Source organism: Nicotiana tabacum, chromosome 10 (genome assembly GCF_000715075.1).
Source record: "Nicotiana tabacum cultivar K326 chromosome 10, ASM71507v2, whole genome shotgun sequence".
NCBI lineage: Eukaryota > Viridiplantae > Streptophyta > Magnoliopsida > Solanales > Solanaceae > Nicotiana > Nicotiana tabacum.
In genome coordinates this window covers 152,577,126-152,649,214 of record NC_134089.1, presented here as the reverse complement: position 1 = coordinate 152,649,214, position 72,089 = coordinate 152,577,126, and the positions used below count along the sequence as shown (strand labels likewise).

General features: G+C 37.4%; 1 protein-coding gene, 2 long non-coding RNA genes and 1 pseudogene across 3 annotated transcripts; 2 read left to right on the top strand and 2 right to left on the bottom strand.

The window, feature by feature from the left end:
• Positions 1–13,701: 13,701 nt before the first annotated feature.
• LOC142164936 (uncharacterized) lies at positions 13,702–26,129 on the bottom strand. Its single transcript, XR_012696025.1, has 3 exons — positions 25,606–26,129; positions 20,716–20,886; positions 13,702–13,963 (listed from the first exon to the last, which is right to left on the bottom strand). It is a non-coding gene; the product is annotated as an uncharacterized LOC142164936 (long non-coding RNA).
• A 1,217-nt stretch (positions 26,130–27,346) lies between these two features.
• On the top strand, positions 27,347–30,736 carry LOC107829082 (uncharacterized). The gene is made up of 2 exons (XM_016656515.2): positions 27,347–29,325; positions 30,311–30,736. The coding sequence occupies exon 1, from the start codon at positions 27,588–27,590 to the stop codon at positions 29,295–29,297; it is 1,710 nt and encodes a 569-aa protein (XP_016512001.1). The 5' UTR covers positions 27,347–27,587; the 3' UTR covers positions 29,298–29,325; positions 30,311–30,736.
• A 9,395-nt stretch (positions 30,737–40,131) lies between these two features.
• LOC107829083 (uncharacterized) lies at positions 40,132–41,673 on the bottom strand. The gene is made up of 2 exons (XR_001657831.2): positions 41,161–41,673; positions 40,132–40,880 (listed from the first exon to the last, which is right to left on the bottom strand). It is a non-coding gene; the product is annotated as an uncharacterized LOC107829083 (long non-coding RNA).
• A 257-nt stretch (positions 41,674–41,930) lies between these two features.
• Positions 41,931–44,477, top strand: LOC107829084 (clathrin coat assembly protein AP180-like; annotated as a pseudogene).
• Positions 44,478–72,089: the final 27,612 nt, after the last annotated feature.

The window sequence follows — 72,089 nt, the reverse complement described above, 5'->3', positions numbered from 1 at the left end:
ATTTAAACAAACTGCTATGACAAAATGGAAAGATAAGCGGAAAGATATTGACACAAAACAAAATCTGAATTACAATCCTAATAATCCGAACAAACAGGAATGACAACAAAATAAGCCACCAACTGCTTCTTTCTTGTTAACCAAGGAACGGAGCGTCCTCCCATTTTATCAAACTTGGCATCGTAGCCACTGAGCTTTGCATTAGTATTGCAATGACCATTGCCAACTTCCATATCATTACCCTTAGTCAACAAGTTCCCAATAGGACTCGAATGCTTCCGTCATCAGGCCTGATCCCCGCAGAGTGTGCATCAGGAGGTGCAAGTAAAGGATTCTGGGTGTCATTGTCCGGCTTACCACAAACCAACCACCTTAACTTATTTGCAAAACAAACAGGTTAGAATGGACTCAGTCGGTCCTCATTATTGACAACATCTTTTTTCTTTTTTTTTTCTTTTTTTTTTGATGTTTTTTTTTTCCTTTTTTTTTTCTTTCTCTTTTCTTTTTTTCATTTTGCTCTTTTTCATTTTTTTTCTTTTCTTTTTCTTTTTCATTCTCTTTTTTCATTTTTTTTGTTGTGGTCGAATCTTATGGAGATTGCCTACGTATCATGACCCCGCATGAATCAGATCTTGCGTAGTTCGTGCCAATAAAAGATAAACAATACTAAACACACATTTTTTTTTTAAATTTAAAACAAATTGGGTTTAAAGGATTTAAAGATTACCCACAAACTTGAAAATTAAACAACCCGCATGTTCTAATCAAAAGATTGGTAGACTCAAAAACAAAATTCCAGCTCCCTTTCTCTGTTCGACAAATGCAACCAAATGGTTATTTTTTACAAATGTGGCCCCTTCCAATTTTCACATGAATTTTGAGGCCGGGGAGGATTATTTTGACACTTTAAAACTTGTCCATTCTTTTACGAAAACAACCTTTCGACAACTGAAAGATACTCTATGGCTGTTTCGGCAAGAACGGTTTAAGACGTGGCCGAAGCTGGCTCGGCTTATTATGACAAAATTTTCAAACGGTATTCACCTGACCGTCGAATCTTTTTCAAATTATAATAAAAACTTGGTGCTGCAAAACACGGCCCTTCAGCGTCTCCGGGACGAAAAATTTTTAAGGCTGTGTGGGTCAATTGGACAAAAAATCCTAAATATGACCCAAAAGGTGGCTGTTTATGCAAAGTCAGCCTTCCGGCGTCCCTCTCGGGAACATTCGGCTATTTATGACAAAACAACACCTGACTTATTTATGACTCTTTTTATCATTTTTCAAATTAGAAAAGTCAATATTGCAAACACGGCCTTTCAACGCCTCGGGGACGAAGATTTTTGAGGCTGTGTGGGTCGACTGGACCAAATCTTAAAATGACCCGAAGGTGGCTGTTTATGCAAAGTCAGCCTTCCGGCGTCCCTTTCGGGAACATTCGGCTATGTCTTGATAAAACAGCGTCACCCGACTTCTTTATGACAAAAATTAAAATTTGACATATATATATATTTTATGATTATTATTTGTTTGTTTTTGTATTATTATTTGTTTTTTGGCTTTTTAGCAAAAGGTGGGTTGGACATCACCCGACTTATTTATGACAAGATTAAAATTTTTGATTTTTGGCTATTTTAGCAAAAGGTGGGGTTGGACCCGATGAGGGTTGCCTACGTATCTCACATCCGGTGAGAATCAAACCCGCGTAGTTCGGGCGAATAAACTATTTTTGAGAGGACCCTTTTCCATTTTCTATATTTTTTGTTTTTTTTCCACAGCAATCAAATAGACTATTATTTTTCATTCATAACAAACAAACAAATTAACGAAAAACATAAAACATTCCTTCTTCTTTTTTTTTTTGAGAAGGTGGGGTTGGACCCGATGAGGGTTGCCTACGTATCTCACATCCGGTGAGAATCAAACCCGCATAGTTCGGGCAAATCAAGAATAAGTAGATGAACTAACTTTTTTTGAATTTGTGAAAGAACCACTTTAAAGGAAGTATATTTTTGGATTTTTGATTGATCTTCTTTTTTGAAAGAAATACTTCTAAGATATATTTTTTGAATTTCATTTGCCTTTCTTTTTTTTTTTATTCTAAAGAAGAAGAAGAAAGTATTTTTCGGAATTTTACTTTTAATAAAAGAAATGCTTCTCAAAAATGTTTTTGAATTTTAAATTTTCTTTTCAATTTTGAAAGAAGAGTCAAAATATTTTCGGTTTTTTTTTAATTATATATATATATATATATATATATATATATATATATATATATATATATATATATATATATATATATATATTAAAACAATTAGAAAGACTTTCTAAAGAAGTCAATAATGGGAAAAATATTTTTGGATTATTTTAATTTTGTCATTTTCATAAAAAAAAAATAACACATATTTTAAAAACAAGACTCCTTTTTTTTCATTTTTATGGCAAGACAAACTATTTTCTTTTCTATTAATGTTTTTTTTTAAAAAAAAAAGAAAAAAAATAAGACAAAACAATGATTATTTTTTCTACTTTCCCTTTGCTTTAACAAAAAAAACTAATAAGACATTTCTTTTCATTTTTCTCAAAATTTCGGCAGAGTTTCGATACTACTTGGACATTGGTTTTTTTTTTCTTTCTAAAAATAAGTAGTTATATCTCTACACTGCCATTTCCTCATCTTTTCACGATTTTCTAATTTGTGGATGATGATGAAAACATACACAATCTTTCTTTTGAATTTTCGATGTTTTTTTTTATATACATATATATTTTTTTATATTTATTATATTTTCAAAATGGGGCGTGGGGGACATAGGGAATTTCATGACTTCTCGGATTCCGCAAATGTTCCTCATGTGCCTTTTCCCAAAAATGAAGCGTGGGGGACATGTGGAATACCAAGGCTTCTTGAATTCCACAATGTTCCCCATGTGCTTAATTAATATAATAGCATGCTTATCAACAATCGTGCAACTTTCTTATTTAACGTGATAAGCATGATAAGGAGTGTTATTTGTCCGCAAATATCATTGGTCCGCCAAATGACTCATTCACCCTTGAATAAATACAACATGTAGCACTTAGGATGCCAAAAGATGGTCTATTATTTTCAGGTTGCTTGTCCTAGACGGACCCAACCCCTGTGTTGAGTCCCCTAAGTCAAATGCACATGATGCAAATAAACGCTCCTACTAGGGATCCGGCATGAAGCTGAGTTATTCTAAGTTGATAACCTTGGTATTTGTTCTAGACCTGGCTTACCCGAGCGGACAACTCGAGCCAAGGATGGGAGCTGTGTATCGGTAACAAAGGGCCATCCGGTTTTGCAACTCCTCCGAATCCTCGTTCTATTTTGGTATATGACACTAACAGAAAGAAGCCACGACCAGCGTGCACTCCTCAAGAGAGAGAAGAGAGGGGTTTCGGCACAGTTTATATATACAGTCCAAATAATATCAAAGCAGTAAAAGCAGCATTTAGCACATTAGGCTCAAACACGTAAAAAAAACCAGATAATAAATAAAGCCAAATAATAACAATTATTTCAAGCTCGAATTCTTAACCCTGAACCAGTGGTTCTGGGTTATAGTCCCCAGCGGAGTCGCCAAAGCTGTCACACCTCCTTTTTCCGCACCCGCGAGGGGCGCAAGGGGAGTTTTTTCCAATTAAAGGACAATCGAAACAGGATTTGTTTATTTATTTCAGAGTCGCCACTTGGGAGATTTAGGGTGTCCCAAGTCACCAATTTTAATCCTGAATCGAGGAAAATAATGACTCTATATTACAGTCTGTGTACCAGAAATCTAGATAAGGAATTCTGTTAACCCGGGAGAAGGTTTTAGGCATTCCCGAGTTCCGTGGTTCTAGCACGGTCGCTCAACTGTTATATTCGGCTTATTTATCTGATTTTAAAATACAATTATGAACCAATGTGCCAGTTTTAACTTTTTACCGCTTTATTATTGTTATTTCAAAAGAATGTGAACATCGCTTAAAACACGTCTTTGGATTGCGTCACATGAAATGCACCCACAATCCGGAACGCATTTTATTTGATGTTTTGAGATTTGGATTTGGGTCACATGAAATGCACACCCAAGTTTAAGAAAATAGATTATTAAACACGCGCCTAAAGAGACTATCGTGTTATTATTTTGGGAAAGGCCGTAAAATTTGCTAAACGGCATGTCCCGAATTCTAAGTATTTTTTAATATATATACATTTAGAGGGCCCCGCAGCTTCTACATTTTTTGTTTGTCGAGGCTCGTCTCATTTATTATAAAAAGGAATTTACAACGTCATGGAAATGCATCTCGGGCCACGCCACAATCAATGTGCCCGTGACTAGATACATATTTCGACTCCGTTGAGATTTGGATTTGGGTCACATAAATGTGCACCCGAGTTTAGGGAGATAACATTACTAAAGGCGCGCCTAAAGCAACTAGCGCATTATTATTTTGGGGTAGGGCCGTGAAATTTGCTAAACGGCCCGTCCCGGAATCTAAGTATTTAATACATATACTTTGTGAGGGCTTCGCAATGTGTACATTTTTATTTGGCGAAGCTAGTCTCGTTTTTTATTTACTTATTTATTTATTATTATTTTTTTATTTATTATTTTTTTTAAAAGGATGCCATTTCTACGCCTTTAACAATACTAAACCTTACGGCTTCTTTACAACTAAAATCTCATAACTTGTCAAAAAAATTAATAAATTGAGTTTAGCGAATGAGTGTTTCGGGAGTAGTAACAACAAGTACTAATGTTAATTTTGTCCGAACGAACTAAGCAAAGGACCACGAACAAATTAACGTCAAACTCGTGTCATAGAACAACTAGCCTAACTTAATTAAATGACATCAAATAAACAAGAATAACATAACATGAAAATGAACCAAAGTGCAGACGATGAAACATAGGCAGAAAATTTCCATACCAATTTTTATATTGCATCTCAAACATTCAACGTAAAGTTTATTTATCCAATACATCGAGGTTTACTGACCTTTGCACCTCGACAAACTCAGAACGACAAACACGATTCCGACGGAACTCAAGCCGGACCTCACTCGACGAGGAATAATGATGAAAACCCCGGAACAAACTCGACGAACCGGACCTCGACTCAACTTTTGGACTTTGGACTGGAACTCGACTTCAACTCGACCTCGCTGACGGACTGTTTGGTCGACGACTGTGGGATCAACGGGCAGTGTTTAATGGCCGGAGACGTCGCTGGACATGGGGACGACGAACAGCAGTGGTCGTCGGGGCAGTGGTCGAGGGCTGGATTATGGTGGTTTGGACAGTAGGGTGATGGTGTTTCGACGTGAGGGAGTCGATGGGGGAGCTGGTCGCGACTGGACAGGGACGACGGGGAGCAGCTGTGGGGGGCTGGTTGCGATAGTAATGGTCGAGGGCTATGGAGGTCTGGAGACGAGGAAGGGTGACGCGAGGAGGATGACGAGTGAAGCAGCAAGGGTGGACTGCCGGTGGTGGTGCTCGGTGGTGGCGCTTGGACGTAGGGAATGGAGTTGGGCTCGTCGTTTGGTTATTGATGATGGTGGAGGGTTTTGTTTGGTGCTGGTTTCACGATGGGAGGGTGATGGGGAAGGTGACGGACTGGTTGCGATGGGGTTTGGGAGGAGACGGGGTGGTTGATGGTGGTCGTGAGGGTGTGGGACTGGTTGGTTTGGGTAGGGTTCCGCTAGGGTTTTTGCTTCTTCTTCCTCTTGAAGAAGAAGCGTGAACAGTAGTATCCCCCAAAAATTTCCAAAAAGTCCTCCCTTTCTTTGTGTTTGTCCGTGTATTTAGCATGGGCTTGTCAAGAAAAATGAGCCCCACGCGTGGTGGGGTTAGAGACTTATGTCCCCCACGCGTGGTGGGGTTCCCCATGTGTCCTGGACACGGTTTATTATGGGCTAGGTCCGAAAATTAGGCCTAAAACCGGGTAGTTTGAACCCGAATATTATTCTTTTGCCCGGACCCGAGAAATAGGAACACGTTGCTTAACTAGTCCTATGTAAGCAAAATAACTACCAAAAATATAAATAGTATTTGAACAAAACTATATCTTTTTAAATATTTTTTCAAGATTTAAAATAGCTACAAAACTATATCTTTTTAAATATTTTTTCAAGATTTAAAATAGCTACCAAATATTAATGAAACTATTTTTGTAATTTTCGTTTTAAATATTAAGATAGAATATGAGGTAATATTTTTGTATTTTTCAAAGTTAAAATGACTAAAAAAACCTTAATAGAACTATATTTTATTTATTTTTTGCAATTTTCGAAATTATATAAAGTACAAAAATAAAGTGCAATTTTTGTATTTTTCAAGTTTATGAGAGATACATAAACTAAAATTTATATATATATTTTTTGAAATTTTTCTCTTTTTGCAACGAAATAAAGTAAAAATAGTTAAAATAGCTATACAGTCCTAAATTAAATATTTAAGCTAAGAATGTAAAAATTCCCGGGGAGGGTCAAAAATCACGTGCTTACACTCCTTAGACAATTTTTTTGAATCTGAGCATGTCTTAGACCAGAAACACCTTGGACAAGAGCTCGACGGAAATGGATCCACGATGGGAAAATTGGATCGGCGACTTCTAAGAAACACGACTCAGTAGCAAAAACTAATAACTCCGGAGATCCGAAAAATTCTGCAATTTGGACGACGAACATGGATGGTTCATGTCTATTTTTCGGCTATAAAAGATTAAATTTAGGGTGATTTCATAGAATATAGATGATGGAACTATGGGAGGAGAGGCTCATTGGTTTCACAATCGCCGGATTCCGACAAAAGCTCGCCGAAGCTCTTAAGTGAATCAACAGGGATGGGCGGCTGTTTTTGAGCTCTTCAATGAGAGAGATGGGAGTTATCAAAAAAATGGGAGCTTATGGGGTGTGCGGCCCTTTCTCTTGGGGAGGTGTCTGAAACTTGGCTTAGGAATTAGGTTTTAGTTAGGGTTTATTTGGGGTGAGAGATTAATATTGGCCCTTGGATGAAAGTAGATCAATGGCTATGACTAAGGGAGGGGTTTGATGGGTGAGGAAATGATTTGGGCTAAAAGAGATCGGGAAGAATAAGCCTTTGTCTTGCTGGGACACTAAAATTCGAAATAAGCTCCCAATTGGCCCAAATTCAATTCTCTCTCATTGAATAAAAATAAAATAAAAATACTACCCAAATGTACTAATTAATCTTAGCTAATAAGAATAAACTATTAAAGTGAACTATATATATTAAAATAAAAATATTTTTGGTATTTTTAAATATTATAAATTTTATAAAATATTAATGAGATAATATATATATATATATATATATATATATATATATATATATATATATATATATATATATATATATAGACCCTCTGCTCAAGTCCAAAAGGAAAGGAGATCACATCGACCACCTAAGAGAAACCTTCGATATACTCAGACGGTACAAAATGAAACTGAATCCTAAGAAGTGTGCATTCCAGGTGGCTTCGGGAAAATTTCTAGGTTTCTTGGTGTCGCAGCGAGGGATCGAGGTCAACCCTGATCAGATCAGAGCCATTGAAGTGATACCAGAATACCTAGCACCAAAAAACAGGTTCAGAGGTTAACTGGCCATATCGTCACCCTTTCAAGATTCATTTCGCGGTCATGAGATAGGTGTCACAAATTCTTCGACGTGCTCAAGAAAGATAACGGCCTCCAATGGACTTCTGAGTACGTCCAATCCCTGAAGGAATTAAAAGCATATATATCATCGCCACCATTACTTTCAAAACCAGAGCCGGAGAAACATCTCCTTGCCTACCTCGCCGTATCTGAAGTAGCTGTGAGTGCAGTCCTGGTTCGAGAAAGCAAAGGTATGCAGTCTCCCATCTATTACATTAGCAAAACATTAGTCAACGCCGAGATAAGATACCTTCACCTCGAGAAACTGGCTCTGGCCGTAGTTGTAACTTCGCGAAAGCTTAGACCGTATTTGTCACGCCTCCTTTTTCCCGAGGGATTGAGAGTTTTTCCAATTAAAGTAACTTTAATCGAAATGGGATTATTTATTTAATTCAGAATCTCCACTTGAAATAATTTATGGTGTCCCAAGTCACCGGTTTATTTTAAATCCCAAATCGAGAAAATTGACTCTTATTTATGGTCTGCGAACACAGAAGACCAGGTAAGGAATTCTGTTAATCCGAGAGAAGGCGTGAGGCACTCCCGAGTTCTGTAGTTTTAGCATGGTCACTTAACTATTAATATTTGGCCTAATTATCTGATTAATTACATATTTAGAATCTATTGTGCATTTTTAACTTCTAACCGCTTTCAATTAATCAATTAACCATTTTTAGTATTTATAAAAATTATTTGAACAAGTCACGATGTCGCGCACTCGTTTATTTTTTGTACACATTGCGAATCGCATCACGCGAAATGCACCCGTGATTCACAACATGTTTATATTTTTATTATTTTAAAGTTATGATCAAGTCACGTTTTCACGCACACTCGAACTATACCACGGGAACCGTACCCATAGTCACGATGATTATTATTAATCGCGCCTAAACCAAACTACGATGTTCATGAATTATTTTTCTTAAATTACTTTGAGATTGTTGTGAGATTATGACTATTGGAATTATTTGTGGCAAATCCCAAAATATTCATAAAAATAGCAAATATTCAATCTATGAAACCCGACTCAATAGCAAAAACTAATAACTCCGGAGATCCGAAAAATTCTGCAATTTGGACGACGAACATGGATGGTTCATGTCTGTTCTTCGGCTATAAAAGATTAAATTTAGGGTGATTTCATAGAAGATAGATGATGGAGCTATGGGAGGAGAGTCTCGTTGGTTTCACAATCGCCGGATTCCGGCAGAAGCTCGTCGAAGCTCTTAAGTAAATCAACGGGGATGGGCGGCTGTTTTTGATCTCTTCAATAAGAGAGATGGGAGTTATCAAAAAAATGGGAGCTGATGGGGTGTGAGGCCCTTTATCTTGGGGAGGTGTCTGAAACTTGGCTTAGAAATTTAGTTTTAGTTAGGTTTTATTTGGGTTGAGAAATTAATTTTGGCCCTTGGATGAAAGTAGATCAATGGTTATGACTAAGGGAGGGGTTTGATGGGTGAGGAAATGATTTGGGCTAAAAGAGATTGGGAAGAATGGGCATTTGTCTTGCTAGGCCACTAAAATCCGAAAATAAGCTCCCAATTGACCCAAATTCAATTCTTTCTCATTAAAATAAAAATAAAAATAAAAATGCTACCAAAATATACTAATTAATCTTAGTTAATAAGAATAAACTATTAAAGTGAACTATATATATCAAAATAAATGTTTTTTTTGGTATTTTTTAAATGTTATAAATATTATAAAATATTATAAAATTCTAATAAGCTAAAAACGTTATAAAACTATTTTTGTGTTTTTAAATTTATGTTTTAAAATTAAAACTAAAAGTTGACTGAAATTCTATAAAAATAAAAAATAAGTAAATATTTTTAAAATATTACTTTTAAATGCTGCGCGGGTCAAAAATTACATGCCTACAGTGACAAGGATGAACAGCTAGGGTTTTCGGAGAAAAGAACAATAAGCAACGTAATTAATTTATGACACGACGCTTATTCAAAATGAAACAAAGATGGACAAAAGATTGTGACCGAGCCCTGGTATCTGAACTACCTATATATCCTTGGCTACAAAGGAATCAGGCCACGTATAGTTCAAAAATGAATGAAGTGATGTAGCGTGTGAAGAGGATGGAAGAGTCGAGTGAGGTTCCGTCGAGACTCCGGTATGTGGTCCTGTTATTACATCAAAATCAAAATCTAAAAGAACTAAACAAGCCTATCAGCTATGAGTTACAAGATTCCTATCTATAAGTCTTCTGAAGCTTGATCTTGAGTCTTGAATGGTTCTTCACGCAGACTTTAGATTTGAATCTTGATGCTTATTAACTGCAGGTGATTCATTCTTCCACGGCTTCTTCAGATCAAGACCGGACATGCAGTGCTCGTAACTTCAGCCATGTCTTGAGCAGTTCACATCTTTCATCTACTTCTATATTTTGGATTCAATTATTTTTTTCTTTTTCTTTTTTTTTAGATTGAGACTTCTTCTTTTGGTCATCTCGGACTATCGACTCGCATTCTTGAGGCGAGCTTCTGCTACTTCTAACTTGAATTGAATTCTGAAATGACTTTCCTCGTTCTCCAGGTGGGCACCTACTGCTGACTGGAAACTTGAAATAACTCTGAAAAGAATTCCCCCATTCTCCAGGTGGGTTCCTGCTAATGACTTAAAACTTGAAATGAATTCCCTTGTTCTCCAGGTGGGCTCCTGCAACTGACTTAAAACTTGAATGAATTCTCTTGTTCTCCAGGTGGGCACCTGCAACTGACTTAAAACTTGAATGAATTCCCTTGTTCTCCAAGTGGGGGCCTGCCTCTGACTTGAACTTGAAATAAATTCCCCCATTCTCCAGGTGGGCGCCTGCCAATGACTTGAACTTGAAATAAATTCCTCCATTCTCCAGGTGGGTGCCGCCAATGACTTAAGACTTGAAATTAATTCCCTCGTTCTCCAAGTGGGCACCTGTCTCTGACTTAAAACTTGAAATAAATTCCCTCGTTCTCTAGGTGGGTGCCTGCCAATGATTTGAACTTGAAATAAATTCTCTCGTTCTCTAGGTGTGTGCCTGCCAATGACTTGAACTTGAAATAAATTCCCTCATTCTTCAGGTGGGCGCTGCCAATGATTTGAACTTGAAATTAATTCCCTCGTTCTCCAAGTGGGCGTCTGCTACTGGATTAAAGCTTGAAATGAATTCCCTCATTCTCCAGGTGGGCGCCTGCCAATGGCTTGAACTCGAAATAAATTCCCTCATTCTCCAGGTGGGGCCCTGCCAATGACTTGAACTCGAAATAAATTCCCTCGTTCTCCAGGTGGGCGCCTGCCTCTGACTTAAAACTTGAAATGAATTTTCTCGTTCTCCAGGTGGGCGCCTGCCAATGACTTGAACTTGAAACAAATTTCCTCATTCTCTAGGGGGGCGCCTGCTAATGACTTGAACTTGAAATAAATTCCCTCATTCTCCAGGTGGGCGCCTGCCAATGACTTGAATTTTTGAAATAAATTCCCTCGTTCTCCAGGTGAGTGCGTGCCAATAACTTGAACTTGAAATAAATTCTCTCGTTCTCCAAGTGGGTGCCTGCCAATAGTTTTAACTTGAAATAAATTCCCTCATTCTCTAGGTGGGCGCCTACCAATGACTTGAATCTTTGAAATAAATTCCCTCATTTTCCAGGTGGGCGCTTGCGATCACAATAACATAGACAAAACAAAGAAAATTTTCCGTCCCTGTTTATACCAGGACCATTCATGAGAGTTAGTTGAATCCCATTATCCAGGAGGGTCCTGAAAACTTAAAACTAGATCCCATTATCCAGGATAGTCCTGAAAATGTAAAAGCTAAATTTCATTATCCGGGGAGATGTTGTAAACTTAAAACTAAATCCCATTATCTATGAGGGTACTGAAAACTTGAAACTAAATCTCATTATCCAGGAGGGTCCTGAAAACATAAAACTGAACTTACTTGGAACATGATTTCCTCATAGAGGATTCCAGCAGAGCAAACCAAACGTCTTGCCCCTGTTTCAAACAAAGAAAATCTCGTCAGTTTGACAATGTGGTGGTTGGTTTGTGGCATCCTTGATGAAGGTGTCTGCTTCTGCCACTACCATGCTTCATTCTAATTAACTGCTTCGGGCTAACAAAGAATTATTTGACCTTCTGATCGTACTTCGACCACAAAACCTCTGAATGACCTGAATCCCTTACACTCAACTTGTTGTATTGCATTTTCACTCTAACAACTGTTGAACCTTTGTGTTTGCTCAAAATTTCATGAATCACTTGACCACCTAAACTTCAATTACCACTATATTGCTCATTTTGAATCATGTCATTTGTGATGTGCTTGGCCGAACTTCGCTTGGTGCAGTTAAAAAGCTGGTAATGGGCTTTGAAGTACTTTCTTGCTTGCTTAACAAAGACTGACTTGACAGAGACTTAGAAAAATAGACCCAAAAGAAACGAAGCGAAGTGACTTCGAGAATAGGAATAAAGAGGAAAATTTTGAACAAAGATTAATATTTGAAGAAGAATTTAAATGAGACTTATCTGAGTGAAAAAGCTGGCTCCAATGATCATGACATGTATTTCGGATTGATCAGCCTAAACCATCCAACTAATCACACTTCAATTCATGCCATGTCTTCATATTTCAAAATCCGGGATTTCTATAATCCAATTTCTCTTTAAAGTCACGAACCTCATTCGGCTTGTAGTGTCCCGAAGGGTTTTCACCAGCAAAACTCTCTCATTTGTTCATCTCTCAGCTCACCATCGTCTTACAGTGCCCGCAAGGGTTTTTACCAATAAGACTCTCTTATTTAAATTTTCTCTCGGCTTCCCATCGCCTTACGGTGCCCGTGAGGGTTTTCACCTATAAGACTCTCTCACTTTGTTCATCTTTCCTTGTGACCATGAACAAAGTGTTACCTATGATGTGAATCATACCTCTAACTCGCTTGACTTGGAATACTCAAAGATTGATCGGAAGGTCTTTCTTTGGACCATAGCATAGGCTTTTGGACAGGTTTAGAAAGAAAGGGTGGCAACAGGCTCAAAATAGCTTAAGATGAAATGGTTCAAAATTACAACTTTTGGAATCAGATCTTTTATAAAACCAAAACTTCTGCCTCAATTTCTTTGAGTCCGGGGAATTTTGGATTTTTATTTTGAAGGGACCGAACCATGTAAGGCTGCCTACGTATCCTTAAAAGGAATCAGGTCGAACGTAGTTCAAGCATCTGACCAGAATATTTTTTTCTTTTTCTTTCTCTTTTTTTTTTGAAGTTTCTAAGAATTGCCCCAGTTAGTACTCTGGGAGTATGGACTTTTTTTTTCATTTTTGCATTCATTTTTTTTAACTCTAAACTTGATTCCAAGAGAGAGGGTTAAAGAAAATGACACCAGCTCAAAAGGGGTAGAGAAGGGTATAAATGTTAGATAGCAGAAAAAGGGCCTCCCAGTCTCGAGAACGCCAATCATGTTAGCCTTTCACAATCATGACATTGATGAACATGTCTGTCTTCTTGGGTCTTTTTCTTACACTGTATGAGCAATACTTTCCTCATAGTGAATGACCCCTATCAATTTGGATAACTATTCTTGAATTTTGTCTCGATATAGAAGATGCATTTTGCCACTAGACTAATCCATATCAAGTTGTTTGTCATACACCTTCTTTTGAAAAATACTTTCTATCTTTTAGTGCTAAATAGACTTCAACTCGTCTGATCATCCTTAAGCCCGATCTTCTCAATGATTCAAAAGGTAGAGATCCTTAACTTCCATCAGCATGATTGCTTTGGTTCCATGTAAACTTGGCTCATACTTATTTTCCAAATGTTTCACGTCTTTATTCATCTTCATAAGTGTCCTTTCCACTTAGCCAATTAATGTCACGACCCAAAATCCACTAAGGGTCATGATGACGCCAGAAACCACTGTCAGGCAAGCCAACCAAAATACTCAATTAAATTCTCGTTTTTATTTCCGAAATCACTTTTTTTATATGTTTAAACAATACATAGTAAATTCCACTGAATAAATAATGAAACATTCAACAACCTTTAAAAATTTCTGGATAAACCCATAGACATCCTAGAACTCGGTGTCACAAGTGCATGAGCAATTTCTAAGAAATAATGTAATACAACAACCGTCTGGAATACAATGTTGGATAGAAAATAACACAGTACTCAGAAAGAAACTTGCTGGTTGTGGGTCGCCTCGAAAAATGCAGCTCACCTAAGTCTTCGATCAACCATGCTGCTACGCCCACTAGGCCACTAGAGATGCATGTCCCTGTGCAACAAAAATGCACAGAAGTGTAGTATGAGTACGAAAACAACGTGTACCCAATGAGTATCCCGTCTAATCTCGAAGAAGTAGAGATGAGAGGTCGATTTCGACACTTGCTAGTGGTCCAATAATGTTATATCGATAATATATTAAATCCTGGATTTTTTTATAAACATGATTGTAATTCAATAAGTTGAAGCAAGTAAACAATTCTTTCTTTTATAGAAAATTTCCAAATTTCTCCATCATTTAAACATATATTCATAAGCCGGGAAGAGGCAATAACAACTTCAATAAGTTTCAAGACAAGCAATACAAGCATGTGCAAATCATGCCGAGGTCGTACGACCCGATCCAATAGAAATGTAAAGTGTGCACTGCCGAGGGTCGAACGGCGCGAACTATAGATGCATATATTACCCCGCTCACGAATCAAACATGTGACGTGGTCAACATAAATAAACAAATACCCTGCTCGTGAATCATACATGCCACGCAGGTACACATAGAAATACATGCTCAAATGGCAAATTAAGAATTTATCGGGGAACGTTTATCCAATAAAAGCCAATTCTCTTTTAGCGATTTAAGAAAAAGAAGTTTAATCCTTTTAGAAATTCATTTACCAATTTGATAAGATTTAGGCAAATCTACTGCCACCAAGATTACAGATATTCCAAGTATAGCATGCTTTTGGGTCCTAGACTACTCGAACTTACACATAATAGTAGCTACGCACGTACTCTCGTCACCTCGTGCGTACATAGCCCCCACAAATAGGAGCACACAACCAATTATATCACCTATGGGGACAATTCCCTCTTACAAGGTTAGAAAGGAGAGTCACCTCGCTCCGAAGATCCATAATCTGCATTTCATGCTCTTCCGAAGACTTGAATCGATGCACAATGCTCCAATAATTATGCGAATCCATTAATATGTGTTCAATTACTCATTATAATCCAATTATAACACTCCCTACCCCGATCGAAAAGTTGACAAAATTGCCCTCGGGCCCACTTGCCCGGATTCCTAAATTTTTCGAAGATAAAGTTTACCCATAGCCTCACGAACTTAAATATATAATTTACTCTCAATTTCATACCCAAAATCATGGTCAGATTCCAAGAATATCAATTTTCTAGGTTTTCCCTCAAACCCCAAGTGTTCTACCAATTTACATGCTAAAATCCATACATAATCGATATAGTTAACTCAAGATATGTGGGATTAGCTTACCTTATCGTTGATGATGAAAATCCCTTCTTGAAACTCTCCAAGAATCGCCCAAGCCAAGAAAATATGAGAGAAAATGGCCAAATCCCGATTTTTAAAAGAACCATTCTGCCTCCAGCACTTCCGCACCTACGGTCCCTCAACCGCTTCCGCGGTTCCACAGGTGCGGCACTTCTACCGCTTCTGCGGATATCTCACCAGGCCCTCCCTTCCGCTTATGCGACTCAACCGCCGCAGGTGCGGTCCCTCTTCTGCGGCTGCTCGACTGCATCTGCGGTCCCCTTCACTTTTGGCCCAAACCGCATCTGCGGCTCCTCTAGCGGCTCCGCACTTGCGACCCAATTCTCACAGGTGTGGTTATACCAGCAACCAACAACTTCAGCCTTCCAAAAATTCCTTTTTCGATCCGTTAACCACCCGGAATTCACCCGAGGCCCTTATGACCCCAACCAATCATACCTACCAGTCCCAAAACACATTATGTACTTGGTCGAGGCCTCAAATCATATCAAACAGTGCTAAAACCACGAATCGACCTCCAATCCAAGATTTATGAACTTTAGAATTTTAAACTTCTATATTCGATGCCGAAACCTATCAAATCATATCCGTTTGACCTCAAATTTTGCACACAAGTCATATTTGATATTACGAACCTACTCCAACTTCCGGGATCGAAATCCGACCCCAATATCAAAAAGTCAACTCTCGGTCAAACTTCTCAAAAACCCTTAGAATTTCTATCTTTAGCCAAATGACTCCAAAATGACCTACGGACCTCCGAATTTCACTTCCGATCGCGCTCCCAACTCCAGAATCATCATATGGAGCTACTCCCAAACTTGGAATCCCAAACGGACATCGATAACACTGAAATGCACTTCAACACAAACTTATGAAATTTCTTCCAAAATGCTAACTTCCACAATAGGCACCAAAACGTTCTCGGATCTTCCAAAACCCGATCCGGACATACGCCCAAGTCCGAAATCATCATACGAACCTGCTGGAACCTTCGAATCCCGATTCCGAGGTCGTTTACTCTGAAATCCATTCTTAGTCAATTCTTTCAACTTAGAGCTTCCGAAATGAGAATTCTCTTTCCAAATCAACTCTGAACTACCCGAAATGAAATTCCGACTATGCGCATAAGTCATAATACCTGAAGTGATGCTGCTCACGGCCTCAAACTGTTGAACGATGCGCTAGAGCTCAAAACGACTGGTCGGGTCGTTACAATTAAAAAATAAATCAGTTTTCTAAGATCTGACCAAAATTTTTGCATGCATGTAATGTCACTAGAACTAGCGTGAAGAACTATGCACAAAATGACTGACTTCTTTTTATTGAATAAAGGATAGCATGGTCTGATAACACAAAAAGAAGAAGAAAAGACGACAAAATAAGCTAACACGGCTAAAAGAGGAGTGATTTTCCCGTTACTAAGCGACATCTTAGCCACAAATTTGCACATCAACATTACTGCGGCATTCAACCCATATATTCCTTCTGATTTAGCACTCAAATTTTGGCTTTTTGATCAAAACATTCCCAATATTAGTTGTAAGACTTCAGGACTGATGTCATGGTAAATTTCAAAGCAACTAATTTGCTAAAAAACTTGGAAGAATTCTTATGTCTCCCCATCATCAAATCATCCCGATCAGTCCAGGTCCTATTATTCAAATCTAGTAAAGTTAACCCCACATTTGCCTCCATTTTTTTTTCATTGCAACTTGCCTACTTGCGTTTTCGTGATTTTAGGTCAACAACAGTTGTGCTTGTTTCATTGGTTGAGAAGATGTTTTATTTCTAAGGGTTCTTGGATTGTTTTTGTGACTCGCTATTGCAAACCAAAAAATTCACCACCTTTGACTAGCTTTTATTTCAAAACAACAAGCATGTTAGAATAAACACTCTATTTTTTTCTATTTTCTTAGTATTTTTTGTTTATTTCCTTACTCTTTTTGTTTTGTTTGTTTCTTTTATTCGATCAAACCTGATGTGGGTTGCCTACGTATCATGTGGGAACATGAATCAGATCTTGCGTAGTTCGGGAAGAACAAGAATAAAGTAAATAAACTAACTCTTTTTTTTGGGTTTTGAATTTTTTTTAATTTCCGAAAGAAAGACTTATAAAGGAAATAAAATATTTTTGAATTTCGATTTGTTTTTTTTTTTGAGAATTTTTTGAAAAGACTTCTAAAAAAGAAAGAAAATACTGTTTTTTTTTTTAATTTCTGCCTTTTTTTTTTAATTTCGAAAGAAAAACTTCTAAAGAAGAAAGGAAATGTTTTTGGATTTTTGGACTTTTATTTTAAATTTATGAAAGAAATACTTCTTAAGAAAAAAGAAAATATTTTTTGAATCTTGAACTTTCTTTTTAATTTTCGAAAGAAGAATGAAAATATTTTGGATTTTGAGAGGAAATTAAAAGAAAATATTTTTGTATTTTTTTAAAAATTGGGGTCTATAATAAAGACTTTCTAAAGAAGTAAGTAAAGGAAAATATTTTTGGATTTTTTTAAGATTGTGGGGAGAAACCTATGCGGTTTGCCTACGTATCTCATATCCGGAGAGAATCAAACCCGCGTAGTTCGGCCAATTTTGACGAAACAGGGGAAGCATGACTTATGAAAATATTGGCTTATTTTATTTCTCTTTTTTTTAAAAAAAAAAAATTCGGTAGAGTTTCACAATTTTTCAAATACCTACCTCTCACACTTTTCTTCTTTTGTTTCTATTTTTTTTCTTTTTTTAATTTTCTTTCCCTATTCTAGTCGGGTCAACATGCAAGTCGAAACAAATAAATGCGCAATTAGCATGTAGGATGCATCATGATGGTCTTTTAATATAGGGTACACCTATCTTAGACAAACCCAACCCCTGTGTTGAGTCCCCAACGTCAAATGCACGTGATGCAAACAAACGTACATACTAGGGATCTAGCATGAGGTTATGTCATTCTAAGTTTAAAACCTGGGTGTATTGTTCTAGACCTAGCTTACCCGAGCGGACAACTCGAGCCGGGGGGAGGCTATGTACCGGTAACCAAAAGGTCATTCGACTTTGTAACAGATCCAATCCTCATTCTAAATTAGGGTATGACACTAACAGAAAAGAAGTCAAGCCATCGTGCACTTCCCAGAAGATTTAGAAAACTTAGAGAGAAGAAGGGTTTCGTAACAGTTTATATACAGTTCAAACAATATCAAAGCTATAAAAAGCAGCATTTAACACATTAATAAATAAAAACCAACTATAACAGTTATTCGAAGCTCGAATTCTAAACCCTGAAACAGGAGTTCTGGGTCAATTCCCCAGCAGAGTCTCCAGAGCTGTTACACCTCTTTTTTCCCGAGGGATAGAGAGTTTTTCCAATTAAAGTGACATTAATCGAAATGAGATTATTTATTTAATTCAGAGTCTCCACTTGGAATAATTTATGTTGTCCCAAGTCACCGGTTTATTTTAAATCCCAAATCAAGGAAATTGACTCTTATTTATGGTCTGCAAACATAGAAGACCGGTTAAGGAATTCTTTTAATCCAGAGAAGGTGTGAGGCACTCCCGAGTTTCGTGATTTTAGCACGATCTCTCATTTATTAATAATTGGTCTACTTATCTGATTAATTACATATTTAGAATCTATTGTACATTTTTAACTTCTAACAGCCTTTAATTAATCAATTAACCATTTTTAGTATTTATAGAAATTATTTGAACAAGTCACGATGTCACGCACTCGTTTGTTTTTGTACACATTGCGAATCGCGTCACGTGAAACGCGCCCGTAATTCACAACATATTTATTTATTATTATTTCGAAGTTATGATCGAGTCACGTGAAACGCACACTCGAATTAGGGATTATGTATCATGACTATACTAAGGGAACCGTATCCATAGTGACGATAATTATTATTAATCGCGCCTAAAGCAAGCTACGATGTTCATGAGCTATTTTTCTTAAATTACTTTGAGATTGTTGTGAGGTCATGACTATTGGAGTTATTTGTGGCAAATCCCAAAATATTCGTCAAAATAGCAAATATTCAATCTATGATATTATGATAATAAGCGGAGTCTCTAGTTTTCAAATGATTACTAAAAATGAACTTATTGTTATAAATATATTATATTATGGATGTTCATTTAGTACTCCGTTGTAAATAAGCTTTCTGAAGAAGCTTATCCATATAGGACTCCACCGTAAATATGTTTATCTATTTAGTACTCTATTAGAAATAAGCTTCCTGAAGAAGCTTATCATTTCAGTACCCAGTTATGGATAAACATTACCCCCGGTAGAAGATTATCCATACCGGGTATAATAAGCTTATCCTTTCAGTACCCAGTTATGGATAAACATTATCCCCGATAGAAGATTATCCATATCGGGTATAATAAGCTTATCCTTTCAGTACTCCGTTATGGATAAACATTGCTCTTAATAGAAGATTATCCATATCTGATCTAGTAGCAGCTTACACAGCAGCTTCCTTTCTTCTATAAATAGAAGAGATTTCAGTTCATTATGTACATCAGTCTGAATTCGAATAATATATCAGTTTCTCTCTATACTTGTCTTTACTTTACAGTCTTTATTTTATAACACGTTATCAGCACGAGACTCTGACATCTCGAACAAATACTTTGAAAGTATTAGGGGTAAGAACTTTCTTTTCCTAAATAATGTCAAATCTTTCTAAACCTGAATTTGTAGCCCTGGATATATCGGGCAAAAGCTACATGTCTTGGGTGCTTGATGCTGAAATTCATCTTGATGCGATGGGTCTGACAGACACCATCAAGGATAAAAATCAGGCATCAAACAAGGATCGTGCCAAAGCAATGATATTCCTACGCCATCACCTTGATGAGGGCTTGAAAATGGAATATCTCACTATTAAAGATCCAGTCATACTGTGGAATAATTTGAAAGATAGATATGACCACCTGAAGATGGTCGTTCTTCCACAGGCACGTTATGATTGGACTCATCTAAGGCTACAAGATTTTAAATCTATCAGTGAGTATAATTCTGCTATGTTCAGAATTATTTCCCAATTGAAATTATGTGGTGATAATATTACTGATCATGATATGTTGGAGAAAACTTTCACCACTTTTCATGCCTCGAATATGCTCCTGCAACAGCAATATCGAGAGATGGGATTTAAAAAGTATTCTGAACTTATCTCACATCTTCTTATAGCAGAGCAACATAATGGGCTATTAATGAAAAATCATGAAAGTCGACCTATTGGTTCTTGTCCATTCCCTGAAGTGAATGAGACGAACTTCCACCAAGCTAAACGTGGAAGAGGTCGTGGCCCCAGTCGTGGTCATGGCCGTGGTCGGGGAAGAAACCCCAATCATGGTAATAATAATGCACCAAAGAAGCCTCCTCACCACCAGCAGTGGAAAAAGAAGGAACAAAAGCATGAAGCGGTGCAAGCGCCAAATGCAGAAAATGCATGCTATAGATGTGGAGGAAAAGAGCACTGGTCACGTACCTGTCGTACGCCAAAACACCTGGTTGAGCTTTATCAAGCCTCCCTGAAGAAGACAGAAAAATGCTGAAGCAAATTTTATTTCTGAAGATAATTCAGACTTCATGCATTTGGATGTAGCTGATTACTTTGCACTCCCAGAAGGAGAAACAAGTTATGTAATCGGTAGTGAATCTGTAGAAATGTAAATATTTTAATTTTTGTTATTTGTAATAGATAATATGGTTATGTAATTGTTGTACATAAATAAAAGTTATGCTTTGATAATGATATTTACTATAATATATTTTATTTATGTTATTTTGAAGAATATGGATAACCCTCAAATTATGTTTGGATCAACTACAAATCATGAAGATATTTGTGTTATTGATAGTGGAACAACTCATGCCATATTCAATGATCAGAAATACTTTTCTTATTTGCATAAGGAAAAAGCAAATGTTTCAACAATTTCTGGTAATATAAGTTTGATTGAAGGCTCCGAAAGAGCCATAATATTTCTGTCTAAGGGAACAAAACTTATTATAGACAATGCATTGTTCTCCTCCAAGTCCCGAAGAAACTTGTTGAGTTTTATAGATATCCGCCGAAATGGGTATCATGTAGAGACAATAGATGAAATGAACAGGGAATATATTTGTATTACAAAGAATATTTCTGGCCAGAAATGCATTGTAGAAAAGTTACCAACTTTATCTTCTGGCTTATACTATTCAAAAATTAGTACAATTGAAGCACACTCTATCGTAAACCAGAAGTTTACAGATTCAAATACTTTTGTACTTTGGCATGGCCGTTTGGGCCATCCCGGATCAATAATGATGAGACGAATTACTGAAAATTCGAGTGGGCATCCATTAAAGAACTTGAAGATTCTTACAAATGACAAATTTTCTTGCGATGCTTGTTATCAAGGAAAAATGATCACTAGACCATCATCAATGAAGGTTGGTATTGAATCCCCTGCCTTTTTAGAGCGTATACATGGGGATATATGTGGACCTATTCACCTACCAAGTGGGTTGTTTAGATATTTTATGGTCCTAATAGATGCATCTTCAACATGGTCTCATATGTGCCTACTATCATCTGGCAACCTGGCGTTTGCAAAGCTATTAGCCCAAATAATTCGATTAAGGGCACAATTCCCAGATTATCCTATAAAGGCTATTCGCCTTGATAATGCTGGAAAATTCTCATCTCAAGCTTTTGATGATTATTGTCTATCCGTTGGGATAAAAGTTGAACATCTTGTAGCTTATGTTCATACTCAAAATAGCCTTGCAGAGTCATTTATTAAACGCCTGCAATTGATAGCAAGACCACTACTTATGAAAACAAAATTGTCCACTACTGCTTGGGGCTATGCTATCTTGCATGCAGCATCACTTATCCATCTCAGACCGACACATTATAGTAAATATTCTCCGTCACAATTAGTTTTTGGTCATGAACCAAATATTGTCCATCTACGAATTTTCGGATGTGCTGTATATGTGCCAGTAGCACCACCACAACGTAGTAAGATGGGACACAAAGAAGGATATGAATATATGTTGGGTTTGAATCACCCTCTATTATTCGCTATCTTGAACCATTGACAGGAGATTTATTTAATGTTCCATTTGCAGATTGTCGGTTTGATGAAACAAATTTTCCACAATTAGGGGGGAGAGAAAAAGGAAATCAAAAGAGAAATTGTGTGGAAAATTTCATCATTATCTCACTTTGATCCCCGTACCCCTATATGTAATCAGGAGGTCCAGAAGATCATCCATTTACAGAATATAACAAATCAAATGCCAGACGCATTTACTGATTTGAAAAGGATAACTAAGTCACATATCCCAGCAGAGAATGTACCTATCCGAATTGATGTCCCAGTAGGACCATCTACTAGCATGAGAGATAGTGAACCTAAAGCACGCCTGAAGCGTGGTAGGCCTTTGGGTTCTAAGGATTGAAATACTTGAAAAAGAAAATCGACAAATGATCAAAACGATACTATGAAGGGATCTCCTGAAGAGACCCAAAATCTGATAAGTTCTGAGATTCCTGAAGAAATCAATGAACCCGAAGCTCATGTGAGTAAGGAACTTTTAATAAGTTCGATCGGTGATGAGACTAATTTAAATCGATCTGAAATGGTGGTGGATAATATTTTTGCATATAATGTAGCACTTAATATTATGCAAGATAGTGAGGATCTTGAACCTCGATCTGTCGAAGAATGTCGACAAAGATCTGATTGGCCAAAATGGCAAGAGGCAGTTCAATCGGAATTGAAGCCACTTGCTAAAAGAGAGGTCTTTGGACCAGTAGTCCAAACACCTACTGGTATAAAACCAATTGGTCATAAATGGGTTTTTGTGCGAAAAAGGAATGATAAAAATGAAGTTGAAAGATACAAAGCTCGCCTTGTTGCACAAGGATTGTCACAACGACCTGTAGTCGATTTTGATGAAACATATTCACCTGTTATGGATGCCATAACATTTCGATATCTCATCAGTTTAGCACTACATGAAAAGTTTGAAATACATCTAATGGATGTAGTTACAGCTTATCTGTACGGTTCACTTGATAATGAAATTTATATGAAAATCCCTGAAGGATTTAAAATGCCTGAAGCAAAATCTAAGGAAATGTATTCAACCAGATTACAAAGATCTTTGTACGGTTTAAAGCAATCTGGGCGCATGTGGTATAATCGCCTTAGTGAATATTTGCTAAAAGAAGGTTACATAAATGATGTTATTTGTCCATGTATTTTTATAAAGAAAATGGCATCAGAATTTGTTATACTTGCTGTTTATGTTGATGACATAAATCTTGTTGGAACTCCAGAAGAGCTCCAAAAGGCAATTAAATATCTTAAGAAAGAATTTGAGATGAAAGATCTTGGAAAGACAAAACTTTGTCTTGGTCTGCAAATTGAACATTTAGCAGACGAGATCTTTATCCATCAATCTGCCTATACAGAAAGGGTCTTAAAACGCTTTTGCATGGACAAAGCGCATCCATTGAGTACACCAATGGTTGTTCAATCACTTGAAGTAAATAAGGATTTGTTTCGACCTCCAGAAGAGGACGAGGAACTCCTTGGTCCCGAAGTACCCTATCTCAGTGCAATTGGTGGCACTAATGTATCTTGCTAATGCTACAAGGCCTGACATAGCATTTTCTGTTAATTTACTAGCAAGATATAGTTCTTCTTCTATACGGAGACATTGGAACGGGATTAAGCATATATTGCGATATTTAAAAGGGAACTCTTGATATGGGTTTGTTTTATGCTAACAAAGATAGTGCAGACCTTGTTGGTTATGCAGATGCAGGTTATTTATCTGATCCCCATAAAGCTCGATCTCAAACCAGCTACGTATTTACATATGGAGGTACTATCATATCATGGCGCTCCACAAAACAATCTATTGTTGCTACTTCTTCAAATCACGCTGAGATAATAGCTATTCATGAAGCAAGTAGGGAATGCGTATGGTTGAGATCAATAATTCATTTTATTCGAGAAAAATGTGGTTTGGAATGTAAGAAAAGACCCACAATTTTATACGAAGACAATGCTGCATGCATAGCCCAATTGAAGGGAGGATTTATAAAAGGAGATATAACGAATCACATTTCACCAAAATTATTCTACACACACGATCTTTAGAAAAGTGATGACATTGATGTGCAACAAATCCGTTCAAGTGATAATCCAGCAGATTTATTCACTAAATCTTTGCCAATTTCAACTTTTGAGAAGATGGTATACAAGATTGGAATGCGGAGACTCAAATATTTGAAACAAGGTTTTCATCAGGGGGAGTAAAATACGCGATGCACTCTTTTTCCCTTACTAAGATTTTTTCCATGGGGTTTTCCTTATAAGGTTTTTAATGAGGCACCTAGTAATGCGTCTTACTACATATGTGTACTCTTTTTCCTTCACTGAGATTTTTTTTCACGTGGTTTTTCCTAGTAAGGTTTTAATGAGGCACATTATCTTTTAATGAACATCCAGGGGGAGTGTTATAAATATATTATATTATGGATGTTCATTTAGTACTCCGTTGTAAATAAGTTTCCTGAAGAAGCTTATCCATATGTGACTCCACCGTAAATATGTTTATCTATTTAGTACTCTATTGAAAATAAGCTTCCTGAAGAAGCTTATCATTTCAGTACCCAATTATGGATAAACATTACCCCCGGTAGAAGATTATCCATACCGGGTATAATAAGCTTATCCTTTCAGGAACCAGGTATGGATAAACATTACCCCCGATAGAAGATTATCCATATCGGGTATAATAAGCTTATCCTTTCAGTACTCCGTTATGGATAAAAATTGCTCTCAGTAGAAGATTATCCATATCTGGTATAGTAGCAACTTACACAGCAGCTTCCTTTCTTCTATAAATAGAAGAGATTTCAGTTCATTATGTACATCAGTTTGAATTCGAATAATATATCAGTTTCTCTCTATACTTGTCTTTACTTTACAATCTTTATTTTATAACACTTATATGATATTATCTAATCATTTGTATCCATCAACCAGCTTCATATTCAAATTTAAGAATGAAACTAACATAATATTCTAACAAAATAACAAAATCTTAATAAATGGCCATATAAGCACAAAAGAGACAAATCATATCGAGAATTACTCAATGAACCAGAGAAAAAGAATGAAATATGGACAAAACGAGGGCATGCCAAGATACATATTAAACTCGATTATAAACAGAGGACACTCACAGTGAATAACTCAGTTAACATTATGCTAAAGAGGATGAAAACAGTAGTATCACCATTTTATATATTTACTTAAAGAAACTCCAATACATACAAGAGTTCTAAAAGTGGAGATTGGAAAGGGACCTCGAGGATTCAACTCCTTAGACAGTTTCTTTGAATCTGAGCATGTATTAGACCAAAAACACCTTGGACAAGAGCTCGACAGAAACGGATCCACGATGGAAAAATCGAATCGACAACTTCTAAGAAACCCGACTCAGTAACAAAAACTAATAACTCCGGAGATCCGAAAAATTCTGCAATTTGGACGACAAACATGGATGGTTCATGTATGTTTTTCGGCTATCAAAGATTGATTTTCGGGTGATTTCATAGAAGATAGATGATGGAGCTATGGGAGGAGAGGCTCGTTGGTTTCACAATTGTCGGATTCCGGCAGAAGCTCGTCGAAGCTCTTAAGTGAATCAACAGGCATGGGCGGCTGTTTTTTATCTCTTCAATGAAAGAGATAGGATTTATCAAAAAACAATGGGAGCTGATGGGGTGTGCGGCCCTTTCTCTTGGGGAGGTGTCTGAAACTTGGCTTAGGAATTAGGTTTTAGTTAGGTTTTATTTGGGGTAGGGAATTAATATTGGCCCTTGGATGAAAGTTAGGCGATCTCCGGATATTCTCTGCACTTGTACTACTATGGTTTGTCTCATATAAAAAGGAAAAAAGATAATGAATAGGGGCATGTAACATTCATTTGATAAGAACAGATCTCTAATAAAAGTTCTCTCTGAGAAAGATACAAATAATACATTTTTATCAAGATTCTTGTCCATATTATTCCAACCTTTCCGTCACATCCGAGAATATTTAGAATGTTCTAGGATTTATCTATCATTCGTCATTGTTAGGAGAAACAATCATCTAGTTCATCCTTATCGCGTGAACCACTTTATCCTATTTACTTAAATGCCATTTATTGCTAATCTCTCCATTATTGGTCACACCTTTTGAAATATTTAACGAATGCTATTGTCAACCCCCACTAGATCTGTCTAACGTTACCCGTCTTTTCGAAACCCTCATTTAGAGATATTATCATTAACTAGGTTTAATCCATCATTATATAAGTATGATCGTTTTAACCAAAGTTAATACTTTTTGGTCAAATAATTATACCGATAATAGCTTTTTATAGTATAAGTTTGAATTCAATTCTCACAGTCCTTTTTATATTTCCTTCCATATAAAATAAAAAAATATGACTTTGCTCGTATTTTGCTTTTTGAACTAAGTTGATAAAGGTAGTTGTTTTGTTTCATCTTGTGCATTGATTTTTCTCTTTAATTCGTTTCTCTTGTTTGACGAGATTTTTTGAGACTTATATACCAACAAAAGCTATTAATTTATTAAAAAATTTAGGAAATAAGAATAATAGGTGAATGTATGTTATATTAAGTACAAGTATTCATTCACTTATAACGTGGTAAAATTAGTTCTTGTTGGTTTTCGAAAAATCAATTCCTATATGAATAAGAAAAAGGGATAGTTCATGACTTTATTCTAGTAACAATTATTTAGGTATTAAACAGGAGTTACGGGAAATTATATACCACAAAAAGTCAGCAAAGTCATTGTTCAAACATTAGAGTCACCATCAAGTATTCTGTTAATCCTAAAATTGAAATCTAAATAAGATACTAGTAATAGTCAGCAAGTAATTGTTTGAGCGGCAAATAGCACGTTAGTTCCTGGTCAGTTGTCACCGTCCACGTCCAACTACCAAACTGAACCGGGTAACGAATTAGGGATTTTCTTTCTACTCGCTGTTTTCGTTCGTTTTATCACATTATTATTATCTTTCCCCAATTAGTCAAAACAGTCATACTTATTAGGCTTCGGTTTCTTTCTCATTTCACTATTTTCCGTGTCAGTCGCCATTCTCACTCTCTCTCTTCTCTGCACTTTACCTTTCCCTCTACGCAATTTATCACTCTCCCCTATTTCTCCTCATCCCCATAACTCTCTCAGCTCAGCTAATTTTCCCAAACTTTTTTGCTGCTCTTATGCTTAGGTTCAATTAATTGAACTGCGTGGTTTGTTTTTTATAAGAAAAATGCATTGTACCGGCGAACCACCGTCACAGCCGCCGTCCACGGCCGAAACCCTTGCTCAAATAAACCACCTCCTCACCCATCTCCTCCCCTTTTCTCTTTCCATCAAGTCCTTCACTGCCCGCTGGCAAGTTCTCCGGTCGAAACTCGCTACCGTCAAGTCTCTTTTATCCGAAATCTCCGATTCACCTCACTGGACGGAAAACGAGCTTCTTCCGACGCTGCTCCCGAATCTTCTCTCCACTGTACTCCGTGTACAAACTCTATGCGAGCAATGCTCCGACCCGGAAAAACCTCCGGGTAAGCTATTAATGCAGTCGGATCTTGACATGGCTTCAGGTTGGCTTTCAAAACAGATCCATCACCTTGACCTCCTTTGCCGTTCCGGCGTACTCCGTCAGTCCACCGCTATAGTCCTCTCTCACCCTTCCGTTAACTCTACAAAAGACGATTTAGTCCTTTTTATTAAAGACCTATTCACCAGAATCCAAATCGGCGGCGTTGAGTTTAAGAGAAAGGCTTTAGAATCGTTGATTCAGCTCCTCTCAGAGGATGAGAAATCAGCTGGGATTGTTGCAAAGGAAGGGCATTTTGGGTATTTAATTAATTTACTGGACATTAATATTGATCCTTTTATACGTGAACAGGCAGTTGTTGCAGTATCAATGCTTGTTTCTTTAAGTGAACAGGCGAGGAAATGCGTGTTTGAAGAAGGTGCTTTAGGTCCTTTACTGAGAATTATTGAGTCTGGTTCTGTTACTATGAAGGAAAAAGCGGCTTTGGCTGTTGAATGTATTACTAATGATCCTGAAAATGCTTGGGCTATCTCAGCTTATGGTGGTGTCCCTATACTTTTAGACCTATGTAAATCTGGGTCTGTTTCTGCTCAAATTCATGCTGTTGGGGCAATCAAGAATGTGTCCACAAATGAAGATGTCCGTATTGCGTTAGCAGAAGAAGGTGCAATTCCTGTTCTTCTACAGTTAATGGTTTCAGGCAAGGCGTCAGCGCAAGAAAAGGCGGCGAATTGCGTCGCAATTCTTGCTTCCTCTGGTGAGTACTACCGGGATTTGTTAATTCAAGAAAAGGGGTTGCAGAGATTGCTTCATTTGCTTCATGAATCGTCGAATTCTGATACGTTAGAGTATGTTTTACGGGCTATTCATTCGTTATCTTCTTCTGAATCCACGTCGAGGGTTCTTAGTTCATATACTACGTTTGTGATTCAGTTAGCTGAGCTTATAAAGCACGGTAGCTTAATGTTACAGTATATTTCCGCTTCATTGCTTGCAAATTTATCTATAAGTGAGGAGAAGAAGAGGGCTATTGCTGGGTGTATGGGGTCATTGGTGAAGCTAATGGAATCAGCTAAACCAGATGGGCTGCAAGAGGTGGCGACGAATGCTTTGGTTTCGCTGTTGGCTGTGAAATCCAATAGGAAGGAATTGGTTAAGGATGAGAAGAGTGTGATGAGGTTGGTACAAATGTTGGATGCTAAAAACGATGTGGTGTCGAAGAAGTTCCCGGTGGCAGTGGTGGCGGCAATCATGGCGGGAGGGAGCCATGGTTGTCGGAAGAGACTAGTGGAGGCCGGAGCATACGGACATTTGCAGAAGCTGACGGAGGCAGAGGTGGTCGGAGCTAAGAAGGCCTTTCAGAGACTTTCAGGCAATAGGCTAAAGAGCATTTTCACAAGGACGTGGAGTAATTAGCAAAGCTAACTAACCCCGCCAACAAAAGGTAATTTTTCTGTTTAACATCTTTAATTAACTGCTGTACCTGAAAGTTTAATTCATCTTTAACTTCTTTGGCGTTAGTGGGTCCTACCGGTCAACACCACCCCAACCTGACATGCTGAATGTAATAGTATTTCTTTAATTTGCTTTCCATTTCTCAAGACAAAAATGGCCATGCCTATAAGCTTGGATTAATTTACCTACATTGTTTTTAAGCACACATCCTTTGGAAACCAGAAGATCAAATTGAAACATATATTTTCTACATATTTGTTTGGTGGCACAACTCATTATAGTCTTGATATCACTTCCCCTCCAAAAGAGAAACAAGAGAGTATTTTGAGCTTCTTTTACTCAAGAAAGTAATGACTTTGTAAAAACTCCATTTTTACGTCATCATTTTGTATAAACACTATTAAAAGCAAGCATGAGATGATGAGTTCTATTTTGATATGAGTCCCAGGCTTAATTGCCTAAAGCATGGTGTCAAAGTAGCCAAATGATACTACTTTCTTTAGACTAGTAAATTGTAGACAACTATCAAGATGAAGTCATTTGCATTGAGTAAAAGTAGGTGGACTATAATTAGAAATCTTAACTGTCCAACCTTAAATAAGTACATTTTTCTCCTTTCTTTTGTGAAACACGCTAGACATGTTAATGCTTGCAATGGGTCAGGCTGAGCTGTGATATTTTTCTTTGGCCGCATAGTGGGGGCATGATTCTCAACTTTTATTGTTCAGTCTTTGGATATGAATGACATTGATGCACTGTTTTGCTAGTTGATTCATCTTATCATAAGTGTCTTGCTGTTAGGTTTATTACTATTCATTAGCTGACTGTATTACACGTGATGAACATTAGTTCTACTTTAAGTCCATTTTACTCTAATAGTGTTATACTGTTTTTCATTAGCTGCCTGTGAAGTTTTTACTTTTATTCACTAATTTTGTCTCCTGACATTATCGTACCTATGATGCTTCTTGCAGGTGGTTGTTTGGATTTTCCTAACTGTCAAAATGTGGAAAACCACCTCATTTCCTACAAAGAAACCAACAAACAATCACTACACACTCGGTATACCCCAACTTTAACCTTATACTACAATATTCTTCTCAATTAGAAAATGAAAAAGCAAGAAAAAAAGTTGAATTTATTATTCTAAACTATATGACACATGGCATGGATGCGTTTTTTAGGGAGTATCCTTGTTTGTTTATTTTTTCCTCTTTTTTTTTTTTTTTTTCATTTTTTCTGTTTATTTCACAATGTGAGGCTTTTGTAAGTGAGTGATAGTGCTTGCCACCCCACCCTTTTTTTTCATCCTAGGCATGGTTAATATTGTATATTCAAAAGTTTGTTTTTCTTGTAATGGCCAAAGCCCTAATTACAAAGTGTGCAACTTGTCTCTTCAATTTATTTCTTCTCTCTTTATTGGTGAAAAAGTGTAGCTAACTCTTATCACATTAACATTGTCTTGCTTTGACAATGTCCTTTTTCATATAGTATTTGTTATTGACAACCTTTTAGTGCGGCTAGAATTATGGTGAGTTTGCCGGTTGCTCTTTTTACTTTGTTATTTTTTATTGTTAAGGAAACAACACATAGCTTATAAACCTCGCATAAAGCTTAAGCTTTTAGGGTGGTTAAGGTTCTGTTCTTTTGTATTTTCCTATAGCTGGCGTTTGTGAATTGTTTTATATAGCCCCTTGATTATGCAAAGATAACATTTTTTGCTTTGTTTAATTCTTTGGTGGTTGGTGTAAAAAGGGGTTCTAAAGTTTTATACACTTGGAACTGTAATGGATACTTCTAATGGATTTTTGTGAAACTGAGTTGTAAATGGAGTTTAATAATGCGTATGTCGATCCTTAATTTAGATAAGAAAAAATTGGAAGGCCATGATTATCGGAAATAAAAGAAGGGTGGGCCCATGTGTTCTCTCATGAGAATCTGCATTAAGAAAAATGGAGAATAGGTAAAGAAGCTATGAAGATGTCAGAAGAAGGAACTTAAATAACGCTTAAAATACATAAGAGAAAAAGATATGGAGAAGAGGACAAGAGAGGGACCGTTTACAGCGATGTCACATGGAAAGATGGAAGTATTAGGATTAGAAAAATCAATAGGGGGTCTTATTCTATATGGTTAGATTGTCTATGAAAATGGTGGGTCAGACTCACATTCTATGTCTTTTTCATTACCCTTCACCATCTTTCTCTCTCTCTAATTCACATGCCTGTGCCTGCCTGTTTTGTCCCCCCCCCCAAACCCCAACCCCAATCCCCCACCCTAATAGGTAGATGGGATTTGATGACCTCGGAATATGGGTTAATTTCAATTATCGTCTTAATAGGTAGAGTTACTCAATACTGCTGCTACTAATAGAAAGTAGCATGTACTTGTTGGATTAAACCAAGGACGCATAACGACCAGGACGGACCAATGGCCGATCAATAAGGTCTATGGCCTCGGTCGGTGACCTTCATTGCACTTTGAAGGGGTGCAGCCTAAGGTCGACCCAAGTATTCGAGCCTATATCGTAATCGAAGCAAGCACAAATAGGATCAAAATACCACTCTACAAAACAAAATAATATGCACTTGTATATTAAATTTTATGATGATTATAATACACGTTACATTAGGTTAAACCGCCTATATCACACCTTTTGGGTGCGATATTTTCCTGAACCCCGTGTGAACACAAAATAGATATCCTTTATAATACACATTGTAACAATCCAAATCATGTTGAAGTAGTCAAGTAGTCTCTTGATATTTAGGGGGAAAAACCCCAATATTTGAGTGTTTTGATGTTTGGGGAGGGGGGGGGGGTCAAGGGGTTGGTTGATTATTCTTGTATGAAACGCCAAATGGAGATGAATCAGATACTGGTAAAGTGAAGAAAGAAAAGGCTGAGACTTTTGGCCTTTTGAATGTCATATTTGCTGTAATATATCCCTTTAAAGCAACTGCAATATCCCAAGCATTTTGAAAGCTGTAAAGCTTAGCACTTGTCCTCTTATCTTGTGAGTCCTGTCATTATTTTCTCCTTTTTCCTATCCTTCCTTCCCGCTAAATCTTTGGCAGTTAATGATTTCTTCACTTCAACTGCTTTTTTTCATTTATATTTGTGGGGAGCATTCAGCATTGGGTGGTGGGGTTGCTTACTTCAAATTCAAGTTCATTCGAATAAATTCTCTGCTCCTTTTGAAGCTTCCTTGAAAATCACCTTATTTATTGTCAATTTTTCCCTTTATTTCTCCAACTATTGGACAAGATTGTGGCTCATTACATTGGCCAGATAACGTATAAGTCAGTTGTATAGATTAGAAGTTGGTATCTTTATCTTTATAAGAAATGCAGAAAGGGGAACAACCCTTTTAGAAATTCTACACTTGCTAATAATTTCATTTACAAAGTACTCAAAATGTCTCCCAACTGTCTACTTATTGAGTCCCAGTCATGAGTAAAGAGCAGTCTATTCCACAAAGTATCCCGCGTTTACGTAAGATCCGGGGAGGATCACATCCCAAGATGTGTGAATGCAAGCATTAGTGACTGCTTTTGCGGCTCGAATTCATGACCTTCATACAAAGATAACTTTATTGTAGCTCCAATGCAGCTAGTCATGAGCATTTGGCTTCAAATATTTCTTGCACGAAGAGGATACTTGCAACTTTTGCGTGTATTAGACTAAAAATATTTGTCAATAACCCAAGGTTGATTTAAATGTTATTTAAATTTCGGCATTTAATTCACCTGTCACCCGTCCCCAAAGACTTAAGGTCCATAGTTTGCATGTTACAACCTACATCAAAGTCTTCTCCAGCCAAAAGAATGGACTATCAACCTTTGCATTTAAAGTTTTAAACACTTGTAGCAAGTAGCGCAAAGTAATGGATTCTACGAGAAATCATATTGCTAGTTCTAGGACCCCATAGTTCTTCATTTGGGTCTACCATACCCATGGGTTGAACCAGGGTGGCGGAAGGGGGTTCTGAACCTCCTTTGCTGAAAAATTACAATGTACATATAAGTTTAAAATTTTTATATGTATATATATTTTAGCTGTTCAATTCCCTTTTTTCCAATGCCTGTTCTGCATTTTTTTTTTTTTGGGTCCTTTTTTGCTCCTCTCCTATTCTTCATTGGACGGTCAAGATGGACTTACTAAAAACAAAAGGGTTGTATCACATCGAGATGTCGATTCTTCGTTCCTATTAGGGTTTTATTACAATGTAAAAGTTTTCACCTAGTGTTATCTTTTGAAATTTTCTTTAAGAAAAAAAGTTTGCATGCTTGAAAATGTGATATGCACACAAAAGTGAAGATTTTTTTGTTTGGGGGGGGGGGGGGAGTAAAGGCATAAGGGCTTCTTTTAGATTACTTTTCTTTAAAGGAGAGAAGGAAAATAGGAAATTGCCTCATAGCCACAAGTCAGCTCAAGCTTTTCGGCTTTTTAGTAGTTGACATTTCACTATCACTACAATCCCGTTTCATACTTTACTAAAGTTCATGGCTTCCAAGAATTTATTATATTAAAATATAGTAACAATATATCAATATTTTCCAATCGTAATCACTTTACTTTCATTAGTTTCAAGAATTCAGATTCATACATGAAATTAAATGTAAACGATTACATAATGTTTTCTTCACCAGGTCAAATTTGCAATTATCATTTTCACATTTTCTTCTACCACAGTATAAAAAATGATCTCCCTTTACATTTTGTATTACACCATTTTGACTGAAAAACTGAATATGAGATACATTAGTTAGATTTGTTATTTAAGTGGTAATAAAAGAGTCACATCCAAATTTAAGATTTAATTTGCTAAATAGATTTGAATATGAAAACTTGTGAGATGTGTATAAAATTTAATATTAGTATAATGATGTCAAACATTTTAAGATGTCCCAAATTACCAAAATTGTATGTAAAATGGTATGAAAGAGTCCATAATTCAAAGATATTAATTTCAAATGAGACGTGTTAGATATGGTTCGGTTTAGTGCTTTTTCCTTCAATATGCTTCACTAAATACTTGGTTTCTAGTCAAATCCCAGTTGGATTATCTCGGGAGGCATAATTGAAGTGTTAATATGGTGTAAAATAATCACCGCAGTTAAAGCAACGAGACATTTTGAGTTCTTTTTGTTTCTAGAAAGAAGTTTAAGTTATCTTTTTCCAAGTCAAACATTTAGTGCTCTCCATCCGTTTCATATTATCTCGTGTTTCTCTTTTACACGGTCCTTAATAATTACTTCCTCCGATTCACAATAAGTGATCAACTTGTCTTGGGCATGCCCATTAAGGAAATACTAAATTATAGACAAAAATAGTTAGTGTGACTAAACTACCTTTAATTAAATATTGCAATATAATTTATTGTGAGGAGTAAAAGACTTTTTAGGGATATGTACATAAGGATAATTTTGGAAAAACAAATTGAATTTTTCTTGATTATATAAATGGACATTTAATTTGGACCAAAATAAAAAGGCAAATTGGTCAATTATTGTGGACCGGAGGAAGTATTAAATGAGGAAGGGTTTTTGACTATTTTACCCTTATTTATGTCTTAAGATATAATTTCTCTTTCTTTATTACTTGCTCATAATTAAGGTATTTGTAGTTTTCAAGAATAATTAATATTAAGTGTAGAATAGGAAAAAAATAATTAATTTACTCTTGAACTTCTAAACTAACAAATAATTTGAGATAATTATTTTTAAAAACCACCATAATTAATATGAAACGGAGGGAGTAACTTAAAATAATGTGATAAGATCCTAATATAGTAATGAACAATAGTAATAGGAAATCGAGCCTTCACGTACTAATAGGAATAAGAAGAAATGCTTCCTAGGTAATTTTATTGTCTTGTAAACTTAATAGTCTGACAAGTTATGAGCAAATAAATGGGCATAAAAGAAGCAATACCAAAGTTGGGCATTCTATCAGGGTGGAGCTACAACGGATTCGGACGAATTCAGTGTCTTTAGTGGGCTGGACTTGTACATATCGTTGATGGGCTCATTTTTCATCTGAGCCCAATTTACTTGGTTCGAGGTCGGGCCTAGAGTCTGGGATGAAAGTTAGACCCCAATTTATAAATAGCTAATTTACAACTGATAATTGAACAATAGTCATGGTTTCAAAAGTAATCGAAATTTAACTGTTTTTTTTATGTAAAGATAAAATCTGAACAAAAACGTCCTAAGAAATCAAGAAATATTCTAGCATAATATGTTGGAGTTCGAATTTTTTATATATGAGCTTCTAGCATAATGTGTTGGAATTTCATAATGTACTGGAGTTCCAACATAATATGTGGGAAATTTACATGCAGGAGCTCCATAATCCCACATATTATGTTGGAATTTGCTGTATGTTGGAGTTCCAACATAATATGTTGGAAGTTTATATGCAGGTGCTCCATAATCCCGCATATTACGCTGGAACTTTTCATGTTTCAACAAACATAGTGACTATTTTTCGATTACCGATCGGAAAACTGGCTAGCTCGTGCTATTTTCACCAATTTATATAGGTAAAAATAGCACGTGCTACTCATTTTTCGGATCGGTAATTGAAAAATAGGCAGCGTTTGTAAAATCATTGAAAAATATCCACTATTTTGCTGCAACACGGAAAGTTCCAGCATAATATACTGGAGATTGGTGCACCTGTGTATGAACTTCCAGCATATTATGCTGGAACTCCAACACCCAGAAAGTTTCAGCATAATATACTGGAGATTGGAGTACATGTGTATGAACTTCTAATATATTATGCTGGAACTCCAGTATATTATACTGGAATTCCTGTATATTATGTTGGGAGTTTTTTCGGATTTTGAACAATGTTTTCGTTCAGATTTATCTTTACATAAAAAGTGGCTAAATTTCGATTTTTTTTAAAATTGTAACTATTTTTCAATTAACACTTATAAATCTGGCTATTTTTAAATTTCACCCTTTATATAGTTCCCCAATTTTGGATAAGGCTCACCTCACCATCCCTCAAGTTCTTCCGGTATACCTTTAATTTTATAATACTTGTCCCTTTTTAAATTTGATGGTCAATATTTATTTAACTAAAACAGCCCCTCAAACCATGGTTAACTAAAAAATCGTTCCCTGGATCAGTACCAATTTGGCAAAGCATCCGAAAATACTGCTAAGAAAATCGTTCTTGTAGGGGAAAAAATATTTCTTACCATGAAAAGCATGGAGAAACGAAGCTTTTTTAACCATTGCAAACAAAAGTATTAGAAAAAAGTAAGAGTAGCTCGAAATTTATTGTAGTTCGATGTTACGATCGCTTCAACTTTGTATGCAACAAAAGTTTTCTGGTACCATGAAAAGTAAACTCTATATGATGTGGAGGGTGCAATAGTACACTAATAAATTTTTTAACCACTTTGACAGATTGAAGAGTTGCTGCAATTATGAAAATGGTACATTGGTGAAGTCTGCAAATCACTTTTCAGTGTCACGAGAGTTAATAAGCATGAAAAAATAGAAGGGCTAATCAAGTAGACATCTTTTATTTCGTATAAACTGTTTCATGAATTAGTTAATAAAAAAGTTTTAGTTGTGTCGAACTTCTAATATGTGTGCGCGTGATTGAAAAGTGACCTGCACCTATGAAGTATCTTCGCCTAAATTAAGGGTGTATTGTGGGCCGAGCCTAGTCCGGAACCGGCCCGGAATCGCGTGAAATGGGCCGGTCTCAAGCGGTCCAAAAAGCCCATAGTGGGCGGTCTTCACCAAAAAGCCCGTGAGCCCGGGACCGGCAGGCGGGCCTGGGCCGATTCAACCGGGTCAAACGGGCCCAACGACTATTTTTTTAATTTTTTTTTTAAAAGGGCCAACGGTCAGAATTTTAAAATGTCGCAGGGACTTGAATCAGAGAATCCCGACGGCTCCTTCGATGTTTTGGAATGGTGGAAGGACAAACAAAAACACTATCCAATTCTTTCAAGGATGGTCCGAGATATTTTAAGTGTTCAAGCTTCAACAGTGGCATCGGAGAGCGCTTTCAGTCAAGCGAGACTCTAAATCGGTGATCATAGAGCGCCTATGAGGGAGAGTTTGGAAAAATCAGTACTCTTTGGATCCGTTCGGAAAGAAGAAATTTTGGACTTGTAGAATCACAACCGGAGATAGACAAAGCTTATGAAGAAATGCTAGCAGAACTTGCGCAGGATGCTGCTTCGCCCGGAAGCGGTGATGAACAAGCTTCACCACCACCAACGGGAAATTCCTCCAGACCTTGAAGGATTTATGAGATTTGCTAGAGATAATACATAGAGTAATATGTAACTTGTATTTTGGCACATCTTCCTTAGTTTTTTTTTTCTTTTTAATGGTGGTATTAGTACCTTGTTGTGCTCATTCCATTGGGGGAGGAAGACTAAGAAAGATATTGCCATTTTTTGTTAATGTCGTAATAATAAAAATTATAAGACATTCCCTTGAATATTTCTTTGCAATTTATTTTGTGTTTAAATTTGATATAGTATATATATTATATATCTAATACATATAAACTATATATATATATATATATAAGACACACACACACACACACACACACACACACACACACACACACACACACACACACACACACACATATATATATATATATATATATATATATATATATATATATATATATATATATATTATATAAGGCAATATATAATTATATATACATACTATACATACTATATATACTATATATATATAGCTATAGTTTACAAGAAACTACCTTACATAAAAAAAAATTCAAAAAAAAATAGCCCGGAACGAAAAAGCTCGTTTAGGCCCGTGGGCCCGACCCATTTAGCCCGGGACCATGTGGGCTTAGGCCCACAGTGAGCCGGTTCCACCCATTTGGACCGTTAGGTCCGAGACCGCCAAAGCCCGGGCCCGTTTGGCCCGGCCCATTTCGCCCATTTAGACCCGGGCCCGTCCCAGAATACAGCCTTAGCCTAAATTGATGATGCATATAAGGAAAGGACAAGTCAGATAATTAGAGGGAGTTAACCATGGTTTGAGGGACTGTATACGGTTAAAGCTGGGCCTACCCGATTTTACTATCTGATCGAGGCCAGGGAATTGAATCGAAGGTTAGCCTCGTAATGGATCGGACCAGAGCACGAGGACAAGGTATCGAGTTTGGGAATTGAGGTGCCTGTCGAGATCGAGGCCAGCAGTGATCGAGACCGAATATGACAAACTTCGAGCAAAGCGCAATAATGAAAAAGCGATATATCTGTAACCGATCGAAGATCATGTCGGAAATGCAGGAACAGATCAAATCAAGGGCGGTTAGTTAGTTAATCATGGGATTTGCTTCCGTAATTAGAATTCTACCATAACTAGGATTCCTCTGCTATATAAAGAAGGGTCTAATCATTTTGTAACTATCTTATATTCACGCATATCAAAGCAATACAACACTTTCTAGCTTATATTCTTGTTCATCAGCTTGTTATATCTTTTACTATTCTCGCATCAACCTGTTCGAGGGTATTCAGGCTCGAGAGCTTAATTACATTGTAACACCGGTTTGCGTTATTTTATTGTCAATTCTCATTGTTAATCTTTACATTTATCAATTAGTATTAGGTGAAATCACGTATCCTTAAAACCACATTATAAATTTAATTATTTTTCAATTTTTAGGATAAACATGGACTGTTTTAGTTAAATAAATATTGACGCATTATATTTAAGAAGGAACGGGTGTCATCAAATTAACGCTACATCGGAAGAACTTGACGGAACGTGTACAGGAGGTGAGCCGGATCCCCCAATTTTTATCCGAGCCCAATTTATATATAGTTCAATTGCCGGGCATCAACTCAATCGATTGGTTGAACGAATTCAGGCACTGGTTTTTCAAAATTTTAAAATAAAACTTTAATATATATAAGTGCTATACGTCAATAGTTACAGTGTTCCAAAAAACAAAAAAGAAGTATCCTATTTAAAAATTTTGTTTTTTTTAAATAATACTTAATAAGGTCAAACAAATTAGAATAAAGCAATAAACAATTATTACATCAAATGCATTATGATTGATTGTAGAATTCATTACTCAGATGATCACTGAACTTTGCAAAATGATGGAATAAAGTCACTTAACTTTAGTTTGTAATAGGAAAATCACTCAACTTTTCCTAATGCACACAGATAGTCACTCAACCGGAAATATTAAATTTTCAGGTGGAAAAAAATGACATGGCAATTTACATGGAATTTTTTATTATTTGACCATGTAACACCCAAACAAAACATAAAAACTTTGCCCATACACCCAAACGACCTGACCCGACCTGCGGAATAAAAACCCATCCACTTAATAAAATAAATACCAAAGACTAACCAAACCCTCTGACCATTATTTTACGCTACTCTCTTATTCTCCATTGTTTTACTACCATTATTTCACGCCACTCTCTTTTTCTCCATTGTTTCACTGTAGTCCAAAATTGAGCTAGTCCAAAATTGAGCTTTGAAGGTGCATAAACTTCTATAGCAATTTTGCACAAATTTAATAACTTTAAAAGTTAAAACAAATTACTTGGAGGGGGTGTAATCGGCTTGACAACTGCTCTCATTAAGCAACTACTTTTAATGTAAAATTACACACGTTATCAAATGGGAGAACGAATGTTGCATAAATAAGCAACACCACTTAATAAAAAATTATTTCTTACAAAGCAACACATGGAGACAAACTAGTGAGTTAAGGTCATAAGATCACAAGTTCAAACAGAAAATAACACATAATAAACTGTGTCACATTAGTAGTTTGCACAAAAACAAAAAGGAAACTTGATAGTTCACTTCCGAGACTTCTTTAAGACTTTGCAAACATAGTCCTTCGTGGCTCTTGAAAATCGTGCCTCTTTTCGAAATACCTTCAGTACTTTGCACAAGCACAAACATCTAAAGGGACACCCTTTCTGCTTGCATCGAGAAACACATCTTTTTGAGTCATTGGGTTTGAAATGTAATTGTCTCCTATTCTTAATCCCCCAGTTCATACAAGCCTCCTTAAACTGTTTTAAAAAACCCAAACTTCATTCCTAGTTTTAATATAGGGTTGTCCATTTCTTCGTTATACTCCTCATATGCGACCTCTACCTCATCTTCTTTATCAGTATCTCGCTCTAGCAATTCATCAGATTCAGCATAATCTGAATCACCATTTTCATTTATTTCTGGAATTAGGATGCCAACAGATAGTCCAATTCTATTATTTCCATCATTGGTATTTTTTTTGTCTTACTTTTGCCTTCTTAAAATAATTCTCAACAGTAATATCGTGATTATCAGCAGTAATATCATGATAATCGTCATCATCTTCCTCTAGGTTATAGTCTGGATCATTGAAATCTTGATCATCTAACCGATTTTCATCCTCACTTTATTCATCACCATCGACACCATTACCCTTCCTCTCAGCCACCGTATTACTCAAAACACTATTTTCCTGAAATACCCCATCCAGAATTTCCAATCACTCCTACAGAATATACAAAATAAAGAGTTCAAAAATAGTTCAACCATCGACAAATAATTATTACTCTAACACACTTGCATGTTAAAACCCTAAACTATAATAAATCCTAATTCCAAAAGAATCAGAAACCCATATATATAATAAACCCTAAACCCCACATGTATAAAAATTTATAACACCTAAAGTATTAAAAAACACTAACCATGTTGTTCTTCGATAACAACAGATACCAATTAAAAAAATTATCATATAAAGACAAAAAAATAATATTTATTAAGAATACCTCGTTTTCTCTCAGCACTGTGCAATACCCTCGGCATAGTGGTTCGAATCCACATTAAACAATGGTTGTGGAGAAGAGATGGATTCCTTCTTTTGAGATTTTTTATATTTTCTACTTGATGCACCTTCCAATTCCATGTTGAAAAGCTCAAATTTGAACTATAGTGAAACCATGGAGAAGAAGAGAGTAGCATGAAATGGTCAGAGCGTTTGGTTAGTCCTTTGTGTTTATTTTATTAAGTGGGTGGGTTTTTATGCACGTCGGGTCGTTTGGGTTTATGGGCAGAGTTTTAATATTTTGTTTGGGTGTTATTTGGTCAAATAATAAAAAATTCCATGTAGACTGCCATGTCATCTTTTTCCACCGAAAAATTTGATATTTCTGGTTGAGTGACTATCTTTGTGCATTAGGAAAAGTTGAGTGATTTTCCTGTTACAAACTAAAGTTAAGTGACTTTGTTCCATCATTTTGCAAAGTTCAGTGATCATATGAGTAATGAACTCATTGATTCATTGATTGTAGGTCTAAAATCCATTCCCAGACTATTTTGCATTAGTATTTCATATATAAATGTGTCTGAATGAGTTTCATTCTTTGTTCTTTTTGTGGCTGAGAAAAAAATTTCATTAACTGGTTGAGAGAAATTTATGTATGTCCTCTCATTTTGCACAACAGAAGAAAAACGCAATTGACTGATTCAGAGGAAAGAAAAAAAGAAAGAAAAAATTAAAATCTATTTTCAACATTCTTCTAAACTAATTAATCTTTCTCCCTCTCCCCAAAACACCATATCTTGTCATCATTTATCAATAAGTTAATTACTTGATCAGATTTTCACATACATATTCTGCATTAAATCAAGAAGTTGTAGAAGAGAAAAAGAAGAAACAGACATTATTGGACTGACTATAACATGCCAAGCAAGCTAAAGAAGGCAATTGCTGCAGTGAAAGATCAAACAAGCATTAGCATTGCCAAAGTTTCCAGCAACACTTCCGCAACACTTGAAGTCGCTGTCCTAAAAGCCACTACACACGACGATGTCCCTGTGGATGAACGTTACATACACGAGGTTGTCCAATTAGTCTCTTCCAACAAATCCTACGCGGCTGCATGTGCTCGTGCCATCAGCAAACGCATTGGTCGTACTAGGAATTGGATCGTTGCCCTAAAATCCTTAATGCTTGTCCTAAGAATTTTCCAAGATGGCGATCCTTATTTCCCTCGAGAAGTTCTCCATGCAATGAAAAAAGGTGCCAAAATTCTCAACCTTTCTAATTTTCGCGATGATTCCAATTCTAGCCCTTGGGATTTCACTGCCTTCATTAGAACCTTTGCACTTTATCTTGACGAGCGTTTAGATTGTTTTCTCATTGGGAAGCTACAAAGGCGGTATAATTATAAAGAAAGGGAAAATTCCCGCCATTTTAGGACTAATAGTAGTAGTAGTAGCAGTAGTAGTATCAGGAGGAGGACTAATGAGGCAATACGCGAAATGAAACCAGCAATGCTACTTGACAAGATTTCATATTGGCAAAGATTGCTTGAAAGGGCAATTGCTATACGCCCAACTGGTGCGGCCAAGACCAATTGTCTAGTGCAAGTTGCTTTGTACGCTGTGGTACAAGAAAGTTTTGATCTTTATAAGGATGTTTCAGATGGGCTAACTCTTGTTCTTGATAGTTTCTTCCATTTACCATACCAATTTTGTGTAAATGCCTTCCAAACATGTGTTAAAGCCGCGAAGCAATTTGAGGAAATTAACTCTTTTTACTCCTTCTGTAAAAGCATTGGTGTTGGTAGGACATCAGAATATCCCAGTGTGCAAAATATATCCGAGGAGTTAATTGAGTCATTGCAAGAATTTCTCAAAGATCAATCTTCATTTCCAGTGAAATCTTCTGGACAACTGCTTCTTCAAAAACCAGGTTCAATGAAGTCGTCAAAAAGTAGGCATGATAGTTATGGTGGACAATCCGAATTCTCAGTTGCAACGACTGAGCCATATTCGGAAAGGAGTACTACCACTTCAGGGATTGGTTCACCTTGTAGTTCATTAGAAGAGCTAATACGTGCAACGGAAACAGGGAGGAAGCACCCCTCCATTTCAATTGATTTGGAGGCCTATTCGGATATTCAGTTTAGGAAGCAATGTAGTGAAGATGTGTGTGATACAGGTTCTGCTAGGTCATTGCCAGTGTCCATGATTGATCTTGTTTCCTCCTCCAACTGGCCAGGAGATGACGAATATGAAAACAATGAAGTAAAAAGGCAAAATCAGCAGCCTGTAGTAGAAAAAGAGAGAGAAGTAAACAAAGATGAAGCTAAACAAGAACAGCCAAAGGAGAAAGAGAAGTCATTATTAGATTCAAGCTCAGCAAAAGGATGGGAAGCTGTACTAAATGAGGCTTTAACGCCATCGCCATCCTCCATCTTTTGGCGCCTTTCCAGAACAACAAGAACCTAAACAGATGTCAAGAACTGAAGCAAACGCGTCGTCTGTTGAGGCTACTTCAAACAATGGCTGGGATTTGGGACTATTTGAAGCAACCCCACAAACAAAATCAGAACAACCTATGCCTAATACTACTGCTAACAAAGTTGAGAGCTTCAACACATTGCCATTGCCATCTTTCAATGCCTTCCAAGAAAGGCAAGAACAAGAGCAATTGTCGAGAATTGGTGCAAATGTGTTATCTACTGAGGTTTCTTCATGCAATAATGGTTGGGATTTGGCACTATTTGAAGCAACCCCACAAACAAAAGCATCACAAACCCTGCCTATTACCTCTAACAACGTTAATAGCTTCAACTCTTCAACTTTGGATGAATTGTATAATAAGAATCCAATGTCATTGTTTCCAAATAGTGACCTAAGTTCACTACCAATACCTAATATGAACGGCAATATCTATGATCAAAATCCATCCACCACCTTCTTGCCAGCTTCAAATAATCAAATTCCAGTAATGCCACAACCCCACCATTACAATCCATTTTTACAAGATACGTCTACGGAGTTGCCTTCAAACAAGTTCTCATCAACAGCTGCGCCTACATTCCAAGCAACGCCAACTTTTAGTGCTCAGGATTTTTCTTCAGCAGTGGTGAGTGATGTGAATTCTGATCCGTTTGGGACGTTTTCGAGTAGTGAGCAAATGTTAAATGGCACCATAAATCAGAAGAATTTGTTGCACGAACAACAGTTATGGTTACAGAACCAAAACAAGATCATAGCTAAGCATATGTCTTAATTTTGCTAGTGTAAACTTGCATGCAAATTTTTTTCTTAAAGTTTTCCTTTTGCTTTTACTCTTCTTTTTGCTCTTGCACTTTTTTATATGTCATCGTTCAATCCGCTTTCTGCATTTTTCTGAGTTTGAACAGGAACAATACATTTGCCTGATAAAAAGTCAATGTCTGAAACTACTGTGCGAAGAGGAAAGCTACAAACGTTCACAAACTTTATTGGTAAGACATATTAAAGTATTCCATCTAAATTCTTAAATCTATTTGACTGAGCACGGAGTTTAAGAAAAAAGAGAAAACTTTTAAACTTGTGGCGTAAATTGAGACACATATATTTTGTGTGGTATAAATTATTGCATAAAGGTAAATTGTTTCCAAATATAGAAAGAGTTCATTCTTTTTGACACGGACTAAAAAAATATGTTCACATAAATTAAAACATAGGAAGTATTAGAAAAATTTAATTAATTATGTCTTTAAATAGGACTTGACCTGAATAATAGTTGAGATTCAAGTTTATCTTAGTGAGAGTGACCTCTAAAAGTCATAGAAAACTTAATATGTTTGGCACAATTAGTTTGCTAACTCCATTATACGCATCTGCTAGGCATTCTTGTTTAATTTCAAACAATTTGAACTCTGACTCAGCCCTTCTGGAAAAAGTTTCTGGCACTAGAAATAAAACTCCAACTCTAATAATTGTCAAAACCCCAGCAAAAACATGGGTCCTTTTGGACCAACCTAATCGCCCAACTTGAAGACATTCCAGCACAAAACTCATCACAATCAATTCAAAGGCTTGCAGTACTAACCACTAAGGTTAGCGCAGAGGTACCAAAAAATACAATATGCACAAAATATGGCATTTGTTAATTGATTGTATATTAATTACATCAGTAAACACCTTACCGGAATGGATCACAGGACAAAAAATTAGACCGCTTAGATCAAAATAGTATTCACACAAATATTCTAACATAAAATAAAATCTACCATGGAAGAGATTTATTGACAACAGCAAAAAGATGGGCGTCTAATTTCAACTGCAATAGGGGTCTATCAGTGCAAGTTAACTAACCCATATCTCTTACCCATGATCGAACACCAGAGTTGTTTATAACTACGTACCAAAAAAAAAAAAAGAATGCAAATAGTTCATATTCTCCTGATTCGACTATGAAAAAGCATATCCTACCTCGTTTGTACGTTTTAGTTTTTTTCCCCTAAAGGGTGTGAATGAAAATAAAAAAGGCACCTCTTGCATTGCACCTCTTCATCTCACTCTTTCATAGTCTATGAATTTTGAAAATGAAAAAGGCACCTCTTGCATTGCACCTCTTCATCTCACTCTTTCATTGTCTATGAATTTAGAAGCTTAGCCTCATTTTTCATACACAAAAAATCTAACTTCTCCCCTCTTCTCGATATTGTTGCATTATTTTTTTTCCAAAAGAAAACGTAAGTATCAAGTGTGATTTGCTCTGTTGTTGAGTTCACTGAAACTCTGTACTTTCAGTACAGAATAGTTGTTTCATTCTATTATGGAAGGAATTAATCCAACAACCTTGGGCAACACTAAGAGAATTAAATTCTTTAAGACAACACAGTTTTCTATCGCACTCGGAATTCTTATTTTCTGTTTGTTTATTGAATTAATGTTTCTTTGCTTCTTTGATTTTTCGGTTACTGCTCCTATATTTCTCGCAGCCCCATTAGCATGCGTACAACGGAGCAACCAACCTTCTTCAACGCTTGGCAAGGCAACCTTAGGGTAAGTTGCTAAAACAAACGAAATGGGAGGATCGTAACATATCTTTCAAATTAAGAAACAAAAAATTCTACATTCCTTCTTTATACTCACCTATCTCTCGATTGAATAGTTGACCCAACATTTCTTATATGAAGAAACCCTCTATATGGATCAGAATCTGCCCCATAATATTTAAGATGAGATTGCACTAAAGGAAGAATTCTCGAGTCATCATTAGTCAAGGTGGACCAGGAATTAAAAAAACTCATAGCCGGAGAGTCGATAAGGACGTGGTCAAGATGTCGATAACGGTCGAGGTCGAGCATCGCTAATGAAGCTGTAATAGCTAGTTTTCGAAATAAGATATTAAAGGGAATATTCTAGTGAATATTTCATACACTTGTACTATTAGGTTTTATTAGAAATATGTCTCATATAAATAGAAAAAAGGATCAGATGTGAGGCACGTGAGATTCATCTGTAAGAACAAACTTTTGGCTAAATATTCTATCTTTCTCACTAAGATACAAGCATCACCTATTCATCAAGATTCTTGTCGAAATTATTCCCTACTTTCCATTAGATCCGAGAATAATTCGAACATTCAATGATTTGTGTGTCACTCATTATTGTCAGGAGGAACAACCACCTAGTTCATCCTTTATTGGGTGAATCACTCATCCTATTTACTTAAATACTATTTATTATCATTCATTGTTATTAAATGCTCCATTATTGCTCATACTGTTTGGAATAGTTATTGCACACTATTATTGCATCTCTACCAGATCTGTTCGACGCTAATCACACTTTCGAAAATCGTATCTAGAAATATTATTGTTAACTAGGTTTAACCCATTATCACATAAATTTAATTATTTGGAACCAAGATTTATATTTTTTGGTCAAATAATTTGGCAGCGTCTGTGAGAATTTTCTAGTTAAATTTTTAGTTTCTTCTAGATATACGACTAACATGGGTCACTAACTAAAAAAAAAGCAAGAACAAGATCTCCTTTATTAGTGTGCATAAATCCCAACATGGCAGGTAATCGAGAAGAAAGGACGAGAATAATAAGCGACCTCCCAACCAACCTCATGAATGTCATCAACGAAAGCTGTGAAACAACAGACGAAGATGCAATGCCCAATGCCTCCCCTAGACGAGATGGGTCACCTCCTCCTTACTGTAGCGTCACAAAATCTCTTGGTAAGAGAGCCTCCATCTGTAGCGGAGGAGATGCCCCCAACTATAAAAAAGCTCTTTGAAGCATAGCTAACTGATACGCTATACAACATCCTCCGCAACGTTGGAGACACGGCTACAGAAAACGCAAGGACTTGCGTTATACCACCAGCGGACGAGCAGCACGATCAATTCCCTCCTCCTCCTCCTCCTCCAACGACATGTATTACTCACAATGTCATTAATAGTGCAGGTGACGACACTCTCGCAACCATTTTGAAAAGGAGGGAGGAAATGAAAAATGAGAACAAAGCGCTTCGGGACCAAATGAGAGAACACCAAGAAAGGGTCGATAAGATACCGGGCGCCCCTAAGCTCTTGCCAAAGAGAGATGCCGGTCGGTTCGTCGAGCAGTCGTACAATGATGATGTCGCCCCATATGCCATACCAAAGACCTTTAAAATGCCGCCCTATCTGAAAATATATGATGGCACGAATGACCCTGAAGATCATGTAACTCATTATGTCACCACCATAAAAGGCAACAACCTCGCCAAGGAACATGTTCTTTCATTTTGTTGAAAAATCTCGGTGAAACCCTCATTGTAGGAGATTTAACATGGTATTTGCAAGTACCAATTCATTCCATTGAAACTTTTGAATAAATGCATGACAAGTTCGTAAAAGCCCATGCTGGAGCTAAAAAAGCCGAGGCAAGAGTGAACGACATATTTGCTGTCAAACAATCTTTGGGAGAAGGATTAAGGGACTTCTTCGCCTGGTTCAACCGAGTAAGGATGATTCTACCAAACGTATCCGAAGGGATGGCGGACACCGCTTTTCAGAATGAGCTGAGCAGGGGTGGTTCAAGAGAACGGGATGAGTAGGGGTAGGTCGTGGAGCGGGTGATCTCTTCTGGCACTGTCTCTTCGATCCTTTCTTAACTCCATTTGTACTGAAGTTAAATCAGAATGGTCGGCGCCCCTTCTCTTCGCTGCGAATAAGGTCCATCTAGGTCAAGGACAATAAATCATCGGAATAATAGAGTTATACCCCCTATTATCTGCTCATAATTTTTTTGTGTCGCCCACAGAGATTGTCTACGCTCTAGAGAAGCTTGGACCAAAGGTGAAGTGGCCGCCAAAGATGAGGTCAGACCCTAACACCAGAAAGTCCTACGCCCTTTGTGAGTTCCACCAGGAACGAGGGCATAAAACGGAAGACTACATCGTACTAAGGCAGAAAGTCGTGAATACGATGAAGACATCTTAAAGAACTGCTTTGATAGGGGAAGAACCAATCTCGCCAGAGGACGCGAACATCGAAGACCGCCAAAACTACCCTCACCAGCCCGTACCATCAACATGATCATTGGAGATGACGTCTCAATAAACAACGTGAATTTCACCACTATACACAAAGTCAAGTGGTCTGTCACCCGCGAACGGTACGACGAACTCGAAGAAAGTATCATCTTTGATAAATTTGATGCCGACGATTTGGTCTTTCCTCATCAAGACGCTCTCATTTTTACTTTGCGAATTTTAGATACTAAGCGTATTATGATTGATGACGGAAGTGGCACGTGCTTTATCCATCCCCGAGTACTTACCCAAATAAAACTCGAGGATAAGATAGTGTCGCGCTGTATCACAATAACTGGTTTTAATAATGCAGTTGAACAAACTTCCGGAGAAATTAATCTCCCCATTTTGGCCAGCGGCGTAACTCTGGAAACAACATTCCATATCATAGATCAAGACGCCGCGTACAATGCCATAGTGGGACGACCGTGGATACATCCCATGAGGGTCGTCCCTCTAGCTTATACCAAGTCATCAAATTCCCAACTCCATGGGGAATATTCAGCATATGGGAGGAACAACGCAAATCCCGGGAATACTACTGCATCGCCTTAGACAGCTCGGTCACCCAATAAAATAGGGATAAAGAAAAAGAGACATAGCAATCAGCAGGGTCGAGGTCGGCATATAACGACAGTAGAGATGGCATCAGAGACCCAGATATGTTCGAAGTTGCAGGATCAACCATAGAAGACCTCGACCCTGTTCAAACAGACCTCAACGACCACAATAAGAATGCTTACATCGGCTGCAAACTCCTAGAACCAGGTAAATTTTGCCGATTCTTAGCAACTAACGTAGATTTGTTTGCTTTCAGCCATGTAGAGATGCCAAGTATCCCAAAGGAAATCTCCATGCACAAACTAAACATCGACACATTCCACCCCCCAGTAAGACAGGTTAGACGTAAAGTCAACTCTGTAACTAATGACGCGGTACGTGAAAAGGTAGAAAAATTGTTGGAGAGTGGCTCTATCAGGGAGTCAAAGTACCCCCCAGTGGGTCGCCATTGTGGTCATGGTAAAACAATAAGAATGGAAAATGGCGAATGTGCGTGAATTTCATAGATTTGAAAAAAACATTCCCCAAGGATTCATTTCCATTACCCCATATCGACCAACTCATCGATGCAACAGCCGACCATGAACTATTGAGCTTTTTGGACTCTTATTTAGATTATAATCAAATCCTCATGGAAGAAGAGGATCAGGAAAAAACCACATTCATCATCCATCAGGGGACGTACTACTACAGGGTCATGCCCTTCAGACTAAAGAATGCGGGGGAAAATTACCAAAGGTTGGTGACAAGGATATTCAAGGACCAACTCAGCAAAACAATGGAAGTTTAGAGATGACATGCTGGTCAAGTCCAAAATGAAAGAAGATCATATCGACCATCTAAGAGAAACTTTTGACATACTCTGAAGATGCAGAATGAAGCTGAACCCCGAAAAGTGTGCGTTCGGCGTGGCCTCAGGAAAGTTTCTATGTTTCCTAGTATCACAGAGAGGGATCAAGGTCAATCATGACTAAATCAAAGTCATCGAGGGGATACCGGAACACTTAACTACTAAAAATAGGTCCAAATGTTGATTGGCCGTATCACCGCCCTATCAAGGTTCATTTTATGATCGTCGGATAGCTGTCACAAATTCTTTGCCTTACTTGAGAAGCATAACAGCCTGCAATGGACTTCTGAGTGCGTCCAGGCCCTAAAGGAATTAAAAGCATACTTGTAATCGCCACCGTTGCTTTCAAAATCGGAGCTAGGGGAACGTCTCCTCGTTTATCTTGCTATATCCGAAGTAGATGTGAGCGCAATCCTAGTTCAAGAAAACAAAGGTACGTAATCCCCCATCTATTATATTAGCAAAACATTCGTCGACACTGAGACCGGGTATCCTCACCTCAAAAAACTAGCCCTGGCCTTAGTCGTAGCTTCGCAAAAGCTCAGACCGTATTTCCAATACCACCTTATCTCGGTCGTCACGACTTTCCCCTAAGAAGAATTTTGCATAAACCCGAGCTATTGGGAAGGCTGACCAAATGGGCCATCGAGCTAAGCGAGCACGATATCACGTACCAGTTGCGAACAATGATAAAGTCACAAGTGCTCACTGACTTTATCGCCAACTTCAGCGCAAAAGTAATGCCCGAAGTTGAAAGAAAAGCCGCTCAAACTTCTCTTCAAACACAAGACCTATGGGTCTCGTACTCGAAGTCCCAACCGTAGAAGAAATTCGCAGTCCATAAGGTGACTGAATATGACTGTCACCGAGGTCGAGTATGAAGCCGTAATTGTAGGTTTGAGGCTAGCACTCAAGTATGGGGCGAAACAGTTAAAACTACACTGTGATTCCCAACTCATGGTCAACCAGGTTAGGGATTTTCCAAATTAAGGAACAATAATTGCAAAAATATCAGACCAAAATTTGCAAGTTGTTGCCCGAGTTTGACGAATATCAACTCGACCAAATTCCACAAGCACAGAACACTGAGGCAGATGGCCTCGGTAAGCTAGCCGCAACCACCAAAAATATTACAACCGGAGATAGAAACATGGTCCACCTCCTACACTCATCAGTTGACCAAGTCGAGGTAACAACCATAAACTTAACTTGGGACTAGCACAATCGCATTATTACATACTTGCAAGACGGCATACTCTCAGATGATAAAAATGAGGCCAAGAAACTGAGAATGCAAGCGGCCAGATACAGTATCATCCACAATGACCTGTATAAGGGAACTTATGGCGTCCCTCTGGAAAAATGCTTGGGCCCAAACCAAACTCAACACGTCCTTGAAGAGGTCCACGAGGGCCATTATGGAGCTCACTCCGACAATAGGGCCCTGGTCAGATGCCTCATACAAGCAGGATACTACTGGCCCACCATGAAAAAGGAGGTCGTGAACTTTGTAAAAAGATGCGAGCAATGCCAAAAGTACGCCTAGTGATTCATTAGGCAGGCGATCACCTCCACTCAGTCATCTCACCTTGGTCGTTCATCAAATGGGGAATGGACATCGTGGGCCCCCTCCCAGCAGGATGAGGTAATGTACAATTTCTTTTGGTTTTATCTGACTACTTTTCTAAGTGGGTGGAAGCAGGAGCATTCTCCCAAATACAGGAACAGGAAGTAATCACCTTTATATGGAGAAACACCATATGTCGGTTCGGCCTCCCTAAAGAAATCAGCTACGACAACGGATCCCAGTTCACGGGAAAGAAAATCATCGAGTTGTTTGAGAAATGGCATATTAAAAGGATACTCTCGACACCATACCACCCCACGGGCAACGGGAAAGCAAAGTCCTCCAACAAATCAATATTGAACATCATGAAGAAAAAAGCTTGAAGACGCTAAGGGACTGTGGCCGGAAATATTACCAGAAGTACTATGGGCTTATCGAACAACGCCGAAAATGAGCACATGAGAGATACCCCACTCTTTGGTCTATGGGACTGATGCAGTAATACCGATCGAGGTTGGAGAATCCATCCTAAGGTACTTGTCACGACCCAATTATGTTATAGGCCGTGATGGCGCCCAGCACCGTTGCTAGGCAAGCCAACAGTGAACAATCTAGTGAATTTCCCATTCTAATAAGTTATTCAATTAAATAACTTTCCTTAATTTAATAGATTTAATAAATAACGGAATTAAAGTAATTAAAACGAAAGCAACTAAATGCAATCATGGTCGTAGAAATAAAACCAAAACCACAAGTTTACTAATGTGTGCCAAGACGTGGTGTCACAAGTATATGAGCATTCTAGTAGAATATACAAAAGAATACTAGTTTATTGTTTGAAGTGAAATAGTCAAAAATATAAGCAAAAGAAAGACTCCAGCTGCTACAGAACGGCTCGGTAGGGCACCTTACCGTGAAGTCTCGAAATGGTAATAGGTGTGTGTGCCAGACTGATATCCAGATACACTTGTCTCAGATCCTTCACATTTAAGTGCAGAAGTGTAGCGTGAGTACATAAACAACATATACCCAGTAAGTATCTAGTCTAACCTCAAAGAAGTAGTGACGAATGGTCAACTTCGATACTTACTATGGGCCAAAAATACATTAAATGTGAAATTCAAATTAAACATGATAGATATAGATGACAATAGAACTCAGAGTAAGAAATAATTAAACAATCCTTTCACCGCTAGTAAGAACCGAATCATTTCCCTCATTTTAACATTTTTTCTCAAGCCAATAAATAAATATCAAATACAAATAGGGCTTCCAAATATTAGTATCCCACATGAATTATGCCGAGGACGGACGGTCCGTTCCAAATAAACATATACATAACCATGTGCACTGCCGAGGGTCAAACGACACGAACCATAGATGCATCTATTAACCTGCCGAGACTAACGACCCGCTCCCGTGAGAGTAGTGGAAAAGTCGCCCCACTCTCGAAATATACTTGCGACGTGGTTAAATATAAATTTATCAAGTTAATCATAACATCCCTCAATCTTTTCAAAATAAAGAAATTCAACTTGAAACTTTTGAAATCTTAAAATCCTCAACTTATCCCCATTCAATAGAATTAACAAATATAATCAGATAACGGTATCCACAAAGCATGGTGTAAACCTAAAACTACTCGGACATAAGCAGGAATAGTAGCTATGTACGGACTCTCGTTACTTCATGTGTACGTAGCCGCCATAAATAGCAGCACATATTAATTAAGTTCACCTATATGGTTAATATACTCTTACAAGGTTAAAAAAGAAACTTACCTCGTTTCAAGGCCTACTTTCCGGTCTAAGATTGTGCCCAAACCCTCAATTTGGTGCCAAACGACTCGAAACTAGTCAAATATTATTTAAAATAATTAATACATGCTTAAAAGTTCTTATCCTAACTATCAAAGTGATTTCCCAAGCCTATTTAAAAAAATTCCTAAAATTCATCCCCCGGGCCCACATGCCCGGAATTCAGAAATTTTTGAAGAAAGTTGTTACCCATAACCTCATGAACTCAAATATATAATTTTCACTAAATTTTATAATAAATTTCATAGTTAAATCTCATTTTTATCAAAAACCTAGGTTTTTACCTAAACCCATAATTTTTACTAATTGACATGTTATAATCTACCCGTAAACTATGTATTTACTTGCATTGAGTAGGAATTACTTACCTCAAAGTGCCAAGTGAAATCCCCTCACTAAGAGCTCCAAAAATCGCCCAAACAACGGAATAAATAAGCTCAAAAGGTCTAAGTCCCGCATTAGATTTGGGGTCTGCCTCCAGCGGTTTTCGCACCAGTGGTGCATAGGCCGATCCTGCGACCCCGCTTCTGCAGCGTGAGTGCCGCTTCTGCGATGGCTGACCTCACACCTGCACCTTCACAGGTGCGGTCTTTTGTCTGCTTATGCGGTCACTGACCTCCCCTAGCTGGTCCCTATCTGCGGTTAGTGGATCGTACATGCGAGCTCGCACCTGTGGCTGGCCAAGCGCAAGTGTGATTGTGACAGCAACTATGAGCTTCACCTGTTGCTCCCAATTTCCAACTTGGTCCGAGCCTCATCCGATTGACACTCGGGGACTCCGGGGCCCTGCCCGAACGTACCAACAAGCTTGAAATCATAAAACGGACTCTCTCAAACTCTCGGAATGCTCGAAACAACATTAAAACTAAGAATCACACCCTAAAACCAATTGAATCAAACTTATGAACTTCAAGTTCTTCAATTTGCTCCCAATGCGCCGAATCGTACTTAAACTACTCAGAATGACACCAAATTTTGCGTGCAAGTCTTAGATGAAATTATGGAACTATTCCCAATCTCAAAATCCCATTTAGACCTCGATATCACCAAAACCCGCTCCAAACCAAATTTAAAGAACTTTTAAAACCTTCAAAGAACCAACTTTCACTATTAGGCGCAAAAACGCTCCCGAGTCATCCAAAAGCCCATCCGAACATACGCCTAAGTTTGAAATATTTATATGAACCTATTGGAACCATAAAATCCTTATTCTGGGGTCGTTTACTCAAAATATTGACCGAAGTCAAATTTAGCCTTTTAAGGCTAACTTAAGGAACCAATGTTCCGATTTCAACTGAACCCTTCCAAATCCCGAACTAACCATCCCTGCAAATCATAAAACAGTAAAAGTACGTACGGGAAGTCTTATTTAGAGGAACGGGATTCTAGAAGGCAAAACAACCAATCGGGTCATTACAGTACTCCCACGAGTGGTACAAATAACGACGAAAGCAAAAGGTAGGAGCTCGATGAAGTCGAAGAACGAAGAGACATGACCTATATAAGAATGATCACCCAAAAACAGCAAGCAGAACGATATTATAACAAGAAAGCAAGGGCCAAGCCACTCAAAGTCGGGGACTACTTGCTTAAGCTAAAACACAAGCGAGCAAAGACCCAGGGGAAGACAAGCTAGGAACTAATTAGGACGGTCCGTACAAAATCATGGTAAAAGCGAACAAATGGTCATTCCAACTAGAAAAAATGGTAGGAAAGATACTACCAAACAACTGAAATATTACCCACCTCAAGTACGTCAACTTTCAAGAGATAAAGCATCCCCAAAGTCGTACTCTTTTTCCCTCACTTGAGTTTTCTCCCAATTGGATTTTCTCAGAGAGGTTTTAACGAGGCGATGAAGTGAACACTTTAAGTCGAAGTACGCAAAGATGGGGCCGGGATGGCTAGTTCATTACTTGACCTCTCAAACACTCTCCAGGTCAACCAATGAAGGGACTAGATAGACTGGGACTGGGACTGGAATGCTAGCCAACGCCCAAAAATTTGTAAATTTCTCCAAGTGTATGACCAAAGCAACAATGCTTAAATTTTATGGTTTTGGCAAACGTCGCACTTATTAGGACATATTTCAATATTTAGGTTATGTTCGACCTTTTTTGAACTAACACCTACCGGCCCTTGTCCATAAATAAATCTAAGTTACGTTCGACCTTGTTCGAACTAACACCTACCGGCCCTCGGCCATAATTATATCGAGCTTATGTTCAACCTTGTTCAAACTAACACTTACCGGCCCTCGGTTGTAAGTAAATCTAGGTTACATTCGACCTTGTTTAAACTAACACCCACCGACCCTCGGCCATAATTAAATCTAGGTTACGTTTGACCTTGTTCGAACTAACACCTATTGTCCCTCTACCGTAATTAAATCTAGGTTACGCTCGACCTTGTTCGAAAATACCTACCGGCCCTCAACCATTATTAAATTTAGGTTACGTTCGACCTTGTTCGAACTAACACCTATCAGCCCCGGCCGTAAGTAAATCTGGGTTACATTTGACCTTGTTTGAACTAACACCTACCAGCCCTTGGACCTAATCAAATTTAGGTTATGTTCGACCTCTCTCGAACAAGAAACAAAAGCAAAAAACACACAAGTATAGAAAAGCTAACCATAGAAAAAGAAACAGATGCAGAAAACAATCTGGATGTTCCATTTCATAAACATTTTTTACAAAAGATCATGAAAACACCGACAAAAATACACGAGCCTGAAACAAAGAAAAACGAAGGAGGAAAACTACTGGTCATCGCCACCAGGACCTTCAGCACCATCGCCCTGACCGTCGATACTTGGGTCATCTCGATCCTTTCTTCATTACCATTGTCCTTAGGGTACACAACATCCTACCAGGCATTCTCTTCAAGCTAGTCCGCACCCCCGTCCCCTTCATCATTGCCACTCTCAGGCATGTCGGGATCATATCCACAAGGGACCCGGGCCTCATAGGCCTTAACACAAGCATCTTCAAGGGCGGCCACAGAAACAGACACCTTATTATAAATCCTGAAAAATGTCCAACTGAGCTTCATCATGAATCCATTCCTCGTAGAGATACCGGGGAATGCTGGGAAAATTTGAAGTGAGATAGGAAGACGGTTGCGCTAGCAGTTGAGCCTTTTCAGCCTCTAAGGCATCCACCCAGTCCTGGAGAAGGGAGCTGTCTTTTTCTAACTCTCCGATCCTCTCCTTCAATCTGTCATATTTTAACTTTGCCATAGATTGGTCAACCTCCCGTTCGGCCTGGAGAGTCCTATTCGCCAACTTTAACATCTCTGATTTTCTTCGATCTTCCAAATGGGAAGACTCCGCCTTCTCAAGCCCGTTCTGCCTCTCAACAACTTCGCCACAAAGGACCTCCATTTGTAGCCGGCATTCCTCCAATTGCCTACGCAGCTCGACCACTTGCGTCTCAAGATCGCCACATTGGGCCTTTATGACTCTGCTGACTTCGAGCTTCTCCTCCTTACCTCTCAACATCTCCTCAAAGACACTACACTTCTCGATGACTCACACCAGCTCATCATCCTTCTCCTTCAATTCATCATGAAGGTCCTGCAAATTGCCGCCCTCGCCAAAATGCATGCGAATCTCCCGGTACTTGCCTCGATATTCGAAATACTTGTGTTTTAACCTCTCAAATATTTACTTGCGCTTCTCCTCCCTTCGAGCGCTTTCAATCTCCAAAATCGTGGTCTGCAATCATAAGAAGAAAAAGAAGCAAAGCAAAATTGAGAATGCCCTTGCTAACAAAGGCAAAACACTAAATAGAAAGATGAATCCCTAAAATACTCACCCTGAGGGCAATGTTGGCTATGCTCCTCGACAGAGTAACATCGTCCAGATCCGAGGTCAGGGACTACGTTCTCCGTATTTTTCAAATGATCACGATCCATGGGGATCAAAATGGTCCTCGTAGACCCCTCCAGCCTCACCTCGAGCTAGGTAAACCCTTACTTCATCATCCCCAGGTCAGCAGCATCAGTGCCACGAAGAATCAAAATCCCTAGTGGCCGGCTCTTTGGTCTCCATAGTCGCAGAAGGGAGAGACATGTCTTTGTCGGCCTCCGCGGACCTCGAAATCTTAGAAAGGGGCCCAAATAGTCGCTGTCTCACGAAGTGTAAAATCATCCATCACAGAGTCAACGGCCTAAGAAACCCCGTCGCCAACATCCACCGATCTCCTCTTACGAGGCATCAGGTCTCTATCACTTGGCAGTGATTCCTCTTCCTCATCCTCGAGATAGTACAAAGGGGAAGCTGAAGGTTCGGCTGACGAAGCATCTGCAGATAAAGAAGGAATTAATGCTGAAGCAGTAGGGAGTAGGACAAGGAGAGAGCAGAACCAGTCGCAGTCGTGGAAGGGGCAGGAGCCGAAGAGGAAGCAACTTTCCTCTTACGGAATACAGGTGGGGGATCGGCCTCCTCGAGGACCCTCTGGATGGAATTAAGGAAAGTGTAAAAAAAAGAAAAAGTCAGCCAAAATACACCGCAAAGGATAAGTAACTAAGAGGCCAAAACAAAGAAACTTACCGGACAATGGGGAATAGGCCCAAACTTCTTGAGAAAGTCCGACCACTCAAGAATCCCTGCGAAGAGAGAGAGGAGCTGGCTAACCCAATCAAAAATATCCCCAACCAAAGGAGGAGGCACAGTCTTGGCTGTATGAGAAAGGAACAAGAGATCAGAAACCCCGACTAAGCAAAGTAAACCACGTACCTACATGTAGAAAGGTTTGACGCTTACGAGTGCAATTCTAAGTTTTAGGGAATCCGTCCATGTTGGTCACTACGTCCTCAGTTTTAATGAAGAAAAGTTGGTCCAGAACTAGCTTTTAGCCTTATCATCCATCTTCACCACCAAGCACTTTCCCCCTCAATAGCGAAGGTTTAGCATCGTCCCCCTATAGAAACTGTGAGGGAATAGGTGCATCAGGTGCTGAAGTGTGATTTCAACCCCAGCCAATTCCGCAAACTTGGTAAGCATCCGTATGAGTTTGTAGACATATAGCGCGGGCTGAGCCGGGCAAACACCATAGAAGTGAAAAAACTCCTCCACCAGTGGATGAAGGGGAAGAGTGTAGCTGACGTAAAAGGGTTAGGCGTAGAATGCACAGTACCCAGGACGGTGGACTTGTACTATATCCCGCCCAACAAGGATCAACTCGATACGAGCAGGAATGTTGTATTTAGCCCTAAGCTCTAACAAATTAGCCTCCTTCATCACCGACTCCAAGGTTCCAGGCTCAGCTTCAGGTGCCTTTGTAAAATTAGAAGTGATTTTCTCACTACGAGGAATTATCTCCTCTACCTTAGGAAAGCTTCTGTCCTCAACGGCAACAGAAACGTCCTCCGTGTGAGGAGGAAAAACCATCGTTAGGGGGACTGGGTCACTTTTCCTGATGGAACCAGAAGGCACATTAGACATGTTTCGAAAAAGAGAATGTTCAAAGCAACGAAGAATTAAAAATAATAGGGAACGCTAGGACAGAGAAAAAAGAGGCACAACAATGGAAGAAGAGGAACAAGACACAAGGTTTCGATACGAGAAATTTGCAAAATTTGAGATTATATCTTCACATCCTTATTTATAAGAATTCAGGCGTCGGAACCAAGGAATTGGGTCATCCTTACCTAGCACCACTATCGAAGCGGCAGATCCAATCAAAAGATGCATGCAAAATGAAGCAACACATCGGGAAAACACATCATGATGACGTATGCTGTCATGACGTCACTTTGATCCATGAACAACGTAACTCCAAAAGATGCGGCTCACGAAGGGCCATATTGCCAACTCGCCTCAATCATCACGACCCGACCTGCTCGCCCAATTGTTTCGACCATAATGAACAGAATCCGCTCATCAATCCCGCTTAAGGCTGGTCTCAATAATTGGAGGGACTAGTTGTATGGGTCATATTCTACCCTATAATCTTTAAGATAAAATTGCACTAAAGGAAGAATTCTCGAGTCGTCGTTAGTCAAGGTGGACCATGAATTAGAAAAACTCATAGCCAGAGAGTCGATAAGAGCCGTGGTCGAGATGTCGATAGCGGTCGAGGTCGAGCATCACTGATGAAGCTGTAATTGCTAGTTTTCGAAATAAGATATTGAAGGAAATATTCTAGTGAATATTCCCTGCACTTGTCCTATTAAAGTTTATTAGAAATGTCTCTTATAAATAGAAAAAGGGCCAATGATGTGAGGCATGTGAGATTCATCTATAAGAACAAAATTTTGGCTAAATATTCTCTCTCTCACTAAGATACAAACATCACCCTACCATCAAGAGTCTTGTCAAAATTATTCCCTACTTTCCATTAGATCCGAGAATAATTCGAACATTCAAGGATTTGTCTGTCACTCATCATTGTCAGCAGAAACAACCACCTAGTTAATCCTTTATTGGGTGAATCATCCCTCTTATTTACTTAAATGCCATTTAGTGTCATTCATTGTTATCAAATGCTCCATTATTGCTCATACTATTTGGAATAGTTATTGCACACTGTCATTACATCTCTACCATATCTGTTCAGCGCTAATCACACTTTCGGAAATCGTATCTAAAAATATTATTGTAACTAGGTTTAACCCATTATTATATAAATTTAATTATTTGAACCAAGAGTTATATTGTTATGTCAAACACCCTCCAAAATATCAATTCAGCAATTGTCATTGCATTAATAGCATGTTATGGACACGTAAGCACATATATCACCTGCTCTTTGACAATTGAATTTACTAGATACTGAACATTACTCCCTCCGGCCCACAATAAGTGATCAATTTACTTTTTTATTATGGTCCAAAATAAGTGTCCATTTATATAATCAAAAAAGAATTCAATTTATTTTTACAAATTTAGTACATATTCCTAAAAAGTTTTCTTACTCATCACATTAAATACTTAATTAAGGATAGTCATACTAGGTATTTTTGTGTAGAATTTAGTATTTTCTTAATGGGCGTGCCAAAAATAAATTGATCACTTATTGTGGACTAGAGGGAGTACTTAACAATACGACAAGGGGCGACTCGAAGAGTTTTGTGATCTAAAGCCAAACTTTATGAGGGGCCTTAACTTTTTTTTTTTAAATGAAATTTATTTATTTATTTGTAGTTTATTTTATGTAGCATTTCTTAAATACAAAGTTATTAATAATTATCTTATAATCAATAACTCCTAATAAGTCTTTCTTAATTGATAATGTAGCTAATTTATTTAACCTTTTTGAGACATTATTTATCTTAGGTAAGATTTTATCAATTTTAATTTTAAAAACTTCTTTTCGCTGAAGCGACGGTAACAAGAGTTATTAACATTATTCCATAAGCAATATAGGCACAAAAAGAATCAAATCTTTTTATTTGACGGAGTGTATCGATCAAACTGTTATCTTCTGATTATACTATTTTCCTTAATACTTTTAATTCCGAAAATAAATCTAAACCACCAATATCAAATTGGTTATTATGCTTTAAGGAACATTCAAGAGTAAGGTAATATTTTTTCAAATTTTCATCATCTAGTGATCTTAATTTTTACCATTAAATAGAAAAACAAAAATATTTTCATATGCTTCGAATTATTCAAATCTATTTTGAAGTGAAAAAAAATAGTCTTGTTTACTATGTATAAAGTAATCAACTCCAAAGGACTCTTCGAAAGATTTTCAGATTTTATTATCAACATTCTCATCAAATTGTTACTTCCTATATATCGCACGTTTCTTACGAAATTTGGGTTCGATATTCATTTCAAGTGCAATTTTCTTGGCAGAAATCATAGCAGTTGCACATTCTTCTTCTCTATACTTGTTAAAGAAAAAAATCAAACTTTTTTACTTCACAGAACCTTTTTCTAAACTTATAAATGACCTATTAGATGTAAAAAAAATGGGACCTCCACAAATATGGAGCCTAAAACAGTTTTTTTATTTGCTTTATGGAAGGATCGCCCATACAAAACGAAAGTGCCAAGTATAAAGACAAAATGACACTTCAGCGAATGAGAATGAAGGCACGAACTTAATGCATCTAGTAGTAATATTTTGTTTCAGATATGTCAGTTCATAATGATCTCGAATTAAAATTTTGAAATTACATTATACAAATACTGTAAACAATTTGTTATTGTCAGTTTCTTTGAAAGCTTCCTGTGAGGACGATAGTCTTGTTTTAAAGTTACTCTTAAGCAAGAAAGAGTGCATTTCCTCTTAGAGATCTATTTCTATTTTTAATCAATCAAAGTTTAGATTGATAATTTTAAGTAAGCCAATTAATATTGATTTTACTGTTAGGAGTTTGACCCGTTTCGCGAGACCATTTCGGCCTATGAGCAGTACGATTGGACATGTAATTACACTTTAGTTACAGAGCTAATGAGACATTTCATATTAATTTCTTACAAGAAAAATTTGAAGGGATTGACACATAGTAACAATGACATTTATTTATTTTTTTTGGCCACCGACGAAATAGTAAGTGTTAGGTAAAATAATCCATAATCAGCCAACGTACATTATTTTGACGACAAGAGTACTCAGAATGTTTCTGCAACAAAACCAGAACAGAAGGGAAATGGACAACAACCTCATATATAACAATTTGAGTGTGGAAATAATAATAGAGTTGAGCATGTGAGTGACTAGAGAGTGGGAAGGAGGTGGAAATTACTAGGCAAAGGGGAATCTCTGCTACTGCAGTTTAGCAGCTCATCGTCAATTTCCTCATAGATACTTCTATTTCTAGACTAGATCAATTGTCAATATGCATGCATATGTTTTTGTCAGTGTCACATGTCATTGTTTTCCACTAATTCAAACACTTCCTTTGTATTTATTATTATATTAGTTATTTTTTATTTTTTACCCGGCATTGAGTATCCGCTTTGGGATGACTAATTTGGATTTGCATCTGAAAGTCCCACAATGAGGTAAAACACGATCTACTAAAGACAATCTACTAGCTTGTTTGGTCAAGCTTCTCAAGAGGCCAAAAGTGCTTTTTTTTTTTTCAAAAACATTTTTTTTCCTAACTTGAGGTGTTTGGCCAAACTTATTTGGGGGAAAAAAATATTTTTGGGAAGAAGCAGAAGCAGTTTCAGAGAAGCAGAAAAAGTAGCTTCTTTCCAAAAGTAGAAGCAGAAGCGGTTTTGACTTTTCTTCTTACCTAAAATACCCTTAACAAAATATAGTATATATCAAAATAACCCTTAAATCTAATACTTAGAATATAAATTTATAAATATTTTTTCTTATTTTTAGGAAAACTTTCTAATATATAGTGACTTTAGGGGTGAATTCTTTTATATTTGTTGAAGGAATTTTAATATATTTGACTTATATTAAAAGCATTAAGTACTTTTTAATTTTATTTTCATATTTTACTTAAATAAAATGATTTTTTTTAATTATTGTATGTAATAACAAAATTTTGAGATTATTTATTTACTTATAATATTAATTATTAAGTAAATCTATTCATGTCCTTATTCGTAATTTGACACTTAAAAGCATTTTCTAAAAAGCTTGGCCAAACAGAAATTATTTCTCACAAGTGTTTTTTAGACTGATTAGCCAAACACAAACTGTTTCTCTCCAAAAGAACTTTTTTCAAAAGCACTTTTGAAAAAAATACTTCTCAAAATAAACTGATTTCTCCAGCTTGGCCAAACAAGCTATACACCCAAAAGTGGAACTTTAAGCATTTAATTAAGAATGACTAAGTACTTATCACTCAATCATATCCTTTGGTAGTTTTTATTATTTTATTAGTACTGACCATATATATTTTATATATGTGCACTTCCTAGTATTCTCTAATTTTAAAAGAGCTTTTTGGCAAAAGGGTATGGCCAAAGACCGTAACCAGTACCATTGAGAATGTCTGTTAAACTTGCCCCTTTCTTTTTTTTTCATAGGAATGTACATTAACAACAACTCAGTAAATCTCACAAGTGAGATCTAAAGAAGGTAGTGTATATACAGACCTTACCCCAACGCCGGAAGAATAAAGAAGTTGTTCCAATAGATCATCGGCACTGTTAGATCCAGTTTTAATGATGCAAATAATATACATATGCCGGAAATCAATTATAAGAAGTCAAGAAGATACTACAAGATTGCTAGAGTCAATCCTGATGACTAAGGAAAGGAATCAATTAGCAAAGATTACAATACAATCAGCAAATCTGGACGCCTAAAGAAAGGACTCGCAAATCTGGATAACTAAGGAAAGAATCCAATCAGCCAATCAATCAGCAAAGAGTAACGACCAGCTGCGATTGAAAGAATCAAGCAAGCCTTAACCTAAGGCACGAATCAAGGATAGCATCTCGAAAGATCGAAGATTCTGTAAAGATTGGTACGCGACTAATTCCGGAAGAACCAACAATCAAGGAGCAAGTCTTCATTACATACATCTGCTGAAGAAAATCAAGGGAAAGCAACGGCTAGCTATCTTATTCTTGGAAAGAATGAATCTCTTTCCAAGGATCAAATCTCTTGGGTTATCAAGGGAAAGCAACAACTAGCTATCTTATTCTTGGAAAGAATCAATCTCTTTCCAAGGATCAAATCTCTTGGGTTGTCAAGTCTCGACATTCATCAAAGTATTTATATCCAGCCTTAAACCCTAGTCATATATACTTTGATCGAACCAAAAACCACTCTCTTTATTCTATTGCAAACAAACATTGTAGTTCGCTAAGATCTGTTGTGTAACAAGTCAGAGAAAAAAGGAGAGTATAACACTAGTGAGACATTGTATCAAAAAGAAACGAGTGCTAGATAAACTGTATTGTCAATTCACTTCAACTTACTCAGAGAAACGCATTTACTAAAAGAGAACTCTCTTGCAACTTAAGGGGACTGGACTAGGATTCACATTGAATCCGAACCGGTATAAAATCCTGGTGTCTTTAATTCTTGCATTTACCTTCTGCAATTTACTTTCTGTCATTATAACTGTCAAGTTATTATATCTAGTCGACTACTCGATTAATTAGTCAACTAATAAGCGATTAAGTTTAAATATTTACAATTCACCTCCCCTTGCCCCTTGTACTTTTAATTGGTATCAGAGCAAGACTCACATTTTACTTTTGCTTAACAACTTGTGAGAAAAGATCATGGCAAATTAAGTTATTATAGGAGCTTTTTTTCAGGAAAGAACTTCACAAGTTAGATCACCATACTTCAATGGACAATATTTCTCCCACTGAAAAATGCGAATGTAAGTCTTTACCAAAGCTTATGACATCAAAGTCTGGAGAGTAATCAAAAAGGGAAACTATCCCCTACCAGCTGCCACTTCACCACTTGCTGATCCTGAAGATATAGATTCATACACAAAAGAGTAAATGGAAGTGGAACAAGTTAACAACAAAGCGAGAAATCTGCTTCATAACGCTATAAGTGGTGAAGAATATGAGAAAATCTCAAGTTGTGACACAGCCAAAGAAATGTGGGAAAAGCTTGAGGTCACTTATGAAGGAACCAGCAAAGTAAAGAAAACACATATCAACATGCTGGTCCATGATTACGAACTCTTCTTAATGAAAGAAGGAGAATCCATTGAAGAGATGTTGCCAGGATTAGAAAAATAATTAGCGATCTAAAGGCGTTTGGCAAGCCTTACACCAGTGGTGATCAAGTTAGGAAAATTCTCAGAAGTTTGCCAACCACTTGGCAGACCAAAGTAGTCACAGTGGAATCTCAAGATCTAAACAAATTATCCTATGATGAACTACGAGGAGAACTCATTGCTTTTGAAAAGACTCATCTCAAGAAGACCAATCAAGAAGAGAAAAAGAAAATAGTTGCATTTAAAACTTCTACTGAAATAGCTAAAACCGAAATTGATGATGATCCTGAAGCTTTGCAAGAAGAGATTTCTATGCTATCTAGAAACATGGATGGATTAATGAGAAGATATAGGAACACAAAGAAAGGAAGAATTCTACCAAAATTATCCAGGCAATACAACTAACAGGATAAGAATGATGGAAAATGCTATGAATGTGGAAGATTTGGGCATATTCAAGCTGAGTGCCCAGAACTGAAGAGGAAGATCTCTAGAGGCTCCAACAAGAACAAGTCCTTCGGAAGCTGGAGCAATGAGGATAATTCAGACCATGAAGAGATAGAAAATATCTGCTTCATGACAATTCTAGAAAATGAAATGAACAAATCCTCAGGATGCTGGACAGACGAGGACATTTCAGATGACTAAAATGAAAACTGTTTCATGGCACGAGGTGAAACTAGTGAGGTAAGATCCTATAACTGTGAAAGATGTAATGAATTGCAGGATATTCTCGATTTAACTTTGAAAGAGTCTTAAAAAATGATGAATGAGCTTAAGATACTCACTAAGGAAGTTAAAGACTAGAAACTCAAACATGAAGTATGTGAAATCAAAAAGGAAGTACTTCAAGAAGAGTTTGAGGAATTGCAAATGCAACTCAATGGCATGCACAAATCCACCAGTTACAGTTCTGTTATGTCGAACCAGACGACTTACAAGTCAACTGGAAAAGGACCAGCCAGAACCAAATCAACTAGTACTAACACTAATGAAAGACCTAAAAGTGGGTAAGAAGTTATGTGTCATTACTGTAATAAAAGTGGGCATAAATATTCCTTTAGTCATTTTCGTAAAACAAACATTTCAGGATGAGTTTGGAAACCAAAAAATTCTGAATCTAGTAACACTAACCCTCCAGGACCCAGGCAAGCTTGGATACCTAAAAGAAAGTAATCATCTTATTTTGTAGGAACACCACAGAGTAAGCCGCAAAAGAAAATGGTATCTAGACAGTGCGTGTTCCAGTCATATGACAGGTGACAAAAACCTGTTCAAAGAAGTTATAAAAATTAATGGAGGAAGTGTTAAGTTTGGGGATAATTCAAAAGGCAAAATCATTGGTACTGGAACAATTTCTTTCAATAACAATTGTGACATCACTGAAGTTTATCTTGTTGATGGCTTCGACTACAATCTCTTGAGCATAAGTCAACTCTACGACTCAATATGAGGTAAATTTTAAGAAAGCAGGATGTGCTATCGAAGATGAATCAGGTAAAATAGTCCTTCCTGGAAAAAGGTATAGAAATGTTTATATTCTTGATAGCTTTGAAAAGATAGATGGTCATATTTGCTTATCCTCTATGTCTGATGATCCATGGTTATGACATCGGAAACTTGGTCATGCTAGCATGCATTTGATAGAAAAATTGTCCAAACATGAATTAGTTGTTGGTCTACCCAAACTGAATTTTTCTAGAACCCATATTTGTGATGCTTGTCAAATGGGTAAGCAGAACAGAAACTCTTTCAAAAATAAAGATGTAGTATCTACTTCAAAGCCTTTGCAATTACTTCATATGGATTTATTTGGGCCTACTAGAACTGCTAGTATAGGAGGAAAGAGGTATGCTTTTGTTATTGTTGATGATTATTCACGTTTCACTTGGGTAATTTTCTTATCTCATAAGGATGAAGCTTTAAGAAATTTTGAAGTTTTCTGCAAAAAGGTTGAAAGAGAAAAGGAATATCTGATTTCAACAATTCAGAGTGACCATGGAGGAGAATTTGAAAACAGAGAATTTGAAGACTTTTGTAATGATCAAGGATACACTCATAATTTCTCTGCACCACGCTCACCACAACAAAATGGAGTTGTGGAAAGAAAGAACAGAACCCTCCAAGATATGACAAGAACTATGTTACTAGAGCATTTACTGCCAAACCACTTCTGGGCAGAAGGTATAAGTACAACATGTCACATTCTCAATCGCTGCCTCATAAGGCCTATTCTGAAGAAGACTCCATATAAACTATGGAAAGGTAAACGTCCAAATATCAGTTACTTCCATCCCTTAGGAAGTAAATGCTTTATCCACAATAACGGTAAGGATAATCTTAGAATGTTCGATCCAAGAAGTGACGAAGGTATTTTTCTGGGATATTCATTAAATAGTAGATCTTTTAGATTCTATAATAAATGCACATTATGTGTGGAAGAATCTGTACATGTTATATTCGATGAAAATAATCCCTTGGTCGAGAAAGGAATTACTGCACGTAATGAAGATCAAGCTCAAGAAACTCAAGAGACAAGCAAATCGCAAGAGTCGACTGATACACCTGCTACGACAGAGTCAACTGGTGAAGACAACAGCAATGTACCAGATCAACCAATCGAGTCAACTGCAAATGTAATTCGTCCAAATGAATGGAGAAGCGAGCCTGAATATCCTTAGAAATTCATTATATATGATCCAAATGAAGGAATGAAAACCAGGGGAGATCTCAAAAAGAAAGCAAATATCTCATTGATTTCTCATATTGAGCCAAAAAAGATAGAGGAAGCACTAAAAGATTCAAGCTGGGTACAAGCTATGCAGGAAGAGTTAGATCAGTTCAGTAAGAATCAAGTGTAGAATTTGATACCCAAACCTGATATGTGTCTATAATTGGAACAAAGTGGTCTTTTAGAAATAAATTGAACGAGGATGGAAAGGTCGTAAGAAATAAAGCCAGACTAGTTGCTCAGGGCTACTCACAACAAAAAGGAGTCGACTATGATGAAACTTTCGCCCCAGTAGCTCGTTTGGAGTCCATACGAATTCTTCTGGCATACGCATCATTTAAAGGATTCAGGCTATTTCAAATGGATATTAAAAGTGCCTTTTTAAATGGATTTATCGAAGAAGAAGTATATGTGAAACAACCTCCAGGTTTTGTAGATTCAAAATTTTCATACCATGTATACAAGCTCATTAAGGCGTTGTATGGGTTAAAACAAGCTCCTCGTGCTTGGTATGATAGACTGAGTTCCTTTCTTGTTGATCATGGCTTTACAAGAGGTAAAATAAATACTACCTTATTCATTAAACGATCATCGGAAGGTAACCTCATTATTCAAATTTATGTCGATGATATTATATTTGGCAGTGCTAACCCTCTCATGTGCAAGGAATTTTCAAATCTTATGCAAAGCGAATTCGAAATAAGTATGATGGGTGAGCTCACGTTCTTCCTTGGACTACTAATTCAACAATCTGAAGAAGGAACCTTCATATGTTAGACCAAGTATACAAAAGAGCTGATTCAAAAATTTGGTATTAGCAATGCAAAATCAATTGGCACACCAATGAGCACTTCCATAAATCTAGACAAAGATGAACAGGGTATTCCTGTTGATGAAACTGAATATCGTGGAATGATTGGATCACTGATGTATCTGACAGCAAGTCGATCAGATATTATGTTCAGCGTATGTAAATGTGCCAGGTTCCAGCAGCTCCCAAGGAATCACATTTGACTGCCGTAAAAGGAATCATTCGATATCTCATTGGGACTGTATCTCATGAATTATGGTACCCTCGTTATAACTCTTTTAAATTAGAAGGTTTTTCAGATGCTGACCTTGCAAGTGATAAGGATGATAGAAAAAGCACCAGTGGTACATGCCAATTATTGGGAAAGGCATTGATATCCTGGAATAGTAAAAAACAAGCATCAGTCGCATTGTCTACTACTGAAGCTGAATACATTGCTATTGGACAATGCTGCGCACAACTACTATGAATGTCTCATCAATTGGGTGACTATGAACTTTCGTTTAAGCTTATACAAATTTTTTGTGACAACTCTAGTGCTATTTGTCTTTCCAAAAATCATGTGCATCATTCTAGAACAAAGCATATAGATATTAAACATCATTTTATTAGAGATCATGTTCTTAAGGGAGACATAAAAATATCTTTTGTTGGAACCACTGATCAACTAGCTGATATTTTTACTAAACCGTTATTAGAAGAGAGATTCTGTGATTTAAGGAATTTACTTGGTATTATTTGCATTACTAATAATCCTTAGTACCTATGTTCACTATTATTATTTTTTTTGCAATAATTGTCCTTTACCCATGCATTAATTACGCCTCCGTTTTTCCTCTCTTTTCTCTTCTTTCACATCAGTTCGTTGTTCAAAGTTGGAAAGTCAATCATCACGTCTCTTCAACTGACAACTTTTCCTTTTCTATACTCAACCGTTAGAAACCCTCTTCTTAAGGCAGATAACCCTTTTCAATCACTCTCATCTCTATCTCTTCTGCAAAAGCTCTGATCAAATCCCTTCTCTACAATGGCCAAACACCCCAGAAATCCCTCTGCCTCCACCAGAAAAAGCACCCGTTCCAAGGCAAAACCCCTTTCTGTGGCCCCAGAACAAGTAGACCTAGGGTCCGATCACTCTGAGGATTTCGCCTCTTCTCAAGGAGATTTCTCTGAACACTCACAACTCCTAGGAGAAAAAGCTTTAGGTAAGCGACCCATGGAAGAACCCCCTATTTCGTCCACCCCAAAGAAATCCAAGGTTGATTTCTCTGCCTCTCTTGAATCACACCTCAATTTCTGGGATTCCCCAAATAAGGATTTCTTTATTGCTCTGAAAGACAAACCCATTGCTCATGGAAGGGTTATAGACCTTGACGACATGGAAGCCCTCAATTGCAAGGTCAAAAACCTCTTCGTTCATCAAGGATGGGTTGAGTTCTTCTCTATTCCTCCGCCTAAGGTATATGAACCCCTGGTTAGAATATTTTATGCAAACCTTTGTTCTATTAAGTCTGATAGGTTGGAATCTCTAGTGTTAGGTAAGCGCATTGTTCTTGGCTGTCCCCTATTTGATTCGCTCTTTCCGTGACGTTGTTCTGGTTTTCCTATGCTATTTAAAAATACCTGGCCTGATGACTTTAAAATTTTCTTTGACCAAGCTAGACAGTGTATTGTTGAGTGTCCTTCTGACTCCCTTCCAAATCAGTTAGGTCCCAGTGATGTTAGTTTTGAAACTAGGGTTCTGGCCCACATTGTAGCAACTACTTTTCTTCCCCGTACTGGTTCCTTTTCAACCTTCTCTCAAAGAGACACCTTCTTCGTCTATTGCCTCGTAACCAAACTCAAAATCAAGCTTTCCTCTCGGGTTATCAATTTTATGATCGAGAGTGCTGAAGACCCCACCAGTCTACCCTATGGCATGGCAATCACTCACATTCTTGAAGCTCATCAAATTTCCCTATCCAACTATCCCTTCATCACTCTCTCTAAGTCCAACAATTTTAGAGCCTTTGCTAGTATGGGATATGTGAGTGTAAAAGGCTCCTGGATTAAGATGCACGATAGTGAAGCAAAGCTTGCCCCTACAGAGCCCAAACCTTCACCCTCTGTCCCTCATCTCAGTCTTGACAGTTCTGATCTTGGTGAAAAGCTTCATGCTATTGATTCTCAACTCTCTGAAATCAAAAATCTTCTTACAGCCACTCAGTCTACTGTTGGTGACATTCATGCTATTTCCAAGGAAACAGGGTCTGATGTGTCCAAAATTAGAGTTGTTGTTCTCAGAGTTAGGGAGAATGTTGTCAAAGCCTTCAAGGAAATTCATGACAAGTTGGATGGAGTGAGCATCTCAGCCAATGCAAGGTTTGACCAGTTGAAGGAGGCCAACTGCAACACCCTTACTTATTTTCTACGCCATTAATATGGTGTTTTAAGACAATTTCCTTTGCTCTGCTGGTTTTTTGCTGTGTTTCAGCCTTTGGATAATCTTTATTTTTTGCTATATTGTTTTTGTAAACTGTTTTCCCAGTCGTTGGATGATCACTATAACTTTTCTGCTTCAATGCTATCTATTCTATTTAGTTCTTATCTTGTTCCCTCTTTGCTGATGCCAAAAAGGGGGAGAAAGAGTACTGTTATATTTGTATAGGTACAATTTGCGACAGCAGTCGACTCTGTCATAAACTAGTCAACTGCATACATTGAGGGAGAATATCATGGACTAGTCAACTGCATACATCGAGGGAAAGTAAAATACATGGAAGTCAACTGGTGTTTACTATTATATATTATTTTGTCATCGTCAAAAAGGAGAAGATTGTTAGATCCAGTTTTAATGATGCAAATAATATGTATATGCAAGAAATCAATTACAAGAAGTCAAGAAGATACTACAAGACTGCTGGAGTCAATCCTGATGACTAAGGAAATGAATCAATTAGCAAAGATTACAATACAATCAGCAAATCTGGACGCCTAAGGAAAGGACTCGCAAATCTGTATAACTAAGGAAAGAATCCAATCAGCCAATCAATCAACAAAGAGTAACGACCACCTGCGATGGAAAAAATCAAGCAAGTCTTAACCTAAGGCACGAATCAAGGATAGTATCCCGGAAGATCGAAGATTCTGTAAAGATTGGTACGCGACTAATTCCGGAAGAACCAACAATCAAGGAGCAAGTCTTCATTACATACATCTGTTGAAGAAAATCAAGGGAAAGCAACGACTAGTTATCTTATTCTTGGAAAGGACCAATCTCTTTCCAAGGATCAAATCTCTTGGGTTGTCAAGCCTCGACCTTCATCAAAGTATTTATACCCAGCCTTAAACCCTAGTCATATATACTTTGATCGAACCAAAAACCACTCTTTTTATTTTACTGCAAACAAACATTGTAGTTCACTAAGATCTGCTATGTAACAAGTCA

Coding starts and splice junctions, on each gene's coding strand:
- LOC107829082 (XM_016656515.2), top strand. CDS start 27,588: ATGCATTGTACCGGCGAACCACCGTCACAGCCGCCGTCCACGGCCGAA.